Raw genomic sequence first — 72,089 nt, 5'->3', positions numbered from 1 at the left:
TACCTGGGAATCGTACCCCCTGGGGCGACACCATTCAAAGAAGGTATGCCATACCCTGTGGTAAATCCTGGCAGAAGCAGGTTTCCGAAGCATGGATGTCTCAAGACCCACGCCGTCAAAGACAGACGACTCAAATCCGTGTAAACACAAGGACCCTGAGACAACAGGTCCGGACGTTGAGGAAACAGCAACAGAGCGTCTATGGAGAGACTCTGAAGATCTGAGTACCAGTGACGTCCGACCACACTGGAGCCACCAGCAGGATCATGCCTCCCTCTTGCTTGAACTTCTTCAATACCCGAGGAAGAAGGGAGAAAGGAAGAAACAGGTACGCAAACTGGAAGGTCCACCGAACCGACAGAGCGTCTACCAGGAGAGCCTCTGCGTCTCTTGTTCTGGACCCGTACACTCTTAGCTTGCATTTGTATCTGGAGGCCATGAGATTTTTCTCTGGAAAACCCCATTTGTCCACCAGGAGTTGGAAGACCTCCTGGTGAAGTGACCACTTCCCTGGATGTACATCGTGTCGACTGAGGAAGTCCGCTTCAGAGTTGAGTACTCCTGGAATGAACACTGCCGTATGGAATCTCATGCATGAACACCGCACATTATGCACAGTTAAGCTGCTAACATGACGCTCAGTAGCGAATGCACAATATCCTGCATGCGAACGCTGTTTATTAGCTGCATGCGTGCACATCTGCCCCAAATCAGATAAACCTAACTAGCGTCTTTACATCAAACCCCACATACTCACACATTACATATTCACATACAAGGTTCCAAAAGCTTTAAAGGTATAAGATTCAAGTATGCACATTTACTATAATTGCTATGAAATAAAGATTATTTTGTAACTAAGGTTTTATATGTGATAAGTAAGCCATGTTTGGTATTGTACTGATGCATACTCTCTCAACAGTATTCCGGTAACATCGATGTAGAGATCGCAACAGGCATTCTCAACTTATGGACCGCAGAGACTTCAAGCAACAAAATGAACATTATATGACCAACCATTAGGATTTGCATGAGGTGGGAAACCAGAGACCACCAGTTGTTAGAGGCTGGACTGTGTATATTTGAACCAACCTGTTAAATGCCTTGTAACATATGCCCTCTCCTTTAGGACCAATGGTATTAGCAACAAACTTCTCTATTGTGTTGTCTATTTCTGGAGGGTATAAATATGTGTGCTCTGACCCTGGGTTTCGAGTCTTCGTGCTGAATGCTGATTGACGAGGGGTTTCTTGCTGATGCCTACATCTGTCCAGAGCGCTGCGTATGTATAACTGTACTTGGGTCTGTATAATTCCTTTGCGCTAAATTTGTACTTATAACTAGCGTGTAACTGACTGTACTTTTGCTTGAATAATATTTTGTGCTTTGGAACCACAGGTTCTAGGTCTGGAGTCTTTATTTACTGTATAACTGCGTACGCAAAATAGCGTCGTCCTTAGAGGTTTATAGGCAGGATATCAGAAGGTATAGGCAGGGGTGTATAGAGGTTCAAAGGCAGAATCCTTAATCCGACCATGTGATCCATCCCATCTGAAGAGGATCAGCCTCTGTAGAGGTCTTGAACGAAACTGGGCATATTCCACCATGTCGAATGTCGACACCATGGGAATCAGTAATCTCAATGCCAAGTGAATGAACACCTGGCGACCCTGGAGACAGGAACGTAACCTGGTATGTAGGGCTGAGATCTTCTCCTCTGTAAAGAAGATTCTCTGCTGCTGAGAGTCCAACAGTGCTCCCAGATGCATCATCCTCTGAGATGGCATCAGTGAGGACTTTTTCCAATCGATCAGCCGTGAGTATGCAACACCGATATTGTCAGTTGCAGATGATTGCGAAGTACCTCCGGAGACCCTGCTAGGAAAAGCAGGTTGTCCATGAAAGGTAACAGGCGAACCCCCTGTAACCGCAGGCGAGCCGCCATGACCGCCATTACCTTGGTGAACACCTGCGGAGACGCGGAAAGAACAAACGGCAGCGGTTGAAACTGGTAATGGTGATCCAATACAGCAAATCTGAGAAACCTCTGAGGAGCCGTAGCAATGGGGATATGCAGGTAGGCATCCTGAATATTCAGGGACACCATGAAATCCCCAGGTTCCATAGCTAATATAATGGAACGTCGAGTCTCCATACTGAACCGAGGGACCCTCAGAGACTTGTTGAGAGCCTTGAAGTTGAGAATAGGACGGACAGAACCGTTCGGTTTTGGTACCAAAAAGAGATTGGAATAAGAACCCATCCCCCTGAGGGACGGGGGGACTGGAACTATGACCCCGTCTTGGAGCATAGAACTTACCACTTTCTGGATTTCCAGAGCCTTTGTGGAATGAAGGCCTACCTCCGGATTGTAGGAAACAAAACTGATGGGGAGGCCTTCTGTTGAAGGAGAGGGCGTACCCGTGAGAAACCACTTCTCTGACCCAGGTGTCTGTGATAATCATCCACCAGTGCTGGGCAAACCAAAGAAGTCGGCCTCCCACCCTGGGGTTCCCCAAGGGGAGGCCCAACTCATGCTGAGAGTTTGCCCTAGGCTTGGTGACAAGGCGTCTAGCACTCCAAGGTCGCTTCTTGGACTAGGGTGTCTTCCTGGTGGCTCCTGATGGCCTGGGAAAAGACTGCACCTTCTGCTTACCTTGAGGACGATCGTCTTTTCAGCCTAAGTAGCAGTCCTAGACGGAGCCTGAGGCGATGGCAGACATGCAGACTTTGCAGCTGCCAATGTACTTACAATTTTATCCAGGTCTGGGCCGAAGAGGACCAGACCATTAAACGGCAAGCCTTCCAGGCCCTTCTTTGAATGCAGACGTGGAATCTAAGAACGTAACCACCACGATCGGCAAGCCGAAACTGCTGCTGCTGAAATCCTGGAAGTAAGCAGGCTAACATCCAACGCTGCTTCGCTAATATAAGTAGCAGAATCACGGATACTACCAGCACCGTCTGCTCCTCAGAAGCATCAGAGGAGAATGACGATTAAAAAGCATCAGCCCATTTTTCCATGGCCCAAGCCACCCAACAGACCGCCATGAGCAGTCTGGCGGATCCCCCGGCCAAAGAGTAAATGGATGTTAAGTAAATCTCTACCTTGCGGTCCGAAACGTCCTTAAATGAGGACATAGACGGCATGGGTAAGATTGCACTCTTAATCAGGCGTGTCACATGGGAATCCACCTGAGGAGGGGTGTCCCACTTAGTGAAGTAATCCTCTGCAAAGGGATAAGAATATGAGTCTCTTTTGGGGCTGAAACATTCTGCCTGGGAATTTCCACGCTTCCTCCATATGGTCCACCAGCTGACCAGAGAGGAAAAACTGACGCCTTACCTTTTAAAGTATGCGTAAGACGATGCAGTCTCAGGGAGACAGTCATCCTCCATAACCCTGCGGAAAGCTTTAATTAGCCCGGATACATAAATCCTGCACTTATACTCAACCGCTTAAGTGGGTCGTTCCGAGTCAGATTCCGGGAGCTCCCCTTCATCTGACATCATCATCGTCATAATGTGGTAACAGTGGCGCTACTAATGGTCTCTCAGCAGGCCGTAGAGCGGGCACCTGCAAAACGTCCGTTAAGTTCTGTACTGTGGCGGACCGAGGGCCTGATTCAGAGACGGATGCTCTGAAAGAGCGCTCGCTCTGATTCAGGGCGGTTTTTTTTTTGTGCGGCCTCCAGGCAACTCGCATAGCTGTGGGTGACCACCCACAGCTATTGCGACCGGCCAGGCCATCGCGACCATCGGGGCTTGTGGTAGGGTCTTGTGGACGCAAGCCTCAGAGAGCTTCCAGCTCTAATAGAGCCGGAAGCTCTCCCACTGACATCACTGGTGATGTCAGTGGGGCCACCCACAAACGGCAGGCGTTCGCTTGGGAACGCCTCAGTTTGTGAAGCCACCCCCCCGCCACGCCTCCAAAATGGTGCGAGCTGTCGATCAAAATTGATAGCCGCCCCGTTTTGGTGCAAGACCCGGAGCAACGGAGCGCCCGTCGCTAGCCGGGTCTCACGCGTGCGCACGTCAGAGCCGGCGCTTGCGAGCGGGTCTGAATCAGGTCCAGAGTGCTCACCCAGGCAGGTTCCTCTTGGGACAGCCTCTGAGGAGGAGGACCCTGTGCCACCATCAACTGCCCCGGTGCCCCAAGTACAGGGGAAGGGACTGCCGCCTGATGCGTGAACCCCAATTGATGGAACGCAGGAGGAGCGGACAATCGCCCTACCAAGGCTTTAACAGCTAGTTTAAGCGCCGCCCAAGGAGGCTCCTGGGACGTGCTGGCCACTACAGGGGTGACAGGCAGGGACAAACAAGTGCTGCATATCCCATCCTGCGGAAACTCTCCCTCCCCCACACATGTTACACCTGGAACAGTGAACCGGGGGTAGCACTATGTGCGGAATCCTCACTACCAGATATGTTAGTATATGACCCCTTACAGTAAGTAAAACACTACCCACTGTGAGGTTTAATATCCACCCTGACAGTAGTGTGCACCAATTAGGGTAGAACAGAGCAGAAAACAGGGACAGTAAAAATGGATGACAGAAGAAAATATACAGCTTTGCTAGCATAAAGTCACATACTGTGCAGAAATAAATGCCTGCACTAACAGCGCTATCATCAACCACTCAGATGCTAAGTCTGAAGTGGGAATAGCGCTACCTGACCAAACATTAAGCTGTAGGAGAGGTAGGATGGTGGGGGACCCAGGCTCCACATTCCTACTCAGCGTTGCTGTGCATCCAAGATGGCCACCGTGCGTTCTGTAGGCGGAGTCGTGGGGAAGGATCCCAAGCACCAGCGCGCCAAGCCTCAGTAGAAAGGCAGCTGGTGCAGTGAGAGAGGGGTCTTTCCCATAGTCTAAAACCGGAAAAGCACCCTCTCTGGCAGACCATTAACCCTCAGGATGCTGGAGCGCTTCCTTAATGCTCCAGCCCCATATCCCTGGTGGTCTAGTGGTAGCGCAGGATGAGTACCTGGCTCCACTAACTGCACCCCTCAGGTAGCCCCCAGCCCTGAGGACACTGGACTGTGCCACAGTGGGCTCCGTCCGCAGACGCCCCCTGTGCTTACCTTGTTGCTCCCTGTGCACCTGACCACAGTCCTGCTAGCTGGGACCCCCAGAAAAGCCTGCCGAGTTCCCTGGTTCAGTACCGGTGGCTCAGCGCCAGCAGGGGTGTAGGTGGGGGTAGTGGGGGCTTCCGCTGGACTGTCCCCACTAGCCGCACTTGCAGTCTTCTTAACTTCGGGGCTGTTTTTGCCAGCAGCCCCCATGCAGTGACCCGACTATGGCCGGGTACCAACTGAAACTGAGGTGCCTTGGCCTGGGGGCGGGGTTATAGGAGGGGGGCCCAGTGCATGCTGGGAGCACAAAGTTAACTGTGTGGTGCCCGATGGCCAAGCCAGGACTATAACCCAAGGTAACCCTGTGGATACCCTATGGAGCCTGCTGCATAAATATATTTTAAATAAACAAATTCAAATGTTTTCTGTATTAGTTCCCTAATCGTAAACAATTATAGACATTCCACCCATAACTGCACCAAGTGGGACAATAACACCACCAATTTGACCTACAATGTTACAAGTTTCTCCAGATAAAGTTGGCCAAATCTGGCAATTTCCACATACAATTTATTCATTTACCACCCCTGCAGTGTCTTTGATCAAGAGGTCATAAAATCTTGTGGGTGGCTGTATTTTATTGTACTGTATTGTATTGTATAGGGTGCAGTTATTCAACCTCACCTCCTGATGGTCAGATCTGCCTTATTCAGAGATGTACGCAAACCCAATGGTGTGAGATCTGTGCATGTGCAGATCTCGTTCTGAGAGATCGCTAGCAGTGCCCCCTAAGCCACAACATGAATGACAAGCTGCGGCAGTTTGGGGACTGGGTGGTCTTGAAAACAGATGTGTCGGCCCCGTTTTTGAGGCACGCCGTGGCCAGTGTCTGCGTCTTGCAACACAGGGTTACTCAGATGGCAGATGTTCCCACAGAGTGAGCCGATGCTGCACCCCTCGGATCTGCAATGCATACAGTAGGCGTCATTTTAAACTAGACGCCACCTGTGGCATAAGCATATTATTGCACAGCCGCTGCATGCAGAGTCGCAGTCTGTGCATTATCACCCATCTCTGATCAGGCCCAGAGTCTTCTGGATTTCCAAGTTGGCCACAGAACAGAGAAGATTGCTTTTTCTTATTTTTTTAAACAAGGGAATATTGTGATCATTACATGGTAGCCATAAATCACAAACAATACTTAAAGAGAAGTATACCATTTATATAATAATTGAAAATAAAAAAAGTACAGGCATATACTATTGTATACCTCCTGTACCGTTCGTCATATACTGGTTCCCTAATTTCTTATATTCAGTTTTATACATGTACATACTATATGTGGTCAGCATCTTCCATTCAATGACCTCTAATGGAAGCGTTCCACTTTGTAGCATACTTACAGGTGTAGCAAAGTGTCCGTACAGGATGTGCTGTGATCTTGGCCCGGTGAATAGGTCATAAGGTCCTCTTTTACCCACAACGTGCTTCAAGGTTTCATCTATGGAGCATTTTAGGTTGTAGGTTCCTGGTCCCGGCACACATTCCTGAAATATGAGCAGTGCATTAGGAAAGCAATGACACACGGCCCCTCTCATCCCATAATCACTTACATTGCTGCTTGCTGAGCCACATTTAGTCGTTTCGCTGTCCATTATACCCTTGGAGCTGGCAGACTCTGAAGCCCTCTCTTCTATGAGTGTGTGGATTCCCTGCTTTGCCATAAGTTCCAGGTCCTGGGGTACAATTCTGTGTGGAGGACAGAAACAGGAATCATGAACAAAATAGATCACATAGCAAACATTCATCTGCATGTGACATCATTCACACACTGCCAGGAAGGGGGTACAGAACTGATTCAGGTGTCTATTTATTAAGATGAGAAAAGTCCTTTCTCTGGTGTTTTCACCAAAGGGCTTTTCTGTGCTTTTATTACATTATTAACAGATTAGCACCAGTGAAATCAGTTTGTGAGGCTTACCCCCGCCCCTATAAATCTCTATGGAGATGGCAGCTTACTGTAATTTATTCAGATTGCGTTACACTGTACCCGACAACGGGGACATGCAAAAATGGAAATACTTTGCTTCGCCAGCGTCGGGTCAAGCTACCGTGTAAAACAGAGCTGCCAGGGCATGCTTATATTACTGTGACCGTTCGCCGGCAGCACTAGGCTGGGAATTGGTTAATCGGTCCCATAAATGCACAGTGTGTACCTAGAACTAGCCTACAGTTTGGCTGACCCACAATGTGTAGAGGATCATTGTGCATATTCCTAGAACTCCTCTATCACTGTTTAACATGCTCTACCTTTAATTCGTCCTTGAATCGCACATCTTTAGTGTTACACAGTCCTCGCACGCTGGCAGGTTTCTTTTCCATTAGCTCCAGAAATGACTTTATGTTGTATCGACCCGGCCCCATGTTTTGCTTCTAAAGTAATCAAGCATACAAACGTTTCAGAAAATTGATTCATGTTTCCCAGAGTGTAAATTACAGCTTCATCTCACCAGCAAACGGTTCCTCTCCCATGTTTCCTTGTACAGGACATGTGGCATCACAGTCAGCCGTTCTGTTTCTTCTGCTCTTTTCCATCCAGGCGTAGATGCAACTCGCTCCAGAACGAAAGGATTATAGGGATTATAGGTTCCAGGCCCTAAACGTCTTGCCTGGATTAAATCACAGTCTTTTTACAGATACAATTTATGTCCAACATTCACATTCTTACTTAAAAATAAGAAAAAACGTGAAAAATGTTTTCTTTCTCAAGAAAAACATATAGAGAAAACCAGTCTTACCCTATAAAATACAGCCCTGCAATCAACAGAGGCTTAGGTAGATGAGGGACAGAGGGGGTAAGTGGTGTCCTGTGACCTCTAAAAGGACATTATTGTTATTCGGATGTAGCCTTGAACTGTACATCTTTCATAAACTTTCTTGAATCTAAAATCAACTTCATCAACTAGATCTTATTTAATAACATGGTGCAATGAGCATGAACTGTTTCAATCCACAGCAACCAACCAGATATCACTTTACAGGACTCTAGAGACACAAATTAATTTATGTAGTTGCCATTGGCTACTGCATGTTCCCCTCCTAATATTTTATGAAATATGTTCTTTAGAGTTTCTTAGCCAGTGGTGTATCATATATGTACTCACTGTCTCTGAAGTTGCCCTCTTGCAGGAAGGTACTTGTGTGTAGGAACCAGGTTTCTTAAATTCAGGATAAACCGCAGATACATCAAATCTATGGGATAAGATAGAAAATCTAAATGTAACTATTTATGTAAAAAAATGTATTTGTTGTTCACTCATTGGTTCGTGGCTAAAAAGTGTGTAAACATTAAAGAACAGTGGGGCCTGATTCACTACGGATAACTATTGCAATCGCGGCTGCGATTACGCACACAGGTGTGGTGAAACAATATGCTAATGAAAGCTATCGCAATGCCGTCGCACAGCCAACATAAAGACGCCCACTACCGCTATGTCACATCCGTAATACCTTGCAGTGCTGTGTATACATCGGGAACATCGAGTAACATCGGCCCCTCACGCACAATTACAGCAGGTATGACCTTACTCATAAATTGCTCGTTGCACGCAGTGAGTACTCAAGCTGTGTATGCCGTCGCAGTGGACAATTTATGCACGTCCATGCAACGGCGTTCAAACGGACAGGCACGCCAACGTTTCTCCAGCCACTCCTCCATCACCACCCCCAAACACCCTCCTGTCCTTCAGTCTGTGATGGCTTTGTATCGATCGCAATGCTAACTCACGTACGCGCACTGCAATGCATACGAAGTACGTACCATCGGCCGATTTGCGATCCGTAATGAATCAGGCCCAGTGACCGCAAGCCATGACTGATTCTACATAAGTAACTAATTGCTTCCTGACCATATGATAGAGGTTCCCAAACTCCGCCATACAGTCCATGTTTTAAGGATATCCATGCTTGAGCACAGGTGATCTACCGTATATACTCGAGTATAAGCCGAGTTTTTCAGCACAAAAAATGTGCTGAAAAAGTACCCCCTCGGCTTATACCCGAGTCAAGTGTAGCGCTGACCGGACGGAGTTCGGTCAGCGCTACACACTGCCAAACACACAGCCGCCGGAGCCGGTTGCTGCGTGTTTGGTGTAATCAGCAGCGGCTGAGAGTCTGTATAAATCACCGGGACTCTTGGAAATGGTTGCACCAGTTGTTTAGCAGATTAGAACTTAGATGCTGACTAAGTACCGCCGTGTGTAAAGTGGAATCCAGTTCCGACTTATATATTAAAGTAGGGTCATATGTTAATTTTTCATATATATACTGCAGTGTCCAAAAGTTGATTATCTAATTCCTGTTTGTACTGGAGAATATTTTGAATATTCAGGATTGAGGATGTTCATGGACACCATTGTTAATACACCGCTATTTAAGGTAAGCTTCCTTATTTGTCACACTTTTGCACCCTGATGACAAGACCGCCCAGGTCTTGAAACGTTGGCGAATAAAGTCACTTTTCTTCATTTATAAAGACCGTGGAGTGCCGCCTGTAGCTGTTTTCTGACAGACATCGCATTTTTACATACATACACACATATATATATATATATATATACACACACTGTACAAAAAAAATAGGCAGCACTCGGAGACTGGATAAGACTCGTGAAACCCTCAGCCGAGGGACTTTTAATCAATCATAGGTCGACGTTTCGGGGTCTTGCACCCCTTCCTCAGGACAGCAGAATAACACAATTCAAACAAACAGACATATTTATATCATAACTACTCACCACTAAACAGGCGCCATGCACACCTGAGCTCCGTCCAGCAGCCGCACTTCCGGTTTTTGCGGACTTGCCGCGACCGGAAGTGACAATTAGATATCAGGTCTAAAAAATTTGAGAGGAGAGGGTATCCGGTGGAAGAATTGATTAAGGCTAGACAAAAAGCATTGTCTGAGTAGGGAAGAGTTATTGAGAATTGATCCTAAGGACAAAAAGCTAAATCAGCTACCATGGGTCCATGAATACGATGTTAAGAGCAAATATACCAACAAAAGAGCTAAGAAGTTATGGCCCATTATTACATCTGATCCAGAGCTAAAGTGTTTGCACAATACTAAACTATTACCTAGCTATACCAGAGGGAGAAATATCAAAGATCTGGTGGTTAAAACTGATGTGACAAATTTTTTAAAACCTATGCCTAAGCCCAATTTCTTGACACGTAAAGATGGATGTTTTAAGTGCCTAGGGTGCACGACGTGTTCATATCTTGAGACCGGGGATACCATACTCCATCCATACTCGGGGAAAAGATATAAAATTAAGGGGCCTTTGACATGTACCTCTAGATTCATCATCTATGTTATTATATGCCCATGTGGCCTATATTACATAGGCAAAACTGAATGCCAATTTAAAATCAGAATGGCTCAACATAGATCGGCAATTAGAACAGCTATCTCCACTAATGGTAGTGAACAACCGGTAGCACGCCACTTTGCGCATAACAAACACAGTATAGCGACCCTCAGATATAAGATTATTGACCATGTACCCTTGTCACTAAGGGGTGGTGATAGAGGAAGGAAACTCCTGCAATTGGAGACACAGTGGATCTGTAGATTGGATACTCTTTTTCCTCGAGGGTTAAATGACTCTTTGGGTCTTATTAATTTCTTATAAATTTGTGTAATTTTGGATGGCTTTATATGCCAATGTTGTGGATCTTCTATGACATGAATATGTTCATTAAGGATTGTATATGCATTTAAATTTGGTAGTAGTGGTGTTTTTTTGCCCACTAGATGGCTCCATTTCTCCATTATGTAGTATTGATTTTTTACTTGTCATATTGATGACAATAAGAGGCAATGTCATTAGTGGCAAAATGTTTTTTATAGTGTTACTAATGCATTTTTTATCTTTAGTTATATGTCCACGTTAGAATATGTGTATTTTATTTGAGTATTTATATGTATGTGTATTCACTTTACACTTTTTGTAAGTATCACTTTTTATACACAACAAAGTTTGTATAATCCTTTCTGTGCATGATATTTGTACGCAGATCTTATGTTTTTTACACAGTGTACATGTGCTGAGATATATACACTTTATGGATCTATTGCATTATGATAATGACTAAGTTTGTTCACGATCGCACTGTGTATGTTATTGCAGGTTGCCATGGCGCTGGGTCCCGCCCGGGTGACGTCACTTCCGGTTTTTGCGGACTTGCCGCGACCGGAAGTGCGGCTGCTGGACGGAGCTCAGGTGTGCATGGCGCCTGTTTAGTGGTGAGTAGTTATGATATAAATATGTCTGTTTGTTTGTATTGTGTTATTCTGCTGTCCTGAGGAAGGGGTGCAAGACTCCGAAAGGTCGACCTATGATTGATTAAAAGTCCCTCGGCTGAGGGTTTCACGAGTCTTATCCAGTCTCCGAGTGCTGCCTATTTTTTTGTACAGTGTGTATTGGGGGTGCTGTCCTCCTAATAAGGAAGGCACCGGAGCAAGGTGTGGGCTGTTTGTCCAAGTTACACTGCGTGAAGGAGTGCCGGAGTTGTTGCTTATATATATCTATACACACACACACACACGTATAATACGAGGGCAAATAGCACCCTGCCCTCCAGGAGGGCAAAAAGCGCCCTGCCCTCACAGCCTGCGGGTGCCGTCTTCACCCGCGGGACGCAGTGTCCCGCAGGGGGAGAAATGTGCGGTGACCCAGTCACCGCCGGAGAATAGACGCCGGGTAGCATCTATTCTCCCTCTCTGCAGCGCTTGGGGGCTGCCCGGCGTGTCCGTAAGTGCCGGGCACGCCCCCAAGTATGACGAAAAGGGGACGCGTCTTATACACACACCCCCTTTTTGGGCGCGCGCACAACGTTGCCCTCTCTAGCTCCGGCACCCTGCCTGCCGCCGGAGCTAGAGTGAACACTAGGACACTAATATATATATATATATATATATATATACACCCACACAGGACACTATAGAATTATATATATTTCTGCTGGTGCATACCTGGTGCTGCAGTACTGTACAATAATATTGGGCAGTTTGCTGCTGGGCGCTGGCAGCCTGGCTCAGTGCTGCATTACATCTGCTGCCTGGTCTGAAGTCTGAGGCTGACGGCGCAGGGGCTAGAGACAGAGCAAAGGCTCCGTCAGCCATTTTTTTTTTTTAACTCCATCAAGCATCCAGCTGCCTGATCGCATGGAGGGGGATCAGATATTGAAGGGCGGGCTGAGTGTGAACTGACCTGGCGTCCCGGCAGCCCAATCCACCCCCATCCACCCCCGGAATCAGTCCAGGAGGGGCGCATACATAGCACCAGGACTCAGGGAACATTGAAGACTGGAGGCGGAGCAGCAGACTGGGCCGGCCAATGACATCGCCGGCACAGGACCCAGGCAGCTGCCGCAGCCTCTAGCATTGTGAGCCATATTCAAGTAGAGGTGTAGTTTTCACCTGTCCGACTGTTCGCTTCATTCGCCTGTTTCAGAGGCGAATTTATTCCATGCTCGTCCCCGCTTTTCGCCTAATTCAATTGCAAGACAGGCGAAAACGGAAATAGGCGACTGCGGAACAGGCGAAAAATACTGAAAGAATTGGGGAAATGAGTCTGTACCCCAGAAAAAGATATATTAACCTAGGGAATCAATATAAATGTGTACTAATAGCCCTAATAAGACTATTTTGGGTATTTAAGTTGTGTAAATTGCTTGCTATTAGCGTCTTTGTAAAAGTGGTGAAGAATGGCATAAAGCTGTATTTTTTGGTGAAATTAAGTAAACCAGTCAAATTTGGGGTGCTTGAAAAGGGTGCTAGCATGTTTTTATGTCTCTAAAGTGAACTTTTAAAAAACGTGAAAAATCCACCTGCTGCATGCACCTGCAATCCCAAAAACCCCTGACCCATACTTGGGGACCCCCAAGAAGTCTATTTCGATACTTTTAATGTTTATCCCCCCTCTTTTTAAATTCTCACCCCAAAACTGACATGTCTTTTTTGGGGTGTTCTTAGGTTTTTGTTTCTGTTTTTTTTGCAGATTTGTCCTTTGGTGGGCTGTCCCAAGGGGTCTGAGTTTTTTCACCACGTTTACACCCCAAAATAAAGATTTTGCATTTCTTTTCACCAGCTATTGATTGGAGAATCATTTTTGGAGAATTGTTTCCACTTAGGCGAAATTGTCCTGGAATTGAATTTGGCGAATTTTTTTTTAGGCAAATTTTTCACAAAAAAACAGGTGAATATGGCTTTTCGCCTCTAATTGAATTCCCCTCTATGTGTGTCTGTTTAGTTTGTCTTCTCCGCGGTTGGGTGGGAGGGAGCGGGTGTAATGGGCGCCGCCACTGGGATTCACCGGGTCTCAGCCTGCAATAGTGGCTTCTAAGAGAGGGAAGGCAATGCCCTCTCTCCAAGACAGCCTCAGCGGGCCGCCCATCAGGTCCCGACGCTCTTAGGCAGCTGCCTAAAGCTGCCTAATGGAAGCGCCGGCCCTGGAAGTGTCAGCTTATAAAACCTGCCACTACGTAAATAAAGCCCCTATAGTGCGAAGTTAGAGTTCAGCTGGAGACTATGGTGTATCCCTTCATGAGTGTTGGTGCAGTATTATATACATCAATTACCAGACCATATTTCAGTTTTTCGGTTATTCCAAAAAAATATATTTTTTAAAATGCTTTTTGTGCCCTGTTGTATGACACCTGACAGGAAGATCTCAACAGAAGGACAGCACTAGAGCATTTCATGGTAAAAAAATATTTTTCTAAGTTGGTTTAATTTCACTTTATTTTTCTATAAACATTTAGTTCTAATTTTAAGTTGCATAACATATCTGCAACTGCACGTTTAAATGTATTAACATGGGTGGGAGCTTTCATACTGCTAATCCTGCCACTAGCTAAAATACACTATAGGATTTGACGGCAGATAGGAACCACTTGGCCCATCTAGTCTGCCCATTTTATTTTGGTAAAAGAACCGTATATGATGCTTTAGAAACATAGACTCTAGGGAAATAGTGCACATTTATCAACAACATAAAAAATTATATTTCCATTTAAAATTCGATTCGCTGTTTACCAAACATGAAACTGGCATTTCACCTAAAAATTTTCAGTGTCTTTTCAAGGTCATCAAGGCAAATTTACATCATTATTGGTAGAGTTCAGTATAAATGGACTTTGTCATTGTGTAATGTCAAAATGCCAAACTATTGGAACAGTGTGGAGGGTCAAAGAGCCTGATTCATTACGAATTGCACAGCGAAAATATGCAATCTCAGTGCCATCGCAGCCTAAAATAAGGATGACCACTTCTCCTTACTCACATCCATAATACTTTGCAAATCTGCATAATCATCGGTAGCAACGAGTACCATCAGACCCTCACGCACACTTGCACAAGGTCAGAATTTGCTAACCTCATCGCACGCAGTGAGATCCCAAGCTGCATATGCCATCGAAGTGGCATTTATGCACGCCACTGTAATGGCGTTCAAATGCACTGGCATGTCTGAGTTTTGCCGACCACCCCCCCAATCACCACTCCCAAACACTCACTCTGTTATAGGCATGTGTAGTCACTGCGATCGCAGTCCGATCGCAGTGACATTTGCGCACTGCAATGCAAACGCAACAATCGGCCGTCTTCGTGCATAATCGCAGTTGCAATCAGTAACGAATCAGGCCCAAAGTGCAAATAGGGGTGTGTTTACTTAATACAGAGTATTATCCTTTATTTCTTGCGCTGCTTATACATGAATGACTTACACCAATATTGTACCGTGTAAACCTTTTTTTTATCAGGAGACATCTGGGCATTATAGAACAGTTCTCTACTTGAAAGCAACTTCTATTACTATAATTGATGCTGCTATTATTCTGGTGCCATTTCAATTATAATCTATGTGATTCCCACTGTTGTCACATTCTCATTATTGCATATATTTTGCCACATTTTGGACTCAATTACTAAACATTATTTGTCCATATTATCTATTGTAGGCATTATTATTCTTTATAAATGATTGTCTATCTCCCCTTTAAAATACCTTGGGCTCATTTCAGCCATCTACTTAACGCAGGGGTGTATCTAGGGGTCCGAGCACCCCTGGCAAAGTAAAGGACCTGCGCCCCCCCTCCCGCTCCCCTCCTTTTTATAGGAATAATTATACTTTCTAATTATAACTTAAATATTTGCAAATAAAAACAAAATTAATCAGTTTTAAAAGAACTAAAAAACTCTTTATGAAGCTATCTGGGGCTGCTATGAATAACAGGCACACAGGAAATTAACTACTGCACAAACTTCTTACCCCGTTACCCTCCTGCTCATCCCCCTTACTACACTATGGGTGGTATTCAATTGTTATAGTGCTCCCAATCTCCCGTCTAAAGTGACAGGAGATCGCAGGGCGCTTTTCAATTGTTGCAGTTTTTCGCGCTGATCGCGCCCAAAGTGTTCAGGTTTAGCCGTGTAAAGCAGCTTCCCCTGACCAAAGTGCTGGGCGCGACCGCGAAAAGTGATGTTTGGGTGCCCAAACAGGTCACTTTTCGCACATTTCAGCTCGCAACCCGCTGGGGCTGCGAGGGGCGTAACAATTGAATACCGCCCTATAAGGACAAAGCTATCATTGGCTACCCACTCCACTTACTTGGGTTGCAGATTGCTGGCAGGTCTCTGGTGGGCTGGAAGACTGCTGGGCCCTGTCACTGGTAAGCGGGCTGCTGGGCTCCCTGGCTGGTGCTGGCTGCTGGGCTCCCTGGCTGGCAGGTTGCTTGTCTAACCAGATGCAGCATGCAGACTCAGCATAGGGAAGTAGAATCCATGTGCAGGTGGAACGCATAATTCCTTTCTACTTCCCTTCCTGTGTACACACAGCACAAGTCCACTCACCACTATACAGGCAATCATTTGTCCAGTAGCCTGTCATTTAAAGTTTGTCCCACCCCCACCATTGGACCTTATCCAATCAGCGTGGGGTGTAGTGGACGGGTGACAGAGAGGACAGAGACAGAGACAACTTCAAGTACTGTATGTAATTTATGTGTTTAACACTTTGCTGCCAGCCAATTTTATGCGTTGGGGAGGAGGATTTGTGCTATAGAAGCTGCTGCCTGTGACTAAGAGCAGACGCTGCCTCTTGCCTGTCTGCTCTAAATCAGTGATCCCCGCAGCAGCAGTACACACACGATACACAGAGCAGTCAGGGAGGAGGGAGGACGGGCTTAGGCTGCTCAGCTCCAGGACAGCGTGTCCTGTCATGCTGCAGCTACATTGTTTCACATACATGATAGAAGAACTAACCAGCCAGCTGCTGTGTGTGTGTGATAGCGCTGGATGTAGATACGCCCCTGACTTAACGATACATTAAAGAAAGTTAGGCTGTAACATTATAGACCTTCTCATACACCAAGGTGTGCTGTTATGTCTCTGTTTGCTTTAGTTTCCCACTGTCCCAAAAGCATTATATTCCCGCAGCCTGTGCGTCCTGGGCTGGACATTTGTACCTGGCCTCCTGGCTGCCGAAGGGAGCTCCACTAAACTTCTTCTTCTCCGCCATACCTGCGCCTGGTCACCATAACAACGGAGACGCCTGTCTCCTTCCCTGCTACTACTGCATCACGTGATGACACTCACTAGCCAATCAGAGCACTGGCACAGTGGTGTGACGTCAGATGCCATGCAGCGTCCTGTGTGTGTTAGCGCCTGTCTCCTCATAACCTGCAGATGATGTCTCCTCCTGCCCTGGCTAGTGGCTACCTGTCAGTGCATTTTACTGTGATTGCTCTACAGAGAATATGAACTGCTTTATGTACCTTCCCACAAATACTGAGCCGGCCCTAGGCATACTAAGCAAATGCCTAGGGCGACTGAAACGCCTTGGGCGGGGAGGCATTCCAGGGCTCTGATGCTGCCCCCACACCCTTCGCGACGCTGCCTCACCCCCTCCCGTTGCAGCTCCGATCGGGCACTACAGTACGGTAGTCAGCCAGTCAGGTGACTGACTGTGAGCCAGGTCAGAAGAATGAGCGTCTGCATAGAAGCTCATTCTGGCTATTGGCTGCAGTAGGAGAGAAGATGGCCGCGGAGGGTATGCTGCGCGTGCCCAGTCACGGCCACTCTTCCCATGTGCCTTTGCGGAGCAGAGCCATGTGTGACCTCACGGCTCTGCTCCCAGACTAACCGCCGGCGCTCCACCCGCATTGCCCAGCGCCCAGCCCTTGCCCAGCAGCATTACCTGCATCAAAAAGTAAGTGTAACCTGCGTAGGCAGGCAATGTTGGCAGAGAGGGGGGCTGAGCTGTCATATATATATATATATATATATATATATATATCCCCCCAAAAAAACAACAATGTCATAGATATGTGTGTGTGTGTGTATTTATATCTATCTATATATAGATAGATATACATACACACACACAAACATATCTATGATATCTTTGTTTTTTTGGGGATATATATAGATATATATCTATAGATATTTATAATATATATATATGTTGACAATGGATCAGCGGCACTCAGGAGTCTTTAAAAGTTAGTGAAGAAAAGGTGTCTTTATTTCGACGTTTCGGGGGTTAAGTGACCCCGTCTTTAGGAACCTGTGTGTGTTCCTGAAGACGGGGTCACTTGACCCCGAAACGTTGAAATAAAGACACCTTTTCTTCACTAACTTTTAAAGACTCCTGAGTGCCGCTGATCCATTGTCGACTTCATTGAGGGGAGTGATCTCTACCATCTGAGGGCACCTGGAGCAAGGTATATACCCTGACTAGGGTTTGCAGAGTGCCGGGCCATTTGCATATTATATATATATATCTATATATATATATAATGTATCTCAAATAGATATATCTCAAATAGATATATATATATATATATATATAGATAGAGATCTCTCTCTCATCTATCTCAAATGAAGTAATTGCAGCACTCTGTGGACTTCAAGGAAATAACCACGGCACAAGGCATAGGGCCGTATTCAATCACCCGATTTTTCGGCGATATTATCGCCATCATGTAAAAATGGAGAAAACTTTCCTTCATTTTTAAAAAGGTGGAAAATGGGCAAAATCCCTATTTTTGTGTAAAAATGTGGGGATTTCTTACAGAGCCCTTTGGACAGCCCCCCCAATGATACTTTGGCAAAACATTTTTACATAAATTGCGTGCTTTGGCGAAAAATGACAGCTGAAATTTATTTATTTTTTGTGAAAAATGCATTTAATGTATTGGGACTGGTATTTTGAAGGGACATAAAGATACGCCAAGTGTTTTAAACATCGTACGTTGCCGGCACAGGTGGTTTTTTAGTGGTTTTAAAGAACCACCTGCGCCAGCCACGTGCGATGTTTAAAACACTTGGCGCAGCCTTATGGCCCTCCGAAATACCAGACCCGATACGTTAAACACATTTTTTACGGGGAAAAAAAATTTAGACTGAAATTTCAGCGCCTGATTTTTGACAAAGTACGCAATTTATGAAATATGTTTTCGCTAAATTATCATTAGGGGGGCTGTCCAAAGGGTTCTGTAAGAAATCCCCACATTTTTACCCAAAAATAGGGATTTTGTAAATTTTTTCGCCTGCCCTAGGCTGGAGAAAAGGTTTCTCCAGTTTTTAGGTGAAAAATGTCAGTTTTTCGCAGTTTTTCACAAATCGGCCGATTCGCAAACGAAGGCGAAAACGGCCGATTTCGCCTCTGATTGAATACGGCGCTTAATGTTCGTAAAATTATGCATTGTGCTGTGGTCATTTCCTTGAAGTTCATGGAGTGCTGCGCTTCTCTGCGTTTGGGGTCAGCTTTGGTCTCTGGATGTGCACCCTTGCCGTTTATATTTTGTGGCGCCGACCTCTGTCCGTATAGTATATACATACATACATACATACAATACTGCGCACCGGCACTCCCACTATCCGTGTCATAGGGCAAGAAGCCCAATACTTGCTCTGGTGCCCTCCATGGAGGACAGCACCCCCAAAATGTAATAGTAACAAAAGTCAGGCGGCACTCAGAGTCTCAGTAAATCCAATACCCTCACCAGAGGGATTTAATGGTCAATGGTCGACGTTTCGAGGTGATCCACCCCTTCCTCAGGACAACATAACAAAGTGAAACACATACAACAAGGCATATAAACACATAAAACAATATGCACTTACCCCACTGTACAACCATGCAACCATGGATTTACTGAGACTCTGAGTGCCACCTGACTTTTGTTACTAATATATATATATATATATATATATATATATATATTGTATATGTATATATGTAAATGTGTGTATATATAAAAGATAGCGAGAGCTATAATGACAAACAGCGGTAATCTTTGATTATAACTGTTTTCTCTAGAAAAGATGGCATAACCCCTTTAGCAAGCGCTAAAGGGGTTATACTTCATTGATAAATAGGGGCCTTAGATTGGTGGTGGGATTATTTGATAGGGAGACCAGTCAAAATTTTGCCTAGGGCACCAAATTGGCTAGGGCCAGCTCTATTGTGCAGCCTTAGAAAGTTTACCTTATGTACATATGCTTAGTCTGGGAGCCTCTGTCTGGTCTTTCCTACTGTTAGAATTGCTAGATTACATGTGACAGAGCTAACAGCATCTGACATCTCCTGAGACAGATCTCCCTTGCAGCAGCAATGTCTGTAATAAATCCCTGCTGACAAAAAGTGCTAAAACTCATGGGATAGATGCCTAGTATCGTGTAGAAAGCCCTCTAGACTGGTGAAGTGCAGCAACTCGACATGACATCGATTTCACAAGTGGACGGAAGACTTCTGGAGAGATGTGACCCATGCTGTCTGGATAGCTTCCCACAACTCCCTGATATTTGTAGATGCAGGAATGAACCTCTCCACCACGTCCCATAAATGCTAGATTTGATTTCATGTTGGGAGAACATGGTGGCCACACCATTTGTCAAATCTCTCCAGAATGCTCCTCGAACCAATACTAGACGACTTGGGACCGATGACACGGTGCATTATCCTGCTGGAATATTCCATCATTGTGGGGGTGCATGAAATCCATGAAGGGCTGCAGATGGTCATAAAGCTATGCAACGTAGAGGTTAACGGTCAGTGACATTTTCAGGTGGCCCCAACCCATGCTAGATGAACACACCCCACATCATTATGAAACCACCACCAACCTAGACGGTACCTTGTTGACAACTGGGGTCCATGGCCTCATGTTGTTTGCGCCATTTCTGAACCCTACTATCAGCCCGAAACAACTGGAACCGTGACTCACCGGACCACACCACATGTTGCCAGTACTCCAGTGTCAAATTAGCTACAGTCAGGTGGATAAATATTGGGACATTGACAGAATTTTCATATTTTGGCCTCTATTCACCACCACAATGGCTTTGAAATGAAACAAACAAAATGTGCTTTAACTGCAGACTTTCAGATTTAATTTGAGGGTAATTACATCCAAATCATGTGAACGGTGTAGGCATTACAACGGTTTCTATATGTGCCTCCCACTTTTTAAGGGGCCAAAAGTAATGGGACTATCAACTCAAAAGCTATTTCATAGACAGGTGTGGGCTATTCCCTCATTATTTCATTATCAATTAAGGTCTGGAGTTGATTCTAGATGTGACACTTGCATTTGGAATCAGTTGCTGTGGACTCTCAATATGAGATCCAAAGAGCTGTCACTATCAGTGAAGCAAGCCATCATTAGGCTGAAAAATCAAAACAAACCCATCAGAGAGATAGCAAAAACATTAGGTGTGGCCAAATCAACTGTTTAGAACATTCTTAAAAAGAAAGAACGCACCGGAGAGCTCAGCAACACCAAAAGACCCGGAAGACCACGGAAAACAACTGTGGTGGATGACAAAATAATTATTTCCCTGGTGAAGAAAAACCCCTTCACAACAGTTAGCCAAATCAAGAACACTCTCCAGGAGGTAGGTGTATATGTGTCAAAGTCAACAATCAAGAAAAGACTTCACAAGTGTGAATATAGAGGGTTCACCACAAGATGTAAACCATTGGTGAGCCACAAAAACAGGAAGACCAGATTAGAGTTTGCCAAACAACATCTAAAAAAGCCATTACAGTTCTGGAACAACATCCTATGGACAGATGAGACAAAGATCAACTTGTACCAGAGTGATGGGAAGAGAAGAGTATGGAGAAGGAAAGGAACTGCTCATGATCCAAAACATACCACCTCATCAGTGAAGCATGGTGGTGGTAGTGTCATGGCGTGGGCATGTATGGCTGCCAATGGAACTGGTTCCCTTGTATTTATTGATGATGTGACTGCTGCCAAAAGCAGCAGAATGAATTCTGAAGTGTTTCGGGCATTATTATATGCTCATATTCAGTCAAATGCTTCAGAACTCATTGGACGTCTCTTCACAGTGCAGATGGACAATGACCCGAAGCATACTGCAAAAGCAACCAAAGAGTTTTTTAAGGCTAAAAAGTGGAATGTTATGCAATGGCCAAGTCAATCCCCTGACCTGAATCCGATTGAGCATGCATTTCACTTGATGAAGACAAAACTGAAGGTAAAATGCCCCAAGAACAAGCAGGAACTGAAGACATTTGCAGTAGAGGCCTGACAGACCATCACCAGGGATGAAACCCATCGTCTGGTGATGTCTATGCGTTCCAGACTTCAGGCAGTAATTGCCTGCAAAGGATTTGCAACAAAGTATTAAAAGTGAAAGTTAGATTTAGGATTGTTTAGTTTGTCCCATTACTTTTGTCCCCTTAAAAAGTGGGAGGCACATATAGAACCGTTGTAATTCCTACACCATTCACCTGATTTGGATGTAATTACCCTCAAATTAAATCTGAAAGTCTGCAGTTAAAGCACATCTTGTTTGTTTCATTTCAAAGCCATTGTGGTGGTGAATAGAGGCCAAAATATGAAAATTCTGTCAATGTCCCAATATTTATTCACCTGACTGTACGTCAAGAGCCCAGGTGAGGCGCTGTGTCTGGTGTCGTAGTGTTAATGGGCACTCTGGTGGGTCTTTTGCTGCCATATCTCACAGATGCTAAAGATCGCTGCATTGACCTTCTGCATTTGCGTGTCTTCTGCCAGGGGTGGATTGGCTGTTGGAGTCAGCAGGAAGATTCCCGGTGAGCCGAGGCAGCCTGCAGTGGGGCCGGACCACATTAAATTACACACGGCAGGCTAAAGTGTGAGGCCAGGCATATATTACAGTCTGCAGTCATCCTGCGGGGCTGAGGGGCGGGCTGACAAATGAGGTGGGCGGAGCTAAGTGGGCCGGAAAGTGCTCTACAAAGCTCCGTACACACGGACCGATCAGCCAGCGATAACGATATCGCTGGCTGATCGTCCTGGTGTACTGGATGATCGATATCGATCATCCAGCACACCAATGACTATAGCGAGGTCCCTATAGTAACCTGCTCGATATCGAGCAGGTTGGCCAGCATGCATGGCCGATGGACGGTATCGCTATCGTCCATACGTGCCCGCACATCGCTGATCGTTGGTAGGCAAAAAATGATCGATAACGATATGAACGATATCGTTATTGTTCAAATCGTTCATTTAAATTGCTGCGCGTATACGCAGCATACGTCAGTCAGCCGGTTGTGCTGGGAGGCCACGCTGACAGATGAGCTGGGCGGCAGATGGAGCTGAGGGGTATAAAGGAAGGGTAGTGGATAGATCCCTTTCATTATTTGTACCCTGACATTAGTTACTGTCCAATGTCATTCCTTACTGCACTCAATCCACGTCACTTCCATAGTGTTCACTCTAGCTCCGGCGTGACGCAGGGCCGGAGCGAGAAGGGGGCGTGGTCATCAAAAAGGGGGCGTGTCTATAAGACGCGTCCCCTTTTCGTCACTCTTGGGGGCGTGCCCGGCACTTACGGACACGCCGGGCAGCCCCCAAGCCCTGCAGACAGAGAGAATAGATGCTGGGCGCATACGCCCGGCGTCTATTCTCCGGCGGTGACCGGGTCACCGCAAATTTCTTCACCCGCGGGACACTGCGACCCGCGGGTGAAGACGGCTCCGGCAGGCTGTTAGGGCAGGGCGCTTTTTGCCCTCCTTCTGGAGGGCAGGGCGCTTTTTGCCTTCCAGAAGGAGGGCAGGGCGCCGCGCCCCGCTAAAACAGCCTAGCGGGAACGCTACTTCCAAGTACATATATTGAAGGGGATCTAAACACTCCCATAAAGGAAAGTAAAGGAAGCGCCAGGGCACAGATCTGACAGATGGGCTGCTGGTGCTGATGATCGCAGCTGCAGCCTGCCTCTCGCTCACAGCCACATGTCTCTGTCTGTGAGTCAGAAGCCGCTTGGGCTGGGATCGTTAGCACCAGTGGCCCCTCAGTTTTGATCATTAGACCCAGCCAGATTTTAGATGGGGGCATTGGTGGTGTGTGCTCTCCTCCCCCACTCTTGCAGGGGACTTTAGTCTCACTGTCCGGCTGAGTTTCACTTTCCTCTCCCGACTACTCTGCATGATGCCCCACCCCAAGGTCCCCCACAGCTCCTCCTTTCTCCTCCGCCCCCTACTTCCCCTCGCTGGGCTAAATAGAGGCACTCAGACGTTCCTCACCTGTGCCTCTCCACCTACCCACCCCACGTGTTCCCCTAAACCGCCACCAATGTGTGCCTCTGCCACCGTTATATGCTGTGCCTCTGCCCCTCCCCTTACAGGTATGCCTCATTCCTGTTTCCCATCCTTTGCCACATTTTCCTTCTGTCCTCCTCTATCTGTGCCTCTGATACTTCCCCCTGCTATGTCTCTGCCCCCTTTGTCATCTGTACCTCTGCAACCATCTCCATTTGTCCCTATGCTTCTTTCCCCATCTAGTACCTCTGCTACCTCATCATGTGTGCATATTCCACCTCCCCATGGCTGGTGTCTGCCATCAGAAGTGGTGCAGACCATAGAAATACAAGTGTGTACAGCACCACTTCATTCATCTAAAGGATGGCAGCTAAGCACAATGTTATGTTAATAATAATTTTATATTTCTATTTTATGTATTTTATTATTATTATTATTATTATTATTATTATTTTATGACCGGACAGGAAAATTAAAGGAAAGGATGGCGGTCCACAGATCAGCCATCCGGGCAGCACTGGTGTTAGTGAACAACCGGTGGCAAGCCACTTTCTAGAATATAATCATCCCCTTACATCGCTAAAATACAGAATGATAGACCACATCCCTCCACTTAAACATAGGGGTGATCTGGGCAAGATGCTGCTTAGACGGGAGGCACAGTGAATTTTAAACTCGATGTTGTCGCTCCTTGGGGCCTAAATGTAAGTATTTCGTACTCATGTTTTCTGTGACAGTTAGACTGGCTTGGACGGCTGGGTTGCAGACCAGAGAGAGGTGCCTATGGATGCAGTCTCCTGGTTCGGTCCCCATACATACTTCTGGCCAATATGTTTCTTCTGGGACTATTCCCTCATTGACATCAATGATAGTGACATGAATATGTGTTGCTTTCCTCATATGGTGTATACTACATACTATACTTTTTGATATTATATTTTTCTTTATGGCTGCTCTATCCTATTGACAGGACCCCCGGCAGGAGGCTGAGCATGGTGAAGGGGAGCACATATAAATGGTGAATACACACTTATTCTTTATTTCTGATGAAAATGTTGGTTTAAACATTGAAACGTTGACATACCAAAGGCTGCTGTTTTATTCTTTTGAGAAACCCTGAGTGCTGCAGTCAATACCTGCATACATCCTCATGTTGGAGACATGACATAATGAGAGCAGCGGGGTGAAGTATAGAATTAGAGAGAGTGCCGGTATGCACTGAAAAAAAACAGCACTTCAAATAACTATGCCAAAATGTAATTTATATATAATGCATGCTCATAAAACAGCCTCCAGTATGATTCTTCAGTCACAAATCAAAGTGCTACATGCAGAAAATACCAGTTAATACTTAACGGACTTCATCTGCCTGGAGCCGATACAACAGCAATTGATCATGATATATAGATAGCCCGACGGCCGCTTCGGTGGCCACTGGCATATTCATCACGGGGCAAATCACAGTTAAACAATAACACACACTACTTGTTTTTAGTGCATACCGGACTTTTTCATTTATCACCTATGACTGAGCACCCATCATTCATTTGATTATTGAGTATGCAGGATTTGACTGTATCTTTATATATATCGTGGTCTGGCGCTTCAAATACCAAACCTTTAACTGCAGACGGTGCCTTCACATAAAATCCAATAAGTATGTCATAGGTGCAGCACTCATCCATAAAGAACCACTCCACTCACAGTTCGTTTCAGTGCTTTAATGCACTATCTTCAGGATGCAAAAGAAGACTAATATAGGGTTAAGGTGCATACACACAGTCAGATCTTCCTTCAGATCTGTACAATAACGATTTTAAAAATCGTTCATATCTGAAGGAAAATCTGACATATCTGACATGTTGGTCAGATGAACGATGCGCGTTCCCGCTTGTCAGATAACGATATCTGACATCTGATGTCTTTGCAGTCAGATTTGGACGATTCCATTCATTTTAATGCAGTCAGAAATCGTTCAAATCATTGGTAAAATCGTTTAATTGTTCATTTGACACATCTGACCGTGTGTATGCACCATTAGAATACCTAGCGTTCCCGCTAGGCTGTTTTAGCGGGGCGCGGCGCCCTGCCCTCCTTCTGGAGGGCAAAAAGCACCCTGCCCTCCAGGAGGAGGGCAAAAAGCACCCTGCCCTAACAGCCTGCGGGAGCCGTTCTCACCCGCGGGACGCAGTGTCCCGCGGGTGGACAAACATGCGGTGACCCGGTCACCGCCGGAGAATAGACGCCGGGCGCATGCGCCCGACGTCTATTCTCCCTTTCTGCAGCGCTTGGGGACTGCCCGGCATGTCCGTAAGCGCCGGGCACGCCCCCAAGTATGACGAAAAGGGGACGCGTCTTATAGACACGCCCCCTTTTCGTAACCACACCCCCTTTTCGGACGCGCGCGCCTTCGTCGCGCGCACAACATTGCCCTCTCTAGCTCCGGCGCCCTGCCTGCCGCCGGAGCTAGAGGGAACACTAAATACCATAGATTATTATGGTACCATGATGGGATGGAATTTATCCTTATCTTTTCTCTGACTATTACCCTAACATACAGGTGTATTCAGGGGGTTTCCAATGCCTCACTTCTATAGAACTAAGTATTTGTGAGGTTTGTCACATACAGGAGTTCGTTGCACTGTGCCATATTTGGGCTGTGGGCTCATGCTGCTTAGCCAAGCATAAGACAAGACCAGTATTTTGCATTGCTACTAGTATCCTACAATAACACAGAGGTTGCATTATACCCAGTGCCATATTGTGTGCAATTTACTCTGCAGCTATGTTTAGCAAAGGCAAGAGTAACAACAGGCATCTGCTCACATACTGCTATCTTGCAAGTTATGTGCTGCAGGCTTATGTGAGGAGGATTTCATACAAGATGGGCTATGTAGTAAGTATTATACTCCACCTGGCCCATCAGACAGAGCCGGTGCTAGGGCCCTCCTGAGCTTAATTTTCTCCAAGGTACTAGCCACTATTGCGGACCGCATAGCGGATCTGGCTGTAATTCCCCCTATGGGGTTATCACAGCAGGCAGTAATGTCCCCTTTGGGGTTGCCTCAACAGGTTCAGGCGATACAAGCCCCCTGTACTGCCACCATGGGTAGATGTACTTTCTAACTCGGTGCAGAGTCTGGTGGCTACATCTAATGGCTTTCACTCCATGTTGCAGGGTAAGAAGCCCCTTCCCAGTAACCCCTTTAAGCGTCCTGTGGTATCGTCACAGTCCACGCAACTTTCAGATTCTGAGGTATCATCCGATGAGGTAAAAGATGCTGATCTCTTTAAACCTGACTCCCTTCTGGAGGAGAATGAGAGTCGGTCAAAAATAATATTCCTGCTTTGGTGCGAGCTGTCAGATCCATCTTATTAATAGAAGATGACGAGCCAGCCCCTAAATCCAAGCACCCGCTGTTTAAATGGCAGAAAGGGACTTCAGCAGATTTCCCTATATCGGATCAGCTAGCTGAACACATGGCTGCAGCCTGGCAATCGGTCTGGTAAGAGGTTTCAACCACAAAAATAGCTAACTTCATGTTACCCTTTTTCTGTGGCTCATTGTGCAAAGTCAGAAACACCCCCCGTGGATTCCCATGTTACGTGTTTAATTAAAATACGTTGCCTATTCCTACAATTACTTCCTTGAACTACATAGGAAGGTGGAAGATTGCCTGAAATCGATATGCTCTCTTTAAGGGACTGTTGCCCGCCCACCCATGGCTATCACATGGGTAGCTAAACCTATAGAGAGCTGGGCTGACGCACTTGAAAACACTTTTCCCTCAGAAGCTTCTAGGAATCAGATGTCTTTTGTTGCTCACATTCGAGATGCAGCTTCCTATATTGGTGAAGCAACCTTAGATGCCAGTCTCCTAACCTCCACAGTTTCGGCCGCCTCTTTGTCTGCCTGCCGTACCCTGTGGCTGTGATCATGGAAGGCAGATGTGGATTCCAGGAAAGGCCTTGAAGGATTACCCTATAATGGGGAGATCTTGTTTGACCCATTGACAAATATCGTAACCACGTTGGTAGTATCAAAAGCGGCATTTCTGCCTTCAGCTACCTCTACTACAAGGCCTCGGACTATGGCCCTGATTCAGAGCCGGACGCTCTTTCAGAGTGCTCGCTCTGAATCAGGGCCTTTTTCTTTTATTTGTGTGTGTTGGCCTCCTGGCCGCTCGCATAGCTGTGGGTGACCACCCACAGCTTTTGCGAGCGGCCAGGTGATGGTCGCGACCATCGGGCTTGTGACGAGACCCTTGAGGTACGGTCTCGTCCATCGCAAGTCCCAGTGGACTTCCTGCTCTAATAGAGCAGGAAGTCCACCTACTGACATCACTGGTGATGTCAGTAGGGCTGCCTACAAACGGCAGGTGTTCCCTTTGGAACGCCTCCGTTTGTCAAGCCAACCCCCCCTGCCCACCTCCAAAACAGGGCGAGCTGTCAATTATAATCAACAGCCGACCTGTATTGGTACCAGACCCGTAGCGACGGAGCACCCGTCATGCGCAGGGGCCAAACATCGACCCGCTTGTGAGTGCTATGCGCTCGCGAGCGGGTCTGAATCAGGCTCTAAATCTTTTTAAGTCCTTTCCTCCTCAAGGAAAGCCTAAAGGAAATCCTTTTCTAGGCATTTGGCTTCCACGAGGGCTCCCCAAAACCAGAACCAAGCAGACGCCCTGCTTCAAAACCCGAGGATAAACCCCTTAGCCTGGTGGGACGGGCCTCCCTCTAGGGGTTCCCAGAGAAGGATGCCGACTTCTTCAGTTCGCCCAGTATTGGTGTCAAACCACCACGGATGCTTGGAGACCATGAGAGAAGTGGTCTCTCATGGGTATGCCCTCTACTTTCTCAGACTGCCTCCCCACCAGTTTTTATACAAATCCAGAAGGCCATACAGTACTTGCTGCAAGCAGGGGTAATTGTGCCAGTCCTGCTATCTCAGCGAGGGACTGAATATAATTCTACTCTTTTTGGTTCAGAAGCCGAATAGGTCTCATCGGCTTATCCTCAAATCCCTGAACAAATCCCTAAGGGTGCTAAGGTTCAGGGTGGAAACCATATGCTCCATCATCCTAGCTATGGAGCTGGGAGACTTTATGGTATCGCTGGATATTCAGGACGAGTACATACATGTACCTATAGCGCCCTCTCATTACCGATATCTCCAGTTTTCTGCCCTTTGAACTGTCCACAGCTCCATAGGTGTTTCCAAAAATTATGGCTGTCATAGCAGCCCACCTGCATGGTCAGGGTGTCCGACTGCTACCATATCTGGGCGACTTCCTGCTATTAGCAGAATCCCCAGAGGGGCTTAAAAAGCCATCTATAGCTAATCATTGCTTTCCTTCACAAGCACAGTTGGTTAATCATCTGGAAATAAGGGCCTCCCTGAATCCCTCACATAGAATGATTCATCTGGAGGCCCTGCTGGATTCTCAGGATCAGAGAATCTTTCTGAAATCAGACAAGATCTCCACACTTCGAGTACGAGTGCACAGATGTCTTCACAATCACCGAGTGTCGATCTACTCAGCAATGCAAGTTCTGGGATCCATGTTGTCCACCTTCGACATGGTGGAATATGCTCAGTTCCATTACAGGCCTTTGCAGAGGCTAGTTCTCTCCAGATGGAACAGGTTAAGACATCGGATCAAAGCTCAAACGATGGTGCTCTCTCCGGAGGTGCTTCTGTCTCTATCTTGGTGACTACAGACATCTATTCTAATCAAGGGTTCGCCCCTTTTGGATCCCGGACTGGGTAATCCTAACAACGGACTCTAGTCTCCGGGGTTGGGGCGCAGTGACCAGTCCGCATTCCTTTCAGGGCCGTTGGACATCAGTCCAATCAACCCTGCCAATCAACATATTGGAACTTCGAGGTGTCTACTGGGCGCTCAAACTAGCCCAGCACATACTTCACGGAAAACCTGTACAGGTTCAGTCCGACAATGCCACAACAGTGGCTTACATCACTCACAAGGAGGCACTCAAAGTCGGGCAGCAATGACAGGAGTGTCACACATTCAAACGTGGGCTGAGGGTCACCTTCCAGCCATCTCTGCTGGGTTTCTTCCGGGAGTTCTCAATTGGAAAGCAGACTTCCTCAGCCGTCACGACGTGTATTCCGGGGAATGGTCTCTTCACCAAGTGGCATTTCAACTCCTAGTGAACAGATGGGGCCTCCCAAAGGTGGACCTCATAGCCTCCCGGCACAGTCACAAACTGCCAGTGTACGGGTCCAGAACAAGAGATGCCGAGGCAACCTTTGTAGACGCATTATCAGTGAAGTGGACCTTCCAGTTTGCGTACCTATTCCCTCCAGTCTCTCTTCTTCCTCAAGTTCTTCGCAATTTCAGACAAGACGGAGGCACTGTCCGGCTAGTGGCTCCAGCTTGACCCAGGCGTCATTGGTACTCATATCTTTGGAGTCTCTCCATCAACACAGTTCCTGCTGCCTCAACGACCGGACCTGCTGTCTCAAGGTCCTTGCCTTTACCCGGACCTGGGTCGTCTGTCTTTGACAGCATGGCTCTTGGGACATCCCTCCTAAGGTCCAAAGGATTCTCTAGCTCTGTCATCAACACGATGCTTAGAGCACGTAAGCCAGCTTCTGCTAAGATCTATCACAGAGTGTGGCATAGGTATTTCCAATGGTTTCGTCCCAGAGGTTACGACCTCCAGGTGTTTTGGATTTCCAGAGTCCTGGCCTTCCTTCAAGCTGGATTGGACCCTGGTCTCATTGAAAGTGCTTGTCTCTGCTCTGTCAGTATGGTTCCAACGTAGACTTGCTCCGCTAACGGATATCCACACCTTCCTCCAAGGTGTCTTATGGATTCAACCTCCCTTTGTCCCCCCAGTGGCTCCTTGGGATTTTGCAGTAGTTCTTTGGGCCCTCCATTTGAACCACTAGAGTCGGTGGAATTCAAGTGGTTGACGACTAAGACTCTTTCTCCTAGCAATTGCTTTGGCCAGGAGGGTATAAGAATTGGGGGCGCTTTCCTGTCGTCCTCCCTTTCTGATATTTCACCAGGACAGGGCGGTGCTTCACACTCATCTTGGTTTTCTACCTAAAGTTGTTTCTAATTTCCATATTAATCAGGAAATTGTTGTACCGGCCTTTCAGTCACCAGACCTCACAGCTGGTGAGGCCTCCTTGGATGTGGTCCGTGCTCTCAAAATTTATGGGACCGGACCGGTTCCCTTCGGAAATCTGATTCCTTATTCGTACTCTTTGGATTTCACAAGAGGGAATGGCCAGAAAACAAACACACTTTGGCTAGATGGCTTCGTTTGGCTATCTCTGAGGCTTATACACAGACGGGCCTGCCTGTTCCAGTTTCTGTTAAGGCTCATTCTACTCGGTCTGTGGGCTCCTCGTGGGCAGCTCGCCGTGGTGCCTCGGCTGTCAGCTTTGTAAGGCGGCTATGTGGTCTTCCATCCAGACCTTCCTGAGGTTCTATGCTTTTGACACCTTCGCCTCTCAGGATGCTTCCTTTGGGCACTGGATTCTACTCTCAGCGCAGGAGCGTCTCCATCCTTAATTGGACTGCTTTGGGACATCCCCAAGGTCAACCCTGTGGACCCCCTATGGACCCTGAAAAAGAAAATGAGAGATATGGTAAGCACTTACCCTTGTTATCTCTCTTTCTTCGAAGTCCATAGGGTCCACAGGGCACCCGCCTTGACGCACCTGGCTTCATATGGGCTGTGTTACTGGTCACTGGTTTTCCATCTCACTTTCTGTGAGTATGGTTCTTGTGTGTTCCAGTCTTCCTTCTTTCTGTTGTTCCTCCGCCGGCCTTGGCTACTTATCAACTGAGGTGCCTGTGGCTCGGGGGCGGGGTAAATAGGAGGATGGACCAAGTGCATCCTGAGAGCTAAAACTTTTAACTGTGTGGTGCCCGTGGATCCAGATCCAGCTATACCTAAAGGTCAACCCTGTGGACTTCGAAGAAAGAGAGATAACAAGGGTAAGTTCTTACCATATCTCTCAAGCGGGTGTAGCCAGGCTGTATACAAGGTGACTATGCTGGGAGGGTATGGTGAAGGTGTGTAGCCAGGCTGTATACAAGGTGACTCTATGCTGGGAGGGTAGGATGAAGGGGTGTAGCCAGGCTGTATACAAGGTGACTCTAGGCTGGGAGGGTATGATGAAGAGGTGTAGCCAGGCTGTATACAAGGTAGGGTCTTGATCATCGCGACCATCAACCTGGTTGCTCGCTAGAGCTGTGGTGGTCACCCACAGCCCAGCGAGCGGCCAGGAGGCCGGCTCATAAAAAAGCGGCCTCCCTCATTCAGAGCGAACACTCGCATTTTGCGAGCGGCTCTGATTGAGGTCCAGTGTTTCGGTCAGCACTGATCGGGAGGAGGCCCGCCCTCATATCATGTTCCTTAGCTGGAGAGAGGCCTGCCTCCAATGAATTCAGCAGCCTCTGTTCAGACAGCTGCCTTAGACTGACGGCTCGGCAGTCCCACCCCACCGGGCCACAATGCCACCAGTGCTCCCGAGAGGGGGGGGAGCGGGTACTAATTACCCGACCCCTGCCTTGATGGAGGGGCCCGGTGCTGCCTCCCCCTCCCTCTTACATTAAAGCAGCAGCCACAGCAGTCTCCAGTGCCTGTGGGGAGAGCAATCATACTGATTGCACCCCCCTCCACTGGTAATGTGCCGGGTCTCACAAAGCCCACCTCCGTGGCGCTGCAAAACTGTGTTGTTTTTTTCTCTAAGGGGGTGTGGCCATGCCTCCCGCAGTTAGGCCACACCCCTTCCCCATGGCCCGGTGCGGCTCTCCTGACCGCCACACCATGCCATGCCACTCCACTCTCAACTCTGCTCCTGGACCTCAGCTCCTGCCTCCCAAATCCCAGCTGAGGTGCTCTGGAGGCTGCTGTGGCTACGGATGCTGCTCCAGTGAGTTTGCGGGGACCAGGCATGCTCAACAACCCAGGTAAGTACTCCCTTCCCTGTGTCTCCACCCCCCTTCAGCCAAGTGTCTCTCAAACCCCCACCATCTCACTGACCCCTTCACCGTCCCCAATCCCATTGTCTCCCCTTTCCCTCCACAACCATCTCCCCAATCACTGCTCCACCTCTTAAAAAAACCCAGCCAGCCCAGTAACAGTGCCCACCCCATTGAGTCCAGTGTTCCCCCTTCCCACCCCCAATCTCACTGCCCTTCATTCCCGTCTAGACAGGTGCACCCCCATCTCACTGTCCCTTCTTCTAGCCCAGTGTCCCTCCCATATATCACTCTCTCTCTCCGCCCCACCCGATCATTAGGACCACTTGGTTGGGCACGGATCCCGGCGGACAAAATCCCAACGCCGGCATCCCGACAGGGTTAGGATACCGACATCGGTTGGTCTGTATCCTAACCCCCCCTTTCCCTACCCCTATACCTCCCCCTCCCACCCCCGCACCCTAAACCTAACCCTCCCCCTAGCGCCTAAACCAACCCCTAACCCTCCCCCAATGCCACTACTTACCTTTGGGATTCCAGCGCCGAGATTCTGTCAGGTGTTGGGATTCCAGCGCCGGCATTCTGACCAGCGGAATACCCACAGTCGGTATTATGACCGCATCCCGGACCGCTGGTAGGATTAGAAAAAAAGGCCGGCGGGTCAATAATCTTCATTAAAACATCAATTCTTAAAACCATATATACAAATGGCACCAAATTAGCAAATATATTTTATTAATATAAAATTGTTAGATCAGAGAAACTCACATTTTGCCCTGCCCCAAAACTTCTGTTATTGTGGGATTATCTGGTTGAATCGCTATTGCATGATGATGATGTTGGCTTTATTCCTAGGCAATCGGGCGGCTTCCGCACCATTTGAACACCTGCATGGATAGTGAATACCGACACTGCCAGTCCAAGAAGGATCTATTCTTCAGAGGTTCCCCCGTTGCAGAGAAACCACAATACAATTAAGGTGTATTTTTATTTAGTACACACAAAAAATAGTTAATTTTTTTTCCTTCAGACATTTCACCCCCTGGCTCTACTTGGTGTAGGCCCGTCCATGCAAGTAGTGAATAGTGCTGGTTGCTATCACTGTTAGCCAACGTGTGCCACTTTATGAAAATTTTCCAGGGTCACTTAAGTTTTCCAATCCGCCCCTGCACTTAGTACACACTAATAGGAATAAACCTATTGTAATAGGTAGCCTATTCAGCTTGTAAGAGTCTGGTAGCATGAACTATAATAATTGTTTTTCTTTTCCTTATGTAGTGCATAACACAGTTCGTGGGCATATATTGTCCTGATGAAAGAATATACCAAATGCCTTTAAACTGAATATTTTATATACTGGCAGAGATTATGGGCTTCATTCAGAGGCGGCCGTACGGTCTACTAGTGATGTCAGTGGAGAGCTTCCGGCTCTGACAGAGCCAGAAGCTCTCCGGGGCTTATGACAAGTGAGACCCTACCCTAGGGTCTCGTCGTAAGCCCCGATGGTCATTACCCTAGCGGTCATTAGAGCTGTGGGTGTAAACCCACAGCCTAACGACCGAAACAGGCGGCCGGTCAGGATGCAAGTGGCCACCCAGTTTCTGAACGACCGCTTGCATCCTCCGACCGCCTCTGAATGAGGGCCTATATGTTTAGATTTTGAGGATATACAATGTTACATTGTGTTACATTCTAATTGCTATGCTGCGTACACACGGTACGACAGCAACGATCAGATAACGATCAGACGATCGTCTGAATGTTCTGCATGTGCTGGGTCGGGCATCCAGCACATGCAGCAGACCCTCCACTACTATAATGACCCCCGATCAACAATCACTGGTCCCTATAGTAAACAGGCTTACCTGGTCGATATCGGCCAGGTCTGCCTGCTTGCACAGACGACGGTAGTTCGTCGTCAACTAACATATGTGGACGCGCATCGTCCATCGTATGGTCGTTAGCAGGGCCCAGAAACTGTAAGATTTTAACAATAACGATAGGATCGTTATCATTGAAATCTGACATGTTATCGTACTGTGTGTACAGGAGATTACTCATAGGTCATCCTTAATGTAAAGCTGGCCATACTCTAGTGCGATTTCAAGCCGATTGCCCGATATGCGACACGTCGTACGATGAATCGTGTGGAAATCGTGTACTTTTTAAGGTAGGATACGATGCGATGCGCGCTCCCGCTACTCTTAAAATGTATCGTATGATCAGATGTGCAGCCCATATTATCCGTCGTATGCTGATCGTGCTGTGCTTTTCAGTATGCGGTGCATCATGCGTTCGAGCTGCGTCATTTGTTAAAAAAAAAATAGACACGGGGAGATCCATGATGCATGCATCTGTCTTTAATAAAATAAACACAGTTGCAGGGATGGTTCAGTGAGAAGGTACAAGTTTTTGTACCTTCTGGGAAATACTTGAGGGATTTTCTTGCCTCAATGTGCTTTTTTTTTTTTTTTTTTTTAAACAAATATTTTTAATAAATTTTCTTTTATCAATAGAAAAGAAAAACAAAGTACATATAATAAAGAAATAAACGATCAGTATTGTACAGCATTACATACAAATCAGTACAGTAGCAGAGTATCTGACATTCCGGCAAACATCTAAATAATATTTCTATAGTACATACTTTAAAGCAGAGGGTGAACAATTACAATCACTCAATTTTTACATTATCACTCTTGCATGTATGACTTACAAAAATACTGTGTGAAAAGCACTTATAAATAAACGGCTGACGAGGCACTCCAAACACAAAAACTAATAAATCATAATCACTATTAATTAGAGAGGGCGTGACGGGATCTCTGCCACAAAGACCAGACTTTATTAAATTTACTCGGACAGCCACGTTTCTGATACAAATAGCGTTCATGGGATGTTGTAAAATTAACCAAGGCGACCCAGGATGCAAAGGTGGGCGGATCAGGGGCCATCCACATGAGGGGAATACAAACCCTTGCCACAATTAAAAGGTTATTGACATATAATTTATGGGAACCAGAGAGTGAATCCTCCAAGTCCAGGCCAAATAAACAGATACGTGGAGTTAATAGAGGTACATGAATACCCGTATCTCGCACACCAGTAACCACACTAGTCCAAAACAAAGCAATACAGGGGCATGACCAGAGGAGATGCCAGAAATCAGCAGACGGAGCAAGGCGCTTGGGACAGGAGTCCACGGCAGAACCTCCAAACTCAAAAAGTGTAAGTGGGGTCCAATGAACCCTTTGCAGAATATACAATTGTATCTGCTGAAATATTGTATATGCCGTAGCCACCTGAGGAGACCCGATAACAATCTTCCAGTCATCATCAGACAGTACCCAGATCATTGTCCCAACGGGCTCTAAGGCCAGCCAAACTCCCTCCTCCCCCAGAAGACAAAAGTAAGGAATAGCCTACCGAAACTGTTCTACTAGAGGGCAGAGTACGCACCAATAGGCGCTTTGGGGCTTCACTAAAGTTAGGAACTGCATCCCTCCACTGCACAGAGAGCATGTTGAATCTGGAGGTATCTATTAAAGAAGTGAGCTGGGAGACCATATTTGGAGGACAAATACGTAAATGAATAAAGAACCCCATCTTGGTACAGCTGCCCAATAGCTACCACTTCATATGACCTCGAAGCCTCTCTACCCTGTAATCCCCTGACCTCAGAAATAGAGAGATTATCCCAAAGTGGGGAACATAGATCAATTGGAGTCTCCCCCAATAGCTTCTCCCGGCCAGCCACACTCTACGAGCCTGTTGCAGCAATGGTGGACACCGTGAGAGAGGTGTACAAGCCAACAAAAATTGTAAGGGGGAAAGCTTCAGGCCCGCTTTTGCAAGGAGAGCCAAGGGAAGATCTCCCCGATCCACCGGAGTAACCCACTCCCTCATCTGGGACATCTGAGCTGCTAGGTAGTAAAGATATAAATCAGGCAACGCTAGTCCACCTTCCCCTCGAGGTCGACAGTGTCTTATAAGCTATACGTTGAGCATTATTTCCCCAAATAAATGAAGTTATACAGCTGATAATCATCTTAAATTGGGACAAAGGGATGTACACCGGAGAATTTTGTAATATACAGTCAGGTGCATAAATATTGGGACATTGACAGAATTATCATATTTTGGCCTCTATTCTCAGCAGGTCTGCTGTTTCAATGTGTGTCGGCGCTTCGGCCGCCTCTTAGGGGTTCCCAGCAGGTCCCCCTCTGCTGTTTCAATGTGTGTTGGCGCTTCGGCCGCCTCTTAGGGGTTCCCAGCAGGTCCCCCTCTGCTGTTTCAACGTTTGTCGGCGCTTCGGCCGCCTCTTAGGGGTTCTCAGCAGGTCCCCCTCTGCTGTTTCAACGTTTGTCGGCGCTTCGGCCGCCTCTTAGGGGTTCTCAGCAGGTCCCCCTCTGCTGTTTCAACGTTTGTCGGCGCTTCGGCCGCCTCTTAGGGGTTCTCAGCAGGTCCCCCTCTGCTGTTTCAACGTTTGTCGGCGCTACGGCCGCCTCTTAGGGGTTCTCAGCAGGTCCCCCTCTGCTGTTTCAACGTTTGTCGGCGCTTTGGCCGCCTCTTAGGGGTTCTCAGCAGGTCCCCCTCTGCTGTTTCAACGTTTGTCGGCGCTACGGCCGCCTCTTAGGGGTTCTCAGCAGGTCCCCCTCTGCTGTTTCAACGTTTGTCGGCGCTTCGGCCGCCTCTTAGGGGTTCTCAGCAGGTCCCCCTCTGCTCTTTCAATGTTTGTCGGCGCTTCGGCCGCCTCTTAGGGGTTCTCAGCAGGTCCCCCTCTGCTGTTTCAACGTTTGTCGGCGCTTCGGCCGCCTCTTAGGGGTTCTCAGCAGGTCCCCCTCTGCTGTTTCAATGTTTGTCGGCGCTTCGGCCGCCTCTTAGGGGTTCTCAGCAGGTCCCCCTCTGCTGTTTCAATGTTTGTCGGCGCTTCGGCCGCCTCTTAGGGGTTCTCAGCAGGTCCCCCTCTGCTGTTTCAATGTTTGTCGGCGCTTCGGCCGCCTCTTAGGGGTTCTCAGCAGGTCCCCCTCTGCTGTTTCAATGTTTGTCGGCGCTTCGGCCGCCTCTTAGGGGTTCTCAGCAGGTCCCCCTCTGCTGTTTCAACGTTTGTCGGCGCTTCGGCCGCCTCTTAGGGGTTCTCAGCAGGTCCCCCTCTGCTGTTTCAACGTTTGTCGGCGCTTCGGCCGCCTCTTAGGGGTTCTCAGCAGGTCCCCCTCTGCTGTTTCAACGTTTGTCGGCGCTTCGGCCGCCTCTTAGGGGTTCTCAGCAGGTCCCCCTCTGCTGTTTCAACGTTTGTCGGCGCTTCGGCCGCCTCTTAGGGGTTCTCAGCAGGTCCCCCTCTGCTGTTTCAACGTTTGTCGGCGCTTCGGCCGCCTCTTAGGGGTTCTCAGCAGGTCCCCCTCTGCTGTTTCAACGTTTGTCGGCGCTTCGGCCGCCTCTTAGGGGTTCTCAGCAGGTCCCCCTCTGCTGTTTCAACGTTTGTCGGCGCTTCGGCCGCCTCTTAGGGGTTCTCAGCAGGTCCCCCTCTGCTGTTTCAGTGTTTGTCGGCGCTTCGGCCGCCTCTTAGGGGTTCTCAGCAGGTCCCCCTCTGCTGTTTCAATGTTTGTCGGCGCTTCGGCCGCCTCTTAGGGGTTCTCAGCAGGTCCCCCTCTGCTGTTTCAATGTTTGTCGGCGCTTCGGCCGCCTCTTAGGGGTTCTCAGCAGGTCCCCCTCTGCTGTTTCAATGTTTGTCGGCGCTTCGGCCGCCTCTTAGGGGTTCTCAGCAGGTCCCCCTCTGCTGTTTCAACGTTTGTCGGCGCTTCGGCCGCCTCTTAGGGGTTCTCAGCAGGTCCCCCTCTGCTGTTTCAATGTTTGTCGGCGCTTCGGCCGCCTCTTAGGGGTTCTCAGCAGGTCCCCCTCTGCTGTTTCAATGTTTGTCGGCGCTTCGGCCGCCTCTTAGGGGTTCTCAGCAGGTCCCCCTCTGCTGTTTCAATGCTTGTCGGCGCTTCGGCCGCCTCTTAGGGGTTCTCAGCAGGTCCCCCTCTGCTGTTTCAATGTTTGTCGGCGCTTCGGCCGCCTCTTAGGGGTTCTCAGCAGGTCCCCCTCTGCTGTTTCAATGTTTGTCGGCGCTTCGGCCGCCTCTTAGGGGTTCTCAGCAGGTCCCCCTCTGCTGTTTCAATGTTTGTCGGCGCTTCGGCCGCCTCTTAGGGGTTCTCAGCAGGTCCCCCTCTGCTGTTTCAAAGTTTGTCGGCGCTTCGGCCGCCTCTTAGGGGTTCTCAGCAGGTCCCCCTCTGCTGTTTCAAAGTTTGTCGGCGCTTCGGCCGCCTCTTAGGGGTTCTCAGCAGGTCCCCCTCTGCTGTTTCAACGTTTGTCGGCGCTTCGGCCGCCTCTTAGGGGTTCTCAGCAGGTCCCCCTCTGCTGTTTCAACGTTTGTCGGCGCTTCGGCCGCCTCTTAGGGGTTCTCAGCAGGTCCCCCTCTGCTGTTTCAACGTTTGTCGGCGCTTCGGCCGCCTCTTAGGGGTTCTCAGCAGGTCCCCCTCTGCTGTTTCAACGTTTGTCGGCGCTTCGGCCGCCTCTTAGGGGTTCTCAGCAGGTCCCCCTCTGCTGTTTCAACGTTTGTCGGCGCTTCGGCCGCCTCTTAGGGGTTCTCAGCAGGTCCCCCTCTGCTGTTTCAACGTTTTTCGGCGCTTCGGCCGCCTCTTAGGGGTTCTCAGCAGGTCCCCCTCTGCTGTTTCAACGTTTGTCGGCGCTTCGGCCGCCTCTTAGGGGTTCTCAGCAGGTCCCCCTCTGCTGTTTCAACGTTTGTCGGCGCTTCGGCCGCCTCTTAGGGGTTCTCAGCAGGTCCCCTCTGCTGTTTCAACGTTTGTCGGCGCTTCGGCCGCCTCTTAGGGGTTCTCAGCAGGTCCCCTCTGCTGTTTCAACGTTTGTCGGCGCTTCGGCCGCCTCTTAGGGGTTCTCAGCAGGTCCCCTCTGCTGTTTCAACGTTTGTCGGCGCTTCGGCCGCCTCTTAGGGGTTCTCAGCAGGTCCCCCTCTGCTGTTTCAACGTTTGTCGGCGCTTCGGCCGCCTCTTAGGGGTTCTCAGCAGGTCCCCCTCTGCTGTTTCAACGTTTGTCGGCGCTTCGGCCGCCTCTTAGGGGTTTTCAGCAGGTCCCCCTCTGCTGTTTCAACGTTTGTCGGCGCTTCGGCCGCCTCTTAGGGGTTCTCAGCAGGTCCCCCTCTGCTGTTTCAACGTTTGTCGGCGCTACGGCCGCCTCTTAGGGGTTCTCAGCAGGTCCCCCTCTGCTGTTTCAACGTTTGTCGGCGCTTCGGCCGCCTCTTAGGGGTTCTCAGCAGGTCCCCCTCTGCTGTTTCAACGTTTGTCGGCGCTTCGAACGCCTCTTAGGGGTTCTCTGCAGGTCCCCCTCTGCTGTTTCAACGTTTGTCGGCGCTTCGGCCGCCTCTTAGGGGTTCTCAGCAGGTCCCCCTCTGCTGTTTCAACGTTTGTCGGCGCTTCGGCCGCCTCTTTGGGGTTCTCAGCAGGTCCCCCTCTGCTGTTTCAATGTTTGTCGGCGCTTCGGCCGCCTCTTAGGGGTTCTCAGCAGGTCCCCCTCTGCTGTTTCAATGTTTGTCGGCGCTTCGGCCGCCTCTTAGGGGTTCTCAGCAGGTCCCCCTCTGCTGTTTCAACGTTTGTCGGCGCTTCGGCCGCCTCTTAGGGGTTCTCAGCCTGTCCCCCTCTGCTGTTTCAACGTTTGTCGGCGCTTCGGCCGCCTCTTAGGGGTTCTCAGCAGGTCCCCCTCTGCTGTTTCAACGTTTGTCGGCGCTTCGGCCGCCTCTTAGGGGTTCTCAGCAGGTCCCCCTCTGCTGTTTCAACGTTTGTCGGCGCTTCGGCCGCCTCTTAGGGGTTCTCAGCAGGTCCCCCTCTGCTGTTTCAACGTTTGTCGGCGCTTCGGCCGCCTCTTAGGGGTTCTCAGCAGGTCCCCCTCTGCTGTTTCAACGTTTGTCGGCGCTTCGGCCGCCTCTTAGGGGTTCTCAGCAGGTCCCCCTCTGCTGTTTCAACGTTTGTCGGCGCTTCGGCCGCCTCTTAGGGGTTCTCAGCAGGTCCCCCTCTGCTGTTTCAACGTTTGTCGGTGCTTCGGCCGCCTCTTAGGGGTTCTCAGCAGGTCCCCCTCTGCTGTTTCAACGTTTGTCGGCGCTACGGCCGCCTCTTAGGGGTTCTCAGCAGGTCCCCCTCTGCTGTTTCAACGTTTGTCGGCGCTACGGCCGCCTCTTAGGGGTTCTCAGCAGGTCCCCCTCTGCTGTTTCATTGTTTGTCGGCGCTACGGACGCCTCTTAGGGGTTCTCAGCAGGTCCCCCTCTGCTGTTTCAATGTTTGTCGGCGCTTCGGCCGCCTCTTAGGGGTTCTCAGCAGGTCCCCCTCTGCTGTTTCAATGTTTGTCGGCGCTTCGGCCGCCTCTTAGGGGTTCTCAGCAGGTCCCCCTCTGCTGTTTCAATGTTTGTCGGCGCTTCGGCCGCCTCTTAGGGGTTCTCAGCAGGTCCCCCTCTGCTGTTTCAATGTTTGTCGGCGCTTCGGCCGCCTCTTAGGGGTTCTCAGCAGGTCCCCCTCTGCTGTTTCAATGTTTGTCGGCGCTTCGGCCGCCTCTTAGGGGTTCTCAGCAGGTCCCCCTCTGCTGTTTCAATGTTTGTCGGCGCTTCGGCCGCCTCTTAGGGGTTCTCAGCAGGTCCCCCTCTGCTGTTTCAATGTTTGTCGGCGCTTCGGCCGCCTCTTAGGGGTTCTCAGCAGGTCCCCCTCTGCTGTTTCAATGTTTGTCGGCGCTTCGGCCGCCTCTTAGGGGTTCTCAGCAGGTCCCCCTCTGCTGTTTCAATGTTTGTCGGCGCTTCGGCCGCCTCTTAGGGGTTCTCAGCAGGTCCCCCTCTGCTGTTTCAATGTTTGTCGGCGCTTCGGCCGCCTCTTAGGGGTTCTCAGCAGGTCCCCCTCTGCTGTTTCAATGTTTGTCGGCGCTTCGGCCGCCTCTTAGGGGTTCTCAGCAGGTCCCCCTCTGCTGTTTCAATGTTTGTCGGCGCTTCGGCCGCCTCTTAGGGGTTCTCAGCAGGTCCCCCTCTGCTGTTTTAATGTTTGTCGGCGCTTCGGCCGCCTCTTAGGGGGTTCTCAGCAGGTCCCCCTCTGCTGTTTCAATGTTTGTCGGCGCTTCGGCCGCCTCTTAGGGGGTTCTCAGCAGGTCCCCCTCTGCCGTTTCAATGTTTGTCGGCGCTTCGGCCGCCTCTTAGGGGTTCTCAGCAGGTCCCCCTCTGCCGTTTCAATGTTTGTCGGCGCTTCGGCCGCCTCTTAGGGGTTCTCAGCAGGTCCCCCTCTGCCGTTTCAATGTTTGTCGGCGCTACGGCCGCCTCTTAGGGGTTCTCAGCAGGTCCCCCTCTGCCGTTTCAATGTTTGTCGGCGCTTCGGCCGCCTCTTAGGGGTTCTCAGCAGGTCCCCCTCTGCCGTTTCAATGTTTGTCGGCGCTTCGGCCGCCTCTTAGGGGTTCTCAGCAGGTCCCCCTCTGCCGTTTCACTGTTTGTCGGCGCTTCGGCCGCCTCTTAGGGGTTCTCAGCAGGTCCCCCTCTGCCGTTTCAATGTTTGTCGGCGCTTCGGCCGCCTCTTAGGGGTTCTCAGCAGGTCCCCCTCTGCCGTTTCAATGTTTCTCGGCGCTACGGCCGCCTCTTAGGGGTTCTCAGCAGGTCCCCCTCTGCCGTTTCAATGTTTCTCGGCGCTACGGCCGCCTCTTAGGGGTTCTCAGCAGGTCCCCCTCTGCCGTTTCAATGTTTCTCGGCGCTACGGCCGCCTCTTAGGGGTTCTCAGCAGGTCCCCCTCTGCCGTTTCAATGTTTGTCGGCGCTTCGGCCGCCTCTTAGGGGTTCTCAGCAGGTCCCCCTCTGCCGTTTCAATGTTTGTCGGCGCTACGGCCGCCTCTTAGGGGTTCTCAGCAGGTCCCCCTCTGCCGTTTCAATGTTTGTCGGCGCTTCGGCCGCCTCTTAGGCGTTCTCAGCAGGTCCCCCTCTGCCGTTTCAATGTTTGTCGGCGCTACGGCCGCCTCTTAGGGGTTCTCAGCAGGTCCCCCTCTGCCGTTTCAATGTTTGTCGGCGCTACGGCCGCCTCTTAGGGGTTCTCAGCTGGTCCCCCTCTGCCGTTTCAATGTTTGTCGGCGCTTCGGCCGCCTCTTAGGGGTTCTCAGCAGGTCCCCCTCTGCCGTTTCAATGTTTGTCGGCGCTTCGGCCGCCTCTTAGGGGTTCTCAGCAGGTCCCCCTCTGCCGTTTCAATGTTTGTCGGCGCTTCGGCCGCCTCTTAGGGGTTCTCAGCAGGTCCCCCTCTGCCGTTTCAATGTTTGTCGGCGCTTCGGCCGCCTCTTAGGGATTCTCAGCAGGTCCCCCTCTGCCGTTTCAATGTTTGTCGTCTCTTCGGCCGCCTCTTAGGTGTTCTCAGCAGGTCCCCCTCTGCTGTTTCATTGTTTGTCGGCGCTACGGCCGCCTCTTAGGGGTTCTCAGCAGGTCCCCCTCTGCTGTTTCAATGTGTGTCGGCGCTTCGGCCGCCTCTTAGGGGTTCTCAGCAGGTCCCCCTCTGCTGTTTCAGTGTGTGTCGGCGCTTCGGGCGCCTCTTAGGGGTTCTCAGCAGGTCCCCCTCTGCTGTTTCAGTGTTTGTCGGCGCTACGGCCGCCTCTTAGGGGTTCTCAGCAGGTCCCCCTCTGCTGTTTCAATGTTTGTCGGCGCTTCGGCCGCCTCTTAGGGGTTCTCAGCAGGTCCCCCTCTGCTGTTTCAATGTTTGTCGGCGCTTCGGCCTCCTCTTAGGGGTTCTCAGCAGGTCCCCTCTGCTGTTTCAATGTGTGTCGGCGCTTCGGCCGCCTCTTTGGGGTTCTCAGCAGGTCCCCCCTCTGCTTTTTTTCTGCGTGATTATTATTGTTTTATTCATAAGTACAGTGTATAAAGTAATGTGTTACTGTACAAATAGATTATTTGTCACTGTCATCAGTTTACTGCCTAATTGGAGCTTGCACTCTACATTCCCTCTCTCAGAATGTATACACACTAAGGTTTTGAGTCCCATCTCCAGTACACAGGAACCTCATCAGCGCATGTTTTACAGATATTTTCAGTATCACAAGTGAAATAATTTGCACCTTTTGTGTGAGCCAGTAATTAATACACCTGTGCACCATCTAGGAGATCCATAAAACATGCACTGTCAGGGGCCACTGAGGAATGGAGGTGGGAAACAGTGCCATGGGGTACATTTATAAAATAGCAGTATGTTTTTGGTATGTGGGAAGAAACCAGAACAGCCACAGGAAACCCTTATATAAACACCGGGAGAATATACAAACTCCACACAGATAGGGCCCTGGTCATCATATATATATATCGTATATACTAACTATATTTTGCAATATTTATAGCAGATAGAAATTCTGTCTTACAGTCATTTTTTAAGACTATAAATTGTAATGCAAAAGTTCACATATTATTAAACGCCCTCTGAAATGGCAAATCAGTCAGGAATGTGAGTGCAAGCTCTTGGTTCTTGGACCCGAATAAGGGTTTGAGACAATTAGTTTCCCTGTAAGAGGTCACATATTACAATGATGAAAATACAGAAGGATAATTATGATACACATAGTAATAGCTGCATTACAATTGTAATTCTTATTCTGTCCGATTACAAGATATACTCAGGATATCAAAGATAAATATTAGAGATGAGGGGTTCGGTTATGGATCGGATCATCCCCCCAAAATCAAATCTCAGAACGAGGCAAAATGTCATCTTTCACGGACATCTTGGCACAGAAGATAATGTTTTGCCTCGTTCTGGACTCAGCGGAAAGACACTAGCAGATGTACCCAGTTTTGCTCAGGTAGCTATTTACTGTTTCCATTTCCAAGATGGAAACAGACCTCTCCAGTAACACATTAATCCTAAATGTGCGGATCGGTTTTACTCAGATTTTAAAAACGGCATGATATTAGCTATCCGGCTGTGACGTGTTTTTGATAGCCAATAAGATAAATCCAAACTAATCCGAACTTGCGGTAATGTGGCAAAAAGAACCGAGTAAATCCGAACCCGCACATCTCTAATAGTTATGCATCATTGCCATAGTAAGACATTACCCTCCCTCACCTATGTACTAACACATTCCACTCCCTCACCTCTATAGTAAAACACATTACCCCTGCTCACCCCTTTAGTAACACATTCTCCACCGTCATCCATGTTGTAACTCATTCCCTTCCTTCACCCCGTAGTACACATTTGACATTTCCTCTCTCACCTCTGTAGTAACGCAATCCCTTCCCTCACTGTTGACGTAGGGGAGCCACACCAACTGCCAGTGTTGAGTGGCAGCAGTTGGAGTGACAGTTGGTGTTTGAATTCTGAACTGTGCTGCATGCACGATGCGATATACTGTGTGTGTATAGTATATATATATATATATATATATAAATAAATGTTTAAAAAATGTGTATCGTATCACATATATGCGGTAACCTTCCCGAATTACCCCAGCCTTTCAAGAAGAAATTCCCATACTGGTCACTAGGTTTAGGCAACTTATTTTTTGTAAAGTGTTGTCACCGTGACGCAACAGTTAATTTTGCACTAAAGGTATTTTGTAACTTAAGTGTAATTTTTTTACATTGATTTTTGTAATTGTATTGATATGTGCATTGCACTATATGTGCTAATCTTTTAGTTGATTGATACAACAATTTACCTCAATACCAATAAATGAATGTATGGTTTATACAATGAGGATAAGTAACTGAGTTTGGGCACTGTACCTCAGGGTGCGTCTCACAGCCGGAAGCCGTCCTCTTCTGTCTGACCACTCATCAGCGTTGATAGGGCCCAGTGTAACTTCCAGCCCCGCCCCCTCAGTTGCCAGATATCTCTGCCCACAGCCTGTCACTCTCACTGGCTCCACCTTAAATCCTACCCTCACATCTCTGACACAGCCTTCTCCTGCGGGTGACCTCTGGAAGGAGACGCTCAGGATGGTGGTTCCCTATACAGCAGCGCATGCAGCTGCCAACTGCCGCCCGTGTGCTGAGAGTTCCGGCTCCTGCCTGCCCACTCACGTCTCCTGCAGCTGCTGCAGCACTTGCACAATAATGTAAAAGGAGCATTGGGCACTACCATTAATAGTATGGGGCAGCTCTCATAAGTCCTAGCCATATGAACCTCTTTTTAGTACAATTATATTATATACTACGGCTATTGGGTCATGATTCCAGCCGCAGGACAGATTAGATCTACATTTGTGTATTTGTAAATTCATTTAGACAGAGAAAAATGCAAACAGACCGACTCTTTTTTTGCCAGGTTATCACCCCCCCCCCCCCCCCCCCCCAACGTAATTTAGGCCGTGCTTTGTCTGGTCCAGTGAGGGCAAGTTGAGGGTTTTGTTGGCGAGTCTCTGGTAGAAAGCCGTCTTTTTGAAGGACCCACCATCTGAAGCATGGCCATTCTTGCCGACATCCACAAACAGAAATTTGTAGTTGGCATTCACCACTGCCATGAGAACGATGCTGAAGAATCCTTTGTAGTTGTAGTAGTATGATCCCGTGTTGGCAGGTGGGTTGATGCGGATGTGTTTCACATCGATGGCTCCTCCGCAGTTAGGGAAATTCCAACATTGTTCAAAATCTTCCGCGATGCTGGTCCACTCCTCCACGATGTTAAGAAACTGTAAAAATAGTAAAAAAGGGGTTAAAACATGACTATAATTTTTTTTCATATCTTTTTTTCCTATATAGATTCCCACCCAACACCCTGATTTAGCATCCACACCGGACCTCAGTCTGCTCGGTGGTGACAGTGATCCGGAGAATAGCACACAAGTGAAAACTCCACTTCCACCTGGACCCTCATCTTCTCAACAACCCCAAAAAAAGAAAAAAAAACAAGGGAGAAAGGAAAATCTTACTGAACGTGAGGACAATATTTTACAAAACGCAGAACGGCTTCTGCAGAAACCCCCAGATGCAATAGATGATTTCACAGCTCATGTGAACAGCACATTGAGAAATATGGATACAGATATCCAAAGAAATTTTCTAAAGTTAACCCACGACCTATTGAGTCGCTATATGAGCAAAAATCTCACAAATTCTACATACATTGCAGATCCAATGCTATTTTCCCCTGCCCCAAATAGGTATGTCCGCCCCCCCCCCCCTGCCCAGTTAGGTATTACTCCCCCACCAAGCACCAGCACGACCTTGTATAATGCTCTGCTGGATGCAGATGAGTCGCCCCAATATACAGAGATGTAAATTTATTTGATAAGTAATTTGGTTGTTTTTTCTGTCTTGCTTTTAATGTCACCAAATTTTATGAATTCTAATAGGTGCTTGCTGCATGGGATAGGGTGGTGATGACGCTATTTGGACAAGGTCACTACGCACATGGCACAAGTACACATTGCTGGAAGCTGGGGCCACAATGTACACTTGTGCCATATGTGTATTGGCCTGTTCAAACTGGCGTCTGACCCACCCTATCACATACAGCCGGCTACCTATTGGGATTCATAAAATTTGGTGATAATGTTCTTTTGTGAACTTGTTACAAAAAAAGTATATTGCACACAGTTTAGTGCACACTTTCAGTTGCCTGCAGGTCAGTGCACATTGTACTAAAAGAAGGCAATTTTTTGCTTTATGTTGAGTAAAAAATAAAAATAAAAATTATTCTTTGCACAAGAAACCAATGTGTGGTGTTTTTTTTTAACTTACCTTGCAATACTGGTACTGTAGCACTTTTACGATGGCTTTGCAGGTCTCCGGAATGATGACGCCCAAAGACTGAGGTGAGATGAGTGTCCCAAACTTAGGTCTTCCAGTGATCTTCCTGTAGCCAGGTACCTTAGGGTAGCCACCAGTCTGTCTTCAGCAGGGATTGCCCTCCGCCACCTTGTGTCCTGTCTCTGGATGTGGGGGGTCACCAGATGCAGCAATTCTTGGAAGCTGGCGTCATCCATGCGCAGGTAGTTCCGATAGTCGTCCGGGTTATTCTCCTTGATTTCCATCAGCAGGGACATGTGAGAGCGGGTATCCCTTTGTAGCAGCCACTCCTTGGTCCAGCATGCTCTCGTCCTTCTTCGCTGGGCCCTCTTCCTAATCTCCAGGACGCCAGCTTCAGCAACCAACACTCTATACCGATAGGGATGCATCAGTACAGAATTCAGGAACAGGTTAGAATGCAGGTAGGTACCTCACACTTGCAGGTAGAATAACCTTTATAAAAGGCAAGCCAAATACAAAGAGCACAGTAGCAATGTACAGGATTCAGCAGGAATACACCTAGCCTCATCTAGTAGCAGAGCAGAATGTACACAGAGTTTAAAGGATGCCTGCTTTTTATACTCCCTAGATAGCCCCTCCCATTGTTATGGCTATTTAAATTTCCCACTAATAGTCAAGAGCCTGTTTTTTTTTTTTTTTTTAACTCACGATTTGTTATGGCCAATCTCACGATGTGTACGATCCGATAGATCGTGAGATCGCAACACAGATTGGGTGTCTTCTTTCCAAAATAGTGATCACGACGGCAAGGGAGCTTCCGTGAAAGTTCATGAGGAAATTGGCCATAAAATCGTATCGTGAGGACATCGGTATGTGTGTGGGCACCTTAAGTCGCAATGCGATGCGACTAGGGTGCACCAGGAGACAGTGTGCTGATTAGTCTGATATGTGACACTTGTATTTCTGTGTGCGACTGGCTGTCTCAATCAGCGCGCAAAGTGCGACAATGCAGCGACCACTGATTTTTCCCACGCCAAGCACCGTTTACATTCTCAGTCGCAGACACAGATATACAAGTGTCACATATTATATTAATCAGCACAGTCTCCTGGTGCTTCCTAGTGACATTGCATTGCGACTTAGGGCCATATTCAATTTGAGGCGAAAAGTCAGTTGCCGGTCTTTTCGGAGCCAAAGGAGGTTTTGGAAGTGAAAAGTTATCGCGCTCGTCCACGCGATTCCTCGTATTCCGTTGCATTTTGGCGAAAACGGGACCCGGCGAAAAGGAAATCTGCGATAAGTGCTGTAATTTTAGGGGAAATCAGCCTGACACCCTCCAAAAGATGCTCTGACATGTGGGTTCACTATGAGTACCCCCGAATAGCCCTGCTAAAGGTATGTGGGGTCTTTAAACGGTCTCTACAGGTGCTTTTATGCGTCTTTGACAAACATTTTTTGGGAAAAATAACTAGTCCCATCAAATTTGGGGTACATGAAAATGGATGCAAGCATATTTTTAAGTCCCTAAAGTGAAAAAATCCACCTGCCGCAACAAACCGCAATCAAAAAACACCTGGGGCAAACTTAGGGACCCCCGCACAGTCTATTTTGCTAGTTTAAAAGGTTTGTCACCCCAATTTTTATTTTTTGCTCCCAAAAATAAATACATTTTGCATTTTGTGGAGTGTCCTGTCCTGTGGAACTCTTTTTTTTTTTTTTTACACAGAATACTTTTGGGGGGACAGTGCAAGGGGTGCAGGGTACTTTTTTTTAGTTTGTACCCCAAAACCCCGATTCTGTACTTTTTTTCGCCACCTATTCTATTGTGAAAACTTATCCCTAGATTTTGCCAAAGACTTTTCGCACCTGTGAAAAGTCTTTGAAATTGAATACGGGGAAAAGTGAAAACTGAGAAAATGACGTCATCGGCGATAAAGTATCGCCAATAACGGGTTTTTCGCAGCCTAATTGAATACGGCCCTTAGATGCATTTTCCTACCCTCCAACATGACCCCTTCCACCCGGTACAAATGCTCTGCTCCTGGATTTCTCTCTTAATTAATGATTACAGACACCTGTGTAGAGCTAGCTAAAAGATGAGGCAGGTGTTTCACCACAAGTAGCTGCAGTCATCAATTAAGAGAGAAATCCAGGAGCAGAGCTTTTTGAACCAGGTGGAAGGGGTCACATTGTAGGATCTGCATTTTCGGCACAAAAAGACTACCGATGCGACCAGTGCTGCACAGGACCTGACGGCTCCCTCACGTCAGGCATGTCGCGCTGCATGGCGTATTGAGGATAGATTTAGGAGGACACATCTATCTCCCTGAAGCCTTTTTATATTGGCTGTAAGGGACAGACTTGGCTCAGGCCTGACGTGTCATCCAAATAAAAACATTGAAACACACTTTATTAGTAGGAGAAGTTTTGTAGTATTTTGAAGGCTCTTCAAGCAATTGTTTGAACATCATCTTTGTAGAGCACAGGTTCTCAAACTCGGTCCTCAGGACCCCAAACGGGTCATGTTTGCCAGGTCTCCTGACAGAATCACAAGTGAAATAATTAGCTCCAACTGTGGCTCGTTTAAAGTGTGTCAGTGAGTAATGAGTACACCTGTGCACCTGCTGGGTGACCTGGAAATCGGGAACTGTTTGAAAACCTCTGTTGTAGACTGATCACAAAAAGACAAATTTCAGTGCAAAGTACCCAGTAATATAGTATAGAAAAGGGGTCTTCAACCTTGGCCCTCCAGCTGCTGTGGAACTACACATCCCAGCATGCACTGCCACCTTTTTGATATAACAGCATGCTAAAACTATGGCAGTGCATGCTGGGATGTGTAGTTCCACAGCAGCTGGAGGGCCAAGGTTGAAGACCCCTGGTATAGAACCTTACACCAACCATTAATAGCCAATTTCTGTAACTATCTTTGTCTCTCCTCCATCATTAATAAAAATGGGCCAAAGGCTTCTGTACTTTTATTACTCTTTTTTTGGACTGAAATTAAACTTGGCATATTCTCAGTTTAAAAACTGGGTATAAAATCTGGAGGTGCCGGTATATTTATGCGTATTCTGTTGAAGTCTGATCAATCATTTGACGATCTAGAAGAGGCAACAGAGCGGCAAGGGTTTCTGAGGCTTGATCTATTTGGCTTTTGTAAGGATGGCACATAAAACATTATTGTGTTTTCGTTAACAACATTTCAGAAGGTGTATAATTTTATTACGATATAATGAGCTCCCTACTTCTGACTCGGTAATGGAATGATAAATTCGGTTTCAGAAGGGTATCGTGCAGTGCCATTAACGTCTTTTTTGCCAATCGAGTTTTATGCTCTCTCATCTCCCTTGGGTAGAATTTTATTTTATTTTGTTATGACCTAATCAGGAGGGCATCTGAAGACTCTGAGTGACACAAGTAGATCTGCTTACAGCATGAGCGTGTAGGACAAACCTCCAAGCTGAGAATTAATGAGCTGTCGTCTATTTTACCAAAGTTGTATCCGTAAGAAAAATATTTAAAAGAACTGTAACCCTATAATTTGTCTAATATAAACTGAAATGATTAATAATAATAATAATTATTCATGCTATTGAACAACTTCTGTTGGTGCTAGTATAATCTGCTTGCTGAGCTCTCGTTCAGGAGAGGTGCCATTGTTTGCCTTCTCTTCCCTATGCTCAGTTTACAGTAAATCCTGCTGCTGTACTGCCTTCTTTGTGATCATCGCCTCTTCATACAATAGCTTGAAGGAATGGCCTAGTTATATGATTTTTGTAATATAATTTTTGGGGGGAAGGTGGGGGGAGAATTATTTGGGCATTGCAAGGTACATAAATGACAGAAAAAACACAACTTAGGCCAGATAAAGAGGTGGCAGATCCTCACAGATTATATATTATAGTATTCAGGACCATGTGTGAGAATAGAACAGGGCCATGTGCCCCTTGGGTATACCCAGAGTTTCCAAAGTGCTGGGTCACTCCCAGTCCTCTCTATACTGCTCTACAAACACCCTTGCTGTGCCCACCCACCTGTCCCTCACACACACAGCATTGAGGGGAATCCATTAGTGGGGCACAGTTCTCCTGGAATTGGGACAATAGTCCTGATGTGCGGGACAGTCCCCTAAATCGGGTGCATTGGGATGCTGGGTACATGACTGATGCAGCTATGGAGGTTACATCGACCATTCTATAGGCCATATTCACTTAGGTGCGAAAAACTTTTTCGCAGAAAACTGCATCGCGAGTGACATTTCGCCATGCGAAAAGTTTCCTCCGTATTCAATTTTGGAGACTTTTTCACCGGTGCGGAAACTCCAATGTATTTGAACCTGTGAAAAGTTTTGCCTATGAATAGGTGTCAAAAAAAAGTACAGAATTGGGGTTTTGGGGTGCAAACCTCGGAAAACCTCCCTGCACCCTTGGGACAGTCCCCCAAAGGTAAACTGCGTAAAAAAAGTTTAAAAAATACTTTAGATCACCCCAAAAAAGTGTTTTCATTTTGGGGGCGAAAAAGTCCAAAGTTGAGTTACAAACTTAATAACTAGCAAAATAGACTCCAGGGGGTCCCCAAGTATGCCCCAGGTGTTCTTAAGTTTGCAGGTGGTCGCGGCAGGTGGATTTTTTACGTTTATTAAAAGTTCACTTTAGCAACTTTAAAATATGCTAGCACCCATTTTCATGTACCCCAAATTTGCTGGGACTACTTATTTTCACCAAAAAAACCTGCTAAATAATTTTCTTCACCACTAATGCAAAGACACTAAATAGCAGCTATTGAGACCATTTAAGAACCCCAAATACCTTCAGCAGAGCTATTCGGGGGTATCTATAGTGATCCCCAATGTCGATGCATCTTTTGGGGGGTGTCAGGCTGATTTCCCCAAATCTGACAGCACTTTTCGCATGTTACAGTTTCGCCGGGTCCCGTTTTCGCTGATTTCTTTTTGATTACGGGGATAAACGGGGACGAGCACGATACTTCTTCGCACTGAAAACCAGTGATGTCAGCGAAAAGTACGGGACTTTTTGCATCTAATTGAATATGCCCCTATACCGGTGATACACTGTAGGGGCCAATTTTGGAAACTGTTGTAAAAAAAAAAAAGTTGTTATTGACAATAAGAAACAATGGGTCTCATTCAGACCCGGTCGCAAGCGCCGATGCGCTCGCAACCTGGTCGATGGTTAGCCCTGCGCATGCGCAGCATGTGCCGCGCTGTGCGTGCGCAAGCCCCGGAGCGAGAGAGAATCTCTCTCACTCCGGAGCTCTCTACAAAAGGGGCGGCTGTCGATGTTGATCGACAGCTCACCCTGTTTTTTGGGGGCGAGGGGTTATTTCACAAATGGAGGCGTTCCTTAAGGAACTCCTGCCGTTTTGTGGGCGGCCGCACTGACCTCAATCAGAGCAGGAAGCTCCCTGGGGCTTGCGTTTGCCAAGACCCAACCTTAGGGTCTCGTTGCAGGTCGCGATGGTGTTCACCATCGCGACCATCACCCTGGTCGGTTGCTAAGCTGTGGGTGGTAACCCACAGCTTAGCTAGCGACCAGGAGGCCACACTAAAAAAAAAAGGAAGCGGCCGCCCTCATTCAGAGAGAGCGATCGCTTCTTGCGACCGCCTCTGAATGAGGGCCAATGTTTTTCTAGTGCAGTTTATTAGCGGACTGGCTGCCCTGTTCTAGCCCCTATTGTAGTAATCTCCCTTGGGAGCAGATAGTGGACTGGTGAAGGTGATAATCAGGCTGGCAGGAAAGTGAAGCAGATCTCGTAGATCCTGATCGATCGCACAGAAAGAGACAGAACAAAGCCTTTGCTTAAATTCTGGAATTGGACCATAAATAATAACACAAGACCCTTATGGTAAAGGTACCTGAAATCCCATGGGTCTCCTATGTAGGTGGCAAAAATTAGGGTTGACCATCAATGGTTAGCTGGCAAAGGTAGATGGTTTTACCCATGGGCGTAACTACCATAGGTGTAAAGGATGCAGCTGCAGTGGGGCCCAGAGCTGAGGGGGGCTCATCTTCCTTCTCAAAGTTAAGTGTGTTATATATTTTTCACCATTGGGTGGTACAAAGGGCCCCTTACAAACTCTTGCTATGGAGCCTTCAATTACCATTTTAACACCCCTAGTTTTACCATTGGTTTCAGAGGCTTGCGCATGCGTGGCTGCGAACTATTGATGTTTCAGCCATAAATTGTTGTCCGACTATAGTTCAAAACCTTCAGCTATTGATGGCAGAGCACTCAATGGGATGACACCCTTTCATTGCCAGTATTGACCTTCCTGTGAGTTTTATACTAGGGATACTCATCACAGTCATAGTTTAGGCTTGCTCTGACCCTGGAAGCGCCCACACAAGCACAATATACCCCCTCACTATTGCATTCAATGGAAATCCCTACCGAAGGTACAGCTTGCCTTATGTCATACTGCCTAACATTTATCCAGGAGAAATCAGGACAAAATAATCTGTGGAAACCATTTATTTATTTATTTCATTTATTTCATTATTTCCAGCCCCAGTGGAGCTTACACTCTATTTTCCCTATCACATGTACACACACATATACACACTAGGATTAATTTTTTGTTGGGAACCAATTAACCTACCAGTATATTTTTGGAATGTGGGAGGAAAGCAGAGTACCCGGAGGAAACCCAGACAAGCACAGGGAGAATATACAAACTCCACACAGTTAGGGCTGTAGTGGGAATCGAACCCATGACCTCAGTGCTGTGAGGCAGTAACGCTAACCATTACACTGTCTGTGCCTCTTATTCACCCTAGTGCACAATAGCCACACCCACCCTCTGAAGCCCCATCCCTTTTTGGGTCCGCGTACAATGGTCCTGCCGGAATTTAAATGTATATTTGTGATAAAGAGCTGCATTGAACATTCACAGGTGTGTGTGTGTATATATATATATGTGTGTGTATATATGTATATGTGTGTATATATATGTGTGTGTGTATATATATATCTATATCCCAATGGAGGCACTCACCAGTCAGATGTAGCAAAAAGATGATTTTTTCCAATATTATCAAAAAGTTGAAATAGCATAGCGACGTTTCGGTCATATCCAGACCTTTTTCAAGCCAATAGCACATATCAACGATAGCGACAATCAGACATATCAACAATGTACAGCCACAGCTCCAAGATATGTATATATATAAAAATATATTATATATAGACTTTGCACTTGGCTGTCTTGCTATTGGGAACTGCTGTTATGTCTCGATAAAGATCCTTAAATGGGATCGAAACGTCGACTGATCTTATGCACCTTATTGTTTTAATGGTAAATTAAACCTTTCTATGCCTCTTTACCTGGTGAGTGCCGCCCCCCCAACGTAATTTAGGCCGTGCTTTGTCTGGTCCAGTGAGGGCAAGTTGAGGGTTTTGTTGGCGAGTCTCTGGTAGAAAGCCGTCTTTTTGAAGGACCCACCATCTGAAGCATGGCCATTCTTGCCGACATCCACAAACAGAAATTTGTAGTTGGCATTCACCACTGCCATGAGAACGATGCTGAAGAATCCTTTGTAGTTGTAGTAGTATGATCCCGTGTTGGCAGGTGGGTTGATGCGGATGTGTTTCACATCGATGGCTCCTCCGCAGTTAGGGAAATTCCAACATTGTTCAAAATCTTCCGCGATGCTGGTCCACTCCTCCACGATGTTAGGAAACTGTAAAAATAGTAAAAAAGGGGTTAAAACATGACTATAATTTTTTTTCATATCTTTTTTTCCTATATAGACTCCCACCCAACACCCTGATTTAGCATCCACACCGGACCTCAGTCTGCTCGGTGGTGACAGTGATCCGGAGAATAGCACACAAGTGAAAACTCCACTTCCACCTGGACCCTCATCTTCTCAACAACCCCAAAAAAAGAAAAAAAAACAAGGGAGAAAGGAAAATCTTACTGAACGTGAGGACAATATTTTACAAAACGCAGAACGGCTTCTGCAGAAACCCCCAGATGCAATAGATGATTTCACAGCTCATGTGAACAGCACATTGAGAAATATGGATACAGATATCCAAAGAAATTTTCTAAAGTTAACCCACGACCTATTGAGTCGCTATATGAGCAAAAATCTCACAAATTCTACATACATTGCAGATCCAATGCTATTTTCCCCTGCCCCAAATAGGTATGTCCGCCCCCCCCCCCCTGCCCAGTTAGGTATTACTCCCCCACCAAGCACCAGCACGACCTTGTATAATGCTCTGCTGGATGCAGATGAGTCGCCCCAATATACAGAGATGTAAATTTATTTGATAAGTAATTTGGTTGTTTTTTCTGTCTTGCTTTTAATGTCACCAAATTTTATGAATTCTAATAGGTGCTTGCTGCATGGGATAGGGTGGTGATGACGCTATTTGGACAAGGTCACTACGCACATGGCACAAGTACACATTGCTGGAAGCTGGGGCCACAATGTACACTTGTGCCATATGTGTATTGGCCTGTTCAAACTGGCGTCTGACCCACCCTATCACATACAGCCGGCTACCTATTGGGATTCATAAAATTTGGTGATAATGTTCTTTTGTGAACTTGTTACAAAAAAAGTATATTGCACACAGTTTAGTGCACACTTTCAGTTGCCTGCAGGTCAGTGCACATTGTACTAAAAGAAGGCAATTTTTTGCTTTATGTTGAGTAAAAAATAAAAATAAAAATTATTCTTTGCACAAGAAACCAATGTGTGGTGTTTTTTTTTAACTTACCTTGCAATACTGGTACTGTAGCACTTTTACGATGGCTTTGCAGGTCTCCGGAATGATGACGCCCAAAGACTGAGGTGAGATGAGTGTCCCAAACTTAGGTCTTCCAGTGATCTTCCTGTAGCCAGGTACCTTAGGGTAGCCACCAGTCTGTCTTCAGCAGGGATTGCCCTCCGCCACCTTGTGTCCTGTCTCTGGATGTGGGGGGTCACCAGATGCAGCAATTCTTGGAAGCTGGCGTCATCCATGCGCAGGTAGTTCCGATAGTCGTCCGGGTTATTCTCCTTGATTTCCATCAGCAGGGACATGTGAGAGCGGGTATCCCTTTGTAGCAGCCACTCCTTGGTCCAGCATGCTCTCGTCCTTCTTCGCTGGGCCCTCTTCCTAATCTCCAGGACGCCAGCTTCAGCGACCAACACTCTATACCGATAGGGATGCATCAGTACAGAATTCAGGAACAGGTTAGAATGCAGGTAGGTACCTCACACTTGCAGGTAGAATAACCTTTATAAAAGGCAAGCCAAATACAAAGAGCACAGTAGCAATGTACAGGATTCAGCAGGAATACACCTAGCCTCATCTAGTAGCAGAGCAGAATGTACACAGAGTTTAAAGGATGCCTGCTTTTTATACTCCCTAGATAGCCCCTCCCATTGTTATGGCTATTTAAATTTCCCACTAATAGTCAAGAGCCTGTTTTTTTTTTTTTTTTTAACTCACGATTTGTTATGGCCAATCTCACGATGTGTACGATCCGATAGATCGTGAGATCGCAACACAGATTGGGTGTCTTCTTTCCAAAATAGTGATCACGACGGCAAGGGAGCTTCCGTGAAAGTTCATGAGGAAATTGGCCATAAAATCGTATCGTGAGGACATCGGTATGTGTGTGGGCACCTTAAGTCGCAATGCGATGCGACTAGGGTGCACCAGGAGACAGTGTGCTGATTAGTCTGATATGTGACACTTGTATTTCTGTGTGCGACTGGCTGTCTCAATCAGCGCGCAAAGTGCGACAATGCAGCGACCACTGATTTTTCCCACGCCAAGCACCGTTTACATTCTCAGTCGCAGACACAGATATACAAGTGTCACATATTATATTAATCAGCACAGTCTCCTGGTGCTTCCTAGTGACATTGCATTGCGACTTAGGGCCATATTCAATTTGAGGCGAAAAGTCAGTTGCCGGTCTTTTCGGAGCCAAAGGAGGTTTTGGAAGTGAAAAGTTATCGCGCTCGTCCACGCGATTCCTCGTATTCCGTTGCATTTTGGCGAAAACGGGACCCGGCGAAAAGGAAATCTGCGATAAGTGCTGTAATTTTAGGGGAAATCAGCGTGACACCCTCCAAAAGATGCTCTGACATGTGGGTTCACTATGAGTACCCCCGAATAGCCCTGCTAAAGGTATGTGGGGTCTTTAAACGGTCTCTACAGGTGCTTTTATGCGTCTTTGACAAACATTTTTTGGGAAAAATAACTAGTCCCATCAAATTTGGGGTACATGAAAATGGATGCAAGCATATTTTTAAGTCCCTAAAGTGAAAAAATCCACCTGCCGCAACAAACCGCAATCAAAAAACACCTGGGGCAAACTTAGGGACCCCCGCACAGTCTATTTTGCTAGTTTAAAAGGTTTGTCACCCCAATTTTTATTTTTTGCTCCCAAAAATAAATACATTTTGCATTTTGTGGAGTGTCCTGTCCTGTGGAACTCTTTTTTTTTTTTTTTTACACAGAATACTTTTGGGGGGACAGTGCAAGGGGTGCAGGGTACTTTTTTTTAGTTTGTACCCCAAAACCCCGATTCTGTACTTTTTTTCGCCACCTATTCTATTGTGAAAACTTATCCCTAGATTTTGCCAAAGACTTTTCGCACCTGTGAAAAGTCTTTGAAATTGAATACGGGGAAAAGTGAAAACTGAGAAAATGACGTCATCGGCGATAAAGTATCGCCAATAACGGGTTTTTCGCAGCCTAATTGAATACGGCCCTTAGATGCATTTTCCTACCCTCCAACATGACCCCTTCCACCCGGTACAAATGCTCTGCTCCTGGATTTCTCTCTTAATTAATGATTACAGACACCTGTGTAGAGCTAGCTAAAAGATGAGGCAGGTGTTTCACCACAAGTAGCTGCAGTCATCAATTAAGAGAGAAATCCAGGAGCAGAGCTTGTTGTACCAGGTGGAAGGGGTCACATTGTAGGATCTGCATTTTCGGCACAAAAAGACTACCGATGCGACCAGTGCTGCACAGGACCTGACGGCTCCCTCACGTCAGGCATGTCGCGCTGCATGGCGTATTGAGGATAGATTTAGGAGGACACATCTATCTCCCTGAAGCCTTTTTATATTGGCTGTAAGGGACAGACTTGGCTCAGGCCTGACGTGTCATCCAAATAAAAACATTGAAACACACTTTATTAGTAGGAGAAGTTTTGTAGTATTTTGAAGGCTCTTCAAGCAATTGTTTGAACATCATCTTTGTAGAGCACAGGTTCTCAAACTCGGTCCTCAGGACCCCAAACGGGTCATGTTTGCCAGGTCTCCTGACAGAATCACAAGTGAAATAATTAGCTCCAACTGTGGCTCGTTTAAAGTGTGTCAGTGAGTAATGAGTACACCTGTGCACCTGCTGGGTGACCTGGAAATCGGGAACTGTTTGAAAACCTCTGTTGTAGACTGATCACAAAAAGACAAATTTCAGTGCAAAGTACCCAGTAATATAGTATAGAAAAGGGGTCTTCAACCTTGGCCCTCCAGCTGCTGTGGAACTACACATCCCAGCATGCACTGCCACCTTTTTGATATAACAGCATGCTAAAACTATGGCAGTGCATGCTGGGATGTGTAGTTCCACAGCAGCTGGAGGGCCAAGGTTGAAGACCCCTGGTATAGAACCTTACACCAACCATTAATAGCCAATTTCTGTAACTGTATCTTTGTCTCTCCTCCATCATTAATAAAAATGGGCCAAAGGCTTCTGTACTTTTATTACTCTTTTTTTGGACTGAAATTAAACTTGGCATATTCTCAGTTTAAAAACTGGGTATAAAATCTGGAGGTGCCGGTATATTTATGCGTATTCTGTTGAAGTCTGATCAATCATTTGACGATCTAGAAGAGGCAACAGAGCGGCAAGGGTTTCTGAGGCTTGATCTATTTGGCTTTTGTAAGGATGGCACATAAAACATTATTGTGTTTTCGTTAACAACATTTCAGAAGGTGTATAATTTTATTACGATATAATGAGCTCCCTACTTCTGACTCGGTAATGGAATGATAAATTCGGTTTCAGAAGGGTATCGTGCAGTGCCATTAACGTCTTTTTTGCCAATCGAGTTTTATGCTCTCTCATCTCCCTTGGGTAGAATTTTATTTTATTTTGTTATGACCTAATCAGGAGGGCATCTGAAGACTCTGAGTGACACAAGTAGATCTGCTTACAGCATGAGCGTGTAGGACAAACCTCCAAGCTGAGAATTAATGAGCTGTCGTCTATTTTACCAAAGTTGTATCCGTAAGAAAAATATTTAAAAGAACTGTAACCCTATAATTTGTCTAATATAAACTGAAATGATTAATAATAATAATAATTATTCATGCTATTGAACAACTTCTGTTGGTGCTAGTATAATCTGCTTGCTGAACTCTCGTTCAGGAGAGGTGCCATTGTTTGCCTTCTCTTCCCTATGCTCAGTTTACAGTAAATCCTGCTGCTGTACTGCCTTCTTTGTGATCATCGCCTCTTCATACAATAGCTTGAAGGAATGGCCTAGTTATATGATTTTTGTAATATAATTTTTGGGGGGAAGGTGGGGGGAGAATTATTTGGGCATTGCAAGGTACATAAATGACAGAAAAAACACAACTTAGGCCAGATAAAGAGGTGGCAGATCCTCACAGATTATATATTATAGTATTCAGGACCATGTGTGAGAATAGAACAGGGCCATGTGCCCCTTGGGTATACCCAGAGTTTCCAAAGTGCTGGGTCACTCCCAGTCCTCTCTATACTGCTCTACAAACACCCTTGCTGTGCCCACCCACCTGTCCCTCACACACACAGCATTGAGGGGAATCCATTAGTGGGGCACAGTTCTCCTGGAATTGGGACAATAGTCCTGATGTGCGGGACAGTCCCCTAAATCGGGTGCATTGGGATGCTGGGTACATGACTGATGCAGCTATGGAGGTTACATCGACCATTCTATAGGCCATATTCACTTAGGTGCGAAAAACTTTTTCGCAGAAAACTGCATCGCGAGTGACATTTCGCCATGCGAAAAGTTTCCTCCGTATTCAATTTTGGAGACTTTTTCACCGGTGCGGAAACTCCAATGTATTTGAACCTGTGAAAAGTTTTGCCTATGAATAGGTGTCAAAAAAAAGTACAGAATTGGGGTTTTGGGGTGCAAACCTCAGAAAACCTCCCTGCACCCTTGGGACAGTCCCCCAAAGGTAAACTGCGTAAAAAAAGTTTAAAAAATACTTTAGATCACCCCAAAAAAGTGTTTTCATTTTGGGGGCGAAAAAGTCCAAAGTTGAGTTACAAACTTAATAACTAGCAAAATAGACTCCAGGGGGTCCCCAAGTATGCCCCAGGTGTTCTTAAGTTTGCAGGTGGTCGCGGCAGGTGGATTTTTTACGTTTATTAAAAGTTCACTTTAGCAACTTTAAAATATGCTAGCACCCATTTTCATGTACCCCAAATTTGCTGGGACTACTTATTTTCACCAAAAAAACCTGCTAAATAATTTTCTTCACCACTAATGCAAAGACACTAAATAGCAGCTATTGAGACCATTTAAGAACCCCAAATACCTTCAGCAGAGCTATTCGGGGGTATCTATAGTGATCCCCAATGTCGATGCATCTTTTGGGGGGTGTCAGGCTGATTTCCCCAAATCTGACAGCACTTTTCGCATGTTACAGTTTCGCCGGGTCCCGTTTTCGCTGATTTCTTTTTGATTACGGGGATAAACGGGGACGAGCACGATACTTCTTCGCACTGAAAACCAGTGATGTCAGCGAAAAGTACGGGACTTTTTGCATCTAATTGAATATGCCCCTATACCGGTGATACACTGTAGGGGCCAATTTTGGAAACTGTTGAAAAAAAAAAAAAAGTTGTTATTGACAATAAGAAACAATGGGTCTCATTCAGACCCGGTCGCGCCGATGCGCTCGCAACCTGGTCGATGGTTAGCCCTGCGCATGCGCAGCATGTGCCGCGCTGTGCGTGCGCAAGCCCCGGAGCGAGAGAGAATCTCTCTCACTCCGGAGCTCTCTACAAAAGGGGCGGCTGTCGATGTTGATCGACAGCTCACCCTGTTTTTTGGGGGCGAGGGGTTATTTCACAAATGGAGGCGTTCCTTAAGGAACTCCTGCCGTTTTGTGGGCGGCCGCACTGACCTCAATCAGAGCAGGAAGCTCCCTGGGGCTTGCGTTTGCCAAGACCCAACCTTAGGGTCTCGTTGCAGGTCGCGATGGTGTTCACCATCGCGACCATCACCCTGGTCGGTTGCTAAGCTGTGGGTGGTAACCCACAGCTTAGCTAGCGACCAGGAGGCCACACTAAAAAAAAAAGGAAGCGGCCGCCCTCATTCAGAGAGAGCGATCGCTTCTTGCGACCGCCTCTGAATGAGGGCCAATGTTTTTCTAGTGCAGTTTATTAGCGGACTGGCTGCCCTGTTCTAGCCCCTATTGTAGTAATCTCCCTTGGGAGCAGATAGTGGACTGGTGAAGGTGATAATCAGGGCTGGCAGGAAAGTGAAGCAGATCTCGTAGATCCTGATCGATCACACAGAAAGAGACAGAACAAAGCCTTTGCTTAAATTCTGGAATTGGACCATAAATAATAACACAAGACCCTTATGGTAAAGGTACCTGAAATCCCATGGGTCTCCTATGTAGGTGGCAAAAATTAGGGTTGACCATCAATGGTTAGCTGGCAAAGGTAGATGGTTTTACCCATGGGCGTAACTACCATAGGTGTAAAGGATGCAGCTGCAGTGGGGCCCAGAGCTGAGGGGGGCTCATCTTCCTTCTCAAAGTTAAGTGTGTTATATATTTTTCACCATTGGGTGGTACAAAGGGCCCCTTACAAACTCTTGCTATGGAGCCTTCAATTACCATTTTAACACCCCTAGTTTTACCATTGGTTTCAGAGGCTTGCGCATGCGTGGCTGCGAACTATTGATGTTTCAGCCATAAATTGTTGTCCGACTATAGTTCAAAACCTTCAGCTATTGATGGCAGAGCACTCAATGGGATGACACCCTTTCATTGCCAGTATTGACCTTCCTGTGAGTTTTATACTAGGGATACTCATCACAGTCATAGTTTAGGCTTGCTCTGACCCTGGAAGCGCCCACACAAGCACAATATACCCCCTCACTATTGCATTCAATGGAAATCCCTACCGAAGGTACAGCTTGCCTTATGTCATACTTCCTAACATTTATCCAGGAGAAATCAGGACAAAATAATCTGTGGAAACCATTTATTTATTTATTTCATTATTTCCAGCCCCAGTGGAGCTTACACTCTATTTTCCCTATCACATGTACACACACATATACACACTAGGATTCATTTTTTGTTGGGAACCAATTAACCTACCAGTATATTTTTGGAATGTGGGAGGAAAGCAGAGTACCCGGAGGAAACCCAGACAAGCACAGGGAGAATATACAAACTCCACACAGTTAGGGCTGTAGTGGGAATCGAACCCATGACCTCAGTGCTGTGAGGCAGTAACGCTAACCATTACACTGTCTGTGCCTCTTATTCACCCTAGTGCACAATAGCCACACCCACCCTCTGAAGCCCCATCCCTTTTTGGGTCCGCGTACAATGGTCCTGCCGGAATTTAAATGTATATTTGTGATAAAGAGCTGCATTGAACATTCACAGGTGTGTGTGTGTATATATGTATATGTGTGTATATATGTATATGTATGTATATATATGTGTATATATGTGTGTGTGTATATATATATCTATATCCCAATGGAGGCACTCACCAGTCAGATGTAGCAAAAAGATGATTTTTTCCAATATTATCAAAAAGTTGAAATAGCATAGCAACGTTTCGGTCATATCCAGACCTTTTTCAAGCCAATAGCACATATCAACGATAGCGACAATCAGACATATCAACAATGTACAGCCACAGCTCCAAGATATGTATATATATAAAAATATATTATATATAGACTTTGCACTTGGCTGTCTTGCTATTGGGAACTGCTGTTATGTCTCGATAAAGATCCTTAAATGGGATCGAAACGTCGACTGATCTTATGCACCTTATTGTTTTAATGGTAAATTAAACCTTTCTATGCCTCTTTACCTGGTGAGTGCCGATAATTTTTATATATATACATATATATATATATATATATATATATATATATATATAATAGACTTTTTGGCAAACCCCGGCACTCACGTATCCAAATGAATATCCTGCTCAGGTGCCTTCCTGGAGGGACAGCACCCCCAACACGTCTCCAAGTGACGCCTGTCAGTGGAACTTGCTGTACACAATGTCCGGACCCATTCAGACTGCCAGAGTAATGTAAATGATCTTGGTGTGCAGAATATTACAATGAACTTGGGGAGATGCAGCAGCAAATACTGGAAGCATGAGGCTTATTGTGCGTCATACAGAATAAATGGTGTAAAGTAGGGGGTTATCAGGCATAAAATAAATATTTGGCTTTGGGTCTATGGCGTGATGTAGTATTAATCTGCCCCTAAGTACAGTATGCACAGTTGGTATAAATAGGGCACGTTAACTATTCATCCTTTCAGTGTAATCTTTATTTTTCCTCCCTACATTACTGCATCAACTTTTACTGAATCACTGTGCATCATTATTAGTTCAAACAGAATTTCCTTTATTAAAATTACTGTACCAATCTTTGTCCACCTACTTTAAAATGAGGGTACTCCATTTGCAGCAAAATGACTATTGGAGAGTTACTGAAATGAAACATTTTTTTAAAAAAGTTGCACATTTAGGGCCATATTCAATTTGAGGCGAAAACCCGTTATCATTTTCGCCTGTTTGCATTATCCCTGTATTCAATTTCAAAGACTTTTCATAGGTGCGAAAAGTCTTTGTAAAAAAACAGGGATAAGTTTTCTCCTTCCTTTAGCTGGTGAAAAAAAGTGCAGAATTGGGGTTTAGGGGTGCAGGCTTTAAAAAAAAAATAGCCTGCACCACTGGGAATGGCCCCTCAAATTAATGTATGTAAAAAAAAAAAAAAAGGGGCACCCCAAAAAATGAACTTTTAATTTTGGTTGTAAAAAAATAGGGAACACACTTCTAAAATAGCGATAATAAATCCACAGGGGTTCCCTTATATGCGGAAGGTGTTTTCTGCATTGCGGGTGGTAGCGGCAGGTATATTATTGAAGAATGTTTAAAAAATCATTTTAGGGAGTTAAAAATATGCTTGCACCCATTTTCATGTACCCCAAATTTGATGGGCATAGTTATTTTTTCCCCCAAAAAAATTGCTAAATCCTCTTCTGTATCACCTTCTTCAAAGCCGCATTTATGCACCTGCCGCGGCTATTTAAAAACCCGACTTCCCTTCAGCAGGCAAAAACGGGGGTACCCATAGTGAACCCCCATGTCTTCATCTTTAGGTGGGTCCAAGGATGTTTTCCCGAAAATTCCCATTTTTTTTGCCGCTCCCAGTTTTGCCGGGTCTCGTTTTCGCGTCCTTTGAATACGGGGAATAGTGGGCACGCGCGCAATACTTTTCTGCCTGGAAAACAGGTGAAGGAGGCGAAAAGTCCAGCAGGCGAAAAGTCTGGACTTTTCGCCTCAAATTGAATACGGGCCTTAGTTGTAATTTGTTGGCTCTTTAGTCTCCTCTAGGTGGTGCTGTCTGCCTTGCCTTCTCTAGAATGCATTTCTGATACAGGCTGAGTATCCCATATCCAAATATTCCGAAATACGGAATATTTTAAGCATGACTGAGATAGTGAAAACTTTGATTTTTGATGGTTCAATGCACACAAACTTTGTTTAAGGCACAAAATTATTAAAAATAAAGTATAAATTGACCAATAGGCTGTGTGTATAAGGTGTATATGACACATAAATAAATTTCATGTATGTACACAAACTTTGTTTGAGCCACAAAATTATTGAAAATATGGTATAAAATGACCTTCAGGCTGTGTGTATAAGGTGTATATAAATCATAAATGCATTCTGTGTTTAGATTTGGGCCCTATAGCTAAGATATTTTAATATGGCATGCAATTATTCCAAAATACAGAATGTTCCGATATCCAAAATACCCCTGGTCCCAAGCATTTTGGATATGGGAGACTCAACCTGTATTGCTCCTGGCTCTATCTAGATATCTAATAAACGGTTATACATTCAGGCAAATACAGTAGGTGTCACACTTAATAATATATTGGGCATGATCGCATTAAATGTTAAAGCTGTGAGACTGCGTCTTTGATTCAATTTTGTTTAACATAGATAGATGTAGAGTTTTGTTGTAATTTTGCTTCCTGTTAGTATTTTGGAAGTTTTTTTTTCTGTAGTAGCAGCGTTAATTCCTTGTCATGGTTAATAATGTTGCCTGTACTGTGCATTTTTTAATGTCGCTTACACACTTGCAGGGCGCCTGGAACATTTTGCATGAAGAGCCCATATTTGATTTAGCTATTTCCTAATGATCAGTGACATCACTGAGGCACAAGGCACTTTTTTGCCTATTGCCTCGGTGATGAATATTGCCCCAAAATTGTCGGTCTTCACTGTGTGTAGACGAAGGGGGGGCACTTTAACGGTCCCATATCGCAGGTACCAATAGTGATTAGCCAAAGGCTGCACAGTTACTCTTCCCAGGTTTTCATTGGAAGTCTAATAACTTATTTTACGAGCCAGCAGTTAATATGAAGTTATTTTCTCCATTATATTCACTGTACGAACTTTGTAAGAAGCACCAAATGTGTTCTCCTCTGTGTCTCTTTAAAGCAGGATAATAACTTGTCTGGACATTACGTTAATGATGGTACAGTGCCTTTAATGTTGTATTACCGTATATACGCCGAGTATAAGCCGACCCGAATATAAGCCGAGGTACCTACTTTTACCCCAAAAAACTGGGAAAACTTATTGACTCGAGTATAAGCCTAGTGTGGGAAATGGCAACAGCTGGTAGTGCCCCCTATAGTAATTCCCCCTGGTTGTGCCCCCAGTAGTAATCCCTCCTGGTAGTGCACCCAGTAGTAATCCCCCCTTTCAGTGCCTCCAGTGGTAATCCCCCCCTTTTAGTGCCCCCAGTAGTAATCCCCCCCTGGCAGTACCCCCAGTGGTAATCACCCCTTATAGTGCCCCCTGTAGTAATCCCCCCCTTGTAGTGCCCCCAGTGGTAATCCCCCCTTTTAGTGCCCCCTGTAGTAATCGCCCCCTGGTAGTGCCCCCTGTAGTAATCGCCCCCTTGTAGTGCCCCCTGTAGTAATCGCCCCCTGGTAGTGCCCCCTGTAGTAAACGCCCCCTGGTAGTGCCCCCTGTAGTCCCCCCCCCAATAGAGAGAGACGTGATAAGAATTAAAAAAAAAAATCACTTACCTGAAACTCCCACTCCTGGTCCCGCCGCTATCCACTCCTCCGGCCGCTTTGCATGGTAGAGACGTCGTCATGACGACGTGTCTCCCATTACCCACTGCGGGAGCCGGAAGATGGCTCCCGCAGTGGGAGCAGCAGCAGCCACTGAGAGTCTGACAGACTCTCAGCCGCTGCTGATTACACCAAACACGCAGCTGCCGGCTCCGGCGGCTGTGTGTTTGGCAGTGTGTAGCACTTACCGAACTCCGTCTGGTCAGCGCTACACTTCACTCGAGTATAAGCCGAGGGGGTACTTTTTCAGCACAAAAAATGTGCTGAAAAAGTCGGCTTATACTCGAGTATATACGGTTGTATCCTTCTTTTCCAGTAGTATACGATAGCTCATGTAGCCTATAGCCGTGCTATGCAGAACAGCACAAAACGATGGAAGTCAGTTAGTGGCCACTTCAAAAAATTCCTGTGATGCCCAGTGCTCTCTATCTTCCCAGCTTCGCCCCAGGTGCAGGGCATGGATGTACTGGTACATGGTACTTGCATGGCAGTAATGGCATTTGCAGTAAGATGCACTGCTGTCTTGTACTCTGTATTACATTTGTCACTTTTATTCTATCTATAGGAAACTACCTGAACGGGAAGAAGGGGAAGGAGAGGAGACCCCAACATTCAGCCACTGGAGCGCCCCACGTGTGTATGTCATAGCTGTCAGTGTGCGTCCCTGTCTTTAACCACTTCCAATAACTGCATTACTGTTGTCCAACCATCTCCTGTTTTCTGATCTCCTTTCAGGGTAGAAATTTGGAGAGAGCCTGAAGTTTCCCTTGGAATCAGCATTGTTGGTGGGCAAACCGTTATAAAACGCCTCAAAAATGGGGAGGAGCTGAAAGGGATTTTTATTAAGCAGGTCCTGGAAGACAGTCCCGCGGGGAGAACCAATGCCTTGAAGACTGGAGATAAAATTCTAGAAGTAAGTGTAATAGCAAATACAAACAATACAGTCTTACCGACCAATTGAATTGGAGACGCTGTGCCGCTGTACACATCCCGCAATGTTTGGCTGCGCTCCTATTTGCCTATTAGGGTAGGCTGAGCATCGCTAGTTTTCTATGGGGTGCAAGGAGAAACTAGCGATGTTGCTGGTCGCGATGTAACTTTCCTGGACAGCACTTCACGGCCAGGCCGCTAATTGAATTGCCCCATTATCCAGCTTTTTCCTTTTCAATTCTGCACTGTATTTGTAAATTTGCAGTATGGTTTGCAGAACTGCCACGATCATTTCATTCTACCGGGTGATGTGGTTGGATTGGGAATAGGAGAATTTAAGAGTAAATTCCAAAATTGAAATGTTCAAAACTTACAGCTACAGTTCATCCGGAAAGTATTCACAACGCTTCACTTTTTCCACATTTTGTTATGTTCACCCTTATCCCAAAATGGAATAAATGTATTTTTGTCCTCAAAATTCTACACACAATACCCCATAATGACAACGTGCAATAAGTTTTTTTGAGATCTTTTTGCAAATTTCATTAAAAAAAAAACACTGATGGAGCATACACACGGTCAGACTTTTCTTCAGATCTGAACGATAATGATTTAAAAAATCGTTCAATCGGTCATATCTGAAGGAAAATCTGACATATCTGTCAAATGAACGATTTGAATGATGCGCGTTCCCGATGGTCAGATAACTATATCTGACATCTGATGTGTTTGCAGTCAGACTTGGACGATTCCATTCATTTTAATGCGGTCAAAAATCGTTCAATCGTTCATCTGACAGATCTGACAAATCTGACCATGTGTATGCTCCATAAGAAATCACATGTACATAAGTATTCACAGCCTTTGCCATGAAGCTCAAAATTGAGCTCAAGTGCACCCTGTTTCCACTGATCATCCTTGAGATGTTCCTACAGCTTAATTGGAGTCCACCTGTGGTAAATTCAGTTGATTGGACATGATTTTGAAAGGCATACACCTGTCTATATAAGGTCCCACACTTGACAGTGCATGTCAGAGCACAAACCAAGCATGAAGTCCAAGGAATTGTCTGTAGACCTCCGAGACAGGATTGTCTCGAGGCAAAAATCTGGGGAAGGGTACAGAAAAATATTTGCTGCTTTGAAGGTCCCAATGAGCAGTGGCCTCCATCATCCATAAAAAGAAGAAGTTCGGAGCCACAAGAACTCTTCCTATAGTTGGCCGGTCGTCTAAACTGAGCGATCGGGGGATCGGGGGATCTTGGTCACCTCCCTAGTCAGGGAGGTGACCAAGAACCCGATGGTCACTCTGTCAGAGCTACAGCATTCCTCTATGGAGAGAGGAGAACCTTCCAGAAGGACAACCATCTCTGCAGCAATCCACCAATCAGGCTTACATGGTAGAGTGGCCAGACGGAAGCCACTCCTTAGTAAAAAGCACATGGCAGCCCGCCTGGAGTTTGCCAAAATGCACCTGAAGGACTCTCAGACCATGAGACACAAAGATTGTACTCTTTGGCATGAATGCCAGGCGTTATGTTTGGAGGAAACCAGGCACTGCTCATCTCCAGGCCAATACTATCACTACAGTGAAGGATGGTGGTGGCAGCATCATGCTGTGGGGATGTTTTTCAGCAGCAGGAACTCGGAGACTAGTCAGGATAGAGGGAAAGATGAATGCAGCAATGTACAGAGACATCCTGGATGAAAACCTGCTTCAGAGCGCTCTTGACCTCAGACTGGGACGACGATTCATCTTTCAGCAGGACAACGACCCTAAGCACACAGCCAAGATATCAAAGGAGTGGCTTCAGGACAACTCTGTGAATGTCCTTGAGTGGCCCATCCAGAGCCCAGACTTGAATCCGATTGAACATCTCTGGAGAGATCTGAAAATGGCTGTGCACTGACGCTTCCCATCCAACCTGATGGAGCTTGAGAGGTGCTGCAAAGAGGAATGGGCGAAACTGCCCAAAGTTAGGTTGCCAAGCTTGCGGCATCATATTCAAAAAAGACTTGAGGCTGTAATTGCTACCAAAGGTGCATCAACAAAGTATTGAGCAATGGTTGTGAATACTTATGTACATGTGATTTCTTAGTTTTTTTTATTTTAAATAAATTTGCAAAAATCTCGAAAAACTTTTTACATGTTGTCATTATGGGGTATTGTGTGTAGAATTTTGAGGACAAAAATGAATTTATTCCATTTTGGAATAAGGCTGTAATGTAACAAAATGTGGAAAAAGTGAAGCGTGGTGAATACTTTCCGGATGCACTGTAAATGCACCATGGGACTAATAGTTTGTGGAACAGTTCTGTAAATTTTGTTCCTCCTGGTGACGTCGCCTTCCCGTCTTATTCCACTGAGCTGGACGCCTACCGGTTCCTCACCCCTGGGACTTCCATGGCATAGTTACCAACTTACCCTAAGTTTCAAGGCTTTAAAGATTTGTTCCTGTACAGTTTCTGTATTTTTCAATCTAACCATTTGTACAGTACAATTTGTGGAGCCTATGATCTAATCCCCCGACCATAGGCACACAAGTGCGCACAAACAATAGGGAAAAATTAGTCAGAAGCGAAGCCCAATAACCCAACAATATATTTTTGACTTGTGGGAGGACCTTTTAGAATATGATGAATATACAAACTTCATTTAGGTAGCATCTTGCATTGCAAGGAAGCTTAATCGTGTAGTGCAGGACTCTATAGGGTGTGGTTACATGCATCTGCTTAGCAGCGAAGTTTGAAAATATCTGTAAATATTAAAGTATTACATATGTCAATTGAGACGTTTACCAGGTTCAATGTTCTTCATGTGTCTCTTGCCAGGAGTATAAGGACCTGTCGGATGACTTATGTTCTGATACAGGGCTCTTTTAGTCTGCTGCGGCCCTTCAAAGCTTTTTTTTGCAACCCCCAATATTTGTGACGATCTCCATAATCTTCTGTATGACATAATTGTATTGTTAGTATTTAGCATAGTCATAGCAGAGACCGTAGGAGAGGTAACCAAGTTGTTGGATAATAGTTGCAATTACATAAATTATCTGCCTCTATCGCCGCTGGTGTTACTTACAGGTGCTAACCATTCTGTTACCATTCTAACCATTCTGTTACCATTCTAACCATTCTGTTACCATTCTAACCATTCTGTTACCATTCTAACCATTCTGTTACCAGTCTCACCATTCTGTTACCAATCTAACCATTCTGTTACCATTCTCACCATTCTGTTACCATTCTAACCATTCTGTTACCAATCTAACTATTCTGTTACCATTTTACCCATTCTGTTACCATTACAACCATCCTGTTACCATCATGTTACCATTCTCACCATTCTTTTACCCCAGACAAGTGTGGGAATTGCATCCCACGAACACAGAGTACCGTAAAACCTCTGCCTTCGTTATCAACTAGTGAATTTAAATATTAGTTTAAGCTATGGTATCTAGAATTATTGCATTTTATTATTGTACTCCCTGTCTGGCCATTATGTAGATCATTCCCCCCTTCCAGTTGCATTGTTTTAAATGTTGGTACTAATTTGTACATTACTAAATTTGCAATAAAACTGATTATGTGTTTCAGTTGTTAAAAATGTTTCCTATGATAGAATAGTGACACAGAACCTGTATTTGAGGTGTATAATTTGCCTCTGAATATAATTTCCAGGTGTCGGGTGTAGATCTGAGAGAAACCAGACACGATGAAGCTGTGGAGGCCATTAAAAATGCTGGAATTCCCGTCGTCTTCGTCATCCAGAGTTTATCGGCTGCCCTACGGGTGAGAAAGCGCCAAATGCTGAGAGATCATTGTATCAAATGGCGTATTAGTTATTCGTCCCTGAGCAAGGGAGCTCTATATTTTGTTGGGTTGCTGTGCATACGTAACAGACCTGGCCGTGAGAGGAACACTGGTGGGAAGTACATAAAATAATGTGTAACAGACCTGGCCGTGAGAGGAACACTGGTGGGAAGTACATAAAATAATGTGTAACAGACCTGGCCGTGAGAGGAACACTGGTGGGAAGTACATAGAATAATGTGTAACAGACCTGGCCGTGAGAGGAACACTGGTGGGAAGTACATAAAATAATGCGTAACAGACCTGGCCGTGAGAGGGACACTGGTGGGAAGTACATAAAATAATGCGTAACAGACCTGGCCGTGAGAGGAACACTGGTGGGAAGTACATAAAATAATGCGTAACATACCTGGCCGTGAGAGGAACACTGGTGGGTAGTACATAAAATAATGCGTAACAGACCTGGCCGTGAGAGGAACACTGGTGGGAAGTACATAAAATAATGTGTAAAAGACCTGGCCGTGAGAGGAACACTGG

At 46.6% G+C, this 72,089-nt stretch overlaps 1 protein-coding gene and 1 long non-coding RNA gene across 2 annotated transcripts in view; one reads left to right on the top strand and one right to left on the bottom strand.

The window, feature by feature from the left end:
- The window catches only part of LOC148453625 (ciliary microtubule-associated protein 2-like), a 10,889-nt gene extending 2,567 nt beyond the window's left edge, over positions 1–8,322 (bottom strand). Inside the window, exons 1-5 of the mRNA XM_088461897.1 lie at positions 8,241–8,322; positions 7,587–7,745; positions 7,387–7,509; positions 6,690–6,825; positions 6,480–6,623 (exon numbers count right to left, since the gene is read on the bottom strand). Of these exons, the coding sequence (XP_088318023.1) occupies positions 6,712–6,825; positions 7,387–7,509; positions 7,587–7,634 (285 nt within the window). The 5' untranslated portion in view covers positions 7,635–7,745; positions 8,241–8,322 and the 3' untranslated portion in view covers positions 6,480–6,623; positions 6,690–6,711. The remainder of the gene's footprint in view (positions 1–6,479; positions 6,624–6,689; positions 6,826–7,386; positions 7,510–7,586; positions 7,746–8,240) is intronic.
- A 7,775-nt stretch (positions 8,323–16,097) lies between these two features.
- Positions 16,098–47,159, top strand: LOC148453624 (uncharacterized). Its single transcript, XR_015874885.1, has 4 exons — positions 16,098–16,129; positions 24,670–24,717; positions 33,524–33,647; positions 46,409–47,159. It is a non-coding gene; the product is annotated as an uncharacterized LOC148453624 (long non-coding RNA).
- Positions 47,160–72,089: the final 24,930 nt, after the last annotated feature.

This window comes from Taudactylus pleione, unplaced genomic scaffold, assembly GCF_031769625.1.
Source record: "Taudactylus pleione unplaced genomic scaffold, aTauple2 ptg001123l, whole genome shotgun sequence".
Lineage (NCBI taxonomy): Eukaryota > Metazoa > Chordata > Amphibia > Anura > Myobatrachidae > Taudactylus > Taudactylus pleione.
This window is presented reverse-complemented; position numbering and strand designations above follow the sequence as displayed.